The sequence below is a fragment of the Silene latifolia genome, chromosome 10 (genome assembly GCF_048544455.1).
Source record: "Silene latifolia isolate original U9 population chromosome 10, ASM4854445v1, whole genome shotgun sequence".
NCBI classification, from domain to species: Eukaryota; Viridiplantae; Streptophyta; class Magnoliopsida; order Caryophyllales; family Caryophyllaceae; genus Silene; species Silene latifolia.
In genome coordinates, this window is record NC_133535.1 from 96,419,947 (window position 1) to 96,492,035 (window position 72,089).

At 39.9% G+C, this 72,089-nt stretch overlaps 1 protein-coding gene across 3 annotated transcripts; it reads left to right on the plus strand.

Moving 5' to 3' along the window:
* Positions 1-10,098: 10,098 nt before the first annotated feature.
* LOC141605769 (GCN5-related N-acetyltransferase 6, chloroplastic-like) lies at positions 10,099-47,407 on the plus strand. Of its 3 annotated transcripts, none has more exons than XM_074424659.1 (9): positions 10,099-10,388; positions 10,821-11,043; positions 11,151-11,203; positions 40,425-40,461; positions 40,574-40,639; positions 40,885-40,989; positions 41,151-41,301; positions 46,810-46,886; positions 47,183-47,407. In XM_074424659.1, exons 1-9 carry the CDS (start codon positions 10,294-10,296, stop codon positions 47,252-47,254), a joined length of 879 nt encoding a protein of 292 aa, XP_074280760.1. In that variant the 5' UTR covers positions 10,099-10,293; the 3' UTR covers positions 47,255-47,407. The 3 variants fall into 3 exon arrangements, with proteins under 3 accessions (XP_074280760.1, XP_074280762.1, XP_074280761.1); XM_074424661.1 differs by having other exon boundaries at positions 10,107-10,388; positions 41,151-41,206; XM_074424660.1 differs by lacking the exon at positions 40,885-40,989 and having other exon boundaries at positions 10,108-10,388.
* Positions 47,408-72,089: the final 24,682 nt, after the last annotated feature.

A 72,089-nucleotide genomic window follows, 5' to 3' on the forward strand; every position in this document is an offset into this window, starting at 1 on the left:
AAAGTAGAAACCATGAAAACCTATTTCATGAGGAAGTGCGCTCGGCCCTACCGGGGTACAAACCTTGTTACGTAGGGGAAGTGGGTGATAAATGTCTATCCACCGAATTCATGTTGATAAGGGATGAATCGGCCCTACCGTGCCCAAGTTGATATGGATTTGGATCATGGACACATTTATTCGAAATTTGGGTTGAACTCAACAAAAGTATTCTCGACCTTTGCCGGATGTGTTTTGGGCTAAAGATAAATATTAATGTAATTTTATCGACCAAGAGTTCTAAAAGTAGAATCGATTAAAGCGTTAATCCACCGAGTTATATTGATAAGGGATGAATCGGCCCTACCGTGCCCAAGTTAATATGAATTTGGATCTTGGAATCATTTATCAAGTTGGGTAGAGGTCACTAGATAAATGCTATAAAACTTGTTTAAATTAAAATTTACGAGTATTATTATTATTTTGAATACGACAAATGTTTTATTCCTTCTATTTTGTTTTGTAGACCACTTTTATTTCTCATAACAAATGGCCACACCAAACACCAACGCCGCACCTCTCACTAATGTTTCATGGCTCCGATCCTTCATGGATCGTTGTAAACTTGAAAAGAATGGGTCAAATTTCTCCGATTGGGATGCCCAGCTCAAATTAGCCGCCCAAGGTGACGACAAGCTTCGTTACCTCACCGAGGCCTCTCCACCCGAACCTAATGCTAGGTCGAGTGCCGCCACTAGGGAAGCATATGAGGCTTACCACAAAGAGTCCGCCGCTATGAAAAATGTGTTGATTTTTGCTATGGAGGCGGATCTCCAAAGGAGAGCCTTTAAAATGGGCACCGCTAATGAAATATATTCCAAACTTGTGACAATGTTTTCACAAACACCGAGGATCGTCCAATATGAGGCGGCCTCGGCATTCTTTGATCTCGATTTCAAGGAGGGTCAAAAGGTTAGCCCTCACGTGCTCAAATTGTTGGAGCTAGTCGAGACTTTGAAGATTCAAAAAGTTGAAATCCCCAAAGAGCTCATTGTAAATAGGATTCTACACTCCTTATCCAAAGTCAAAGCGTATGTTCAATTCCGGGTGAATTTTAACATGCAAGACAAGGACGTGTCTCTTGAAGAGTTGCACAAGTTACTTGTGCAAGCCGAAAGAGACATGGGGTTAAATGTTAACCCACCTAAAGACGTGCTTAATATAAGCACTAAGAGCAAAGGGAAGTTCAAAAAGAATGGGAAAAAGGGTAAGAGGCAAGCTCCCATGTCCACCAAGGCTAAGACTTTTTAAGTTAGCATTTCCAAAACCAAGAAGGGTCCTCTTGACAAATGCCATTATTGTAATGGTGTTGGACATTGGAAGAGGAATTGTTCCAAGTACCTTGGTGACATCAAAGCTGGAAAGATCACTCCAGTAGGTAAATGACTATCCTTTCTTTTATGTTTCTAATTCAACTATGGTATTTTGATACAAAGTTGTGATAATGTATCCCCTTTTTATTGTAAATAGGGCCTCCTCCAAGCAAAGACAAAGGAAAGGAAAAGCAAGCTTGAGAAATCATCAAGGAGCTAGGAGTAGCTACCAATGAAGCTTGGCTTTTATTATTGTCTTATTTTAAGTTGTGTTTCGGATTTTTAGAACTATTTTGATTTCCGTGTTCGACATGGAAATGGTTGATCCTTTCTATAATGGTTGTATTTTGGATTATGGTGGCTTGGTTTGCAACCCAAGTCACCCCTTTTATCGTATTTGTTTGTTCTAAAAATTCGTCTTTATATGCTTGCACATAGAAACGTATGATCATCTACTTAAAGTGATCCAATAGACAACTATAATGATGGGATTCATTATATGTCCACAAGCTTAAGGCTTGTGTATGATCAATTATAAAATGATGTTGAGTTGATGAATTCTCCTAAAGGAATGTCAATTACCAAGTACACTCATCAAATCTAAAATCTATTAGTCAATCTATGAGATAGTCCTCCCTCTACTTCAAAAATCATCAATTGTGTCTCATAAACTATCTTTGAATATCTAGTGCATTTATTCTAAAGATAGAGTGGGAGAAAAATGAAGACACATAGAATACAAAGAATAATTTGTATGCTTGAGTAAATGAGATCTACGGAAGAAAGAATGATTTGTATATCTAAATAGATAGTATACACGAATAGATGAGATCTATGGTCTCGAATAGATGAGATCTACATGACAAAAGAGACCAAGTGAAGTAATCAAAAGAATATGTTCTCAAGATAACTACGCGAGGAGACCAAAAGAAAGTTTTGAAAGAAAATGACTAAAGAAAAGTGTCAACAAGAGATTTTGTTAGTTTATGAACTACATATGAATAAGAGTTTCAATATTGATATTTACTTAAGAGCCTAAATGAAACAAAGTTACATCCTTGAATATAAATGAGATTTATGCTTAAAAGTCGCAAAGAAAGATATGCCGATATCTACAAAAGCTGAGTTAATTGTTAACCACGCTAGTGTCATTACTTAACCTCATTATGAAAATGAAATGGTTAAACCTCCTTCCGAAAAGGGTATTTTGAGAAGGACATATATTAAATGGGATTTCACTTTTAAATAATGACATTGCTACGCATCATTATAAAACTGAATGAGTTAGAGATTAAAATCTCTTTCCATAAGTTTAAGACTGAAACCTTTTCAAAATAAGTATTTTGAAAGGATATGTTGGGAACATATATGGTTTTAATCTTAATAACTTGGCAAAGCAAAATGTATTTCAATTCTTCAAATATTTCGATTAAGTAGTCAATTACGAAACATGTGGAATTGAGTGGGAGTTTGAAATTATCATGTGAAGACATGAAATTTAGTGGGAGCAATCATCTTGTAAAATTTATAACTCATTACTCATTGAGAATGACGAGCTAGTACTATCTTTCACAAAGAAGTATTTGAGTTTTCAATTCTGGATGAAAATGGACTATGATGAATCCAATCACACCATGGGATGTTGGATAGGTATTGAGATATACACATCAAATCAACGAGAAACGTAGGTTATTCATGTCGATGAAAATGGAATTACCATAAGCAGTCATGGTCATTCATTGAACCTAAGAATGGTTGATCACATGATTAAAGATTACTAATGTTTCCGCCATTAGAATAATCATGCACATGTCCAATAATGAATCATATGCTTAAGAGCATGATGAGTCATTGGTAAGCCATATAAGAATCGTCATGAATTCTCGAGGAGAACTAATGAGTTATTTTAGTGTTTAACAGAACACTCTATTATGTGACAAGAAGTTGCACATATTGAAGTTTTCAAAGACCATATAAGGATTTATGAAGATCCTAAGCTAATTAAGCTTAAAGAGAAATAAGAAGTTGGAAAGATACTTAGTAAGAAGTTACTCAAAACTAGTATTTTCTAATATGCTAGGACTTATGAGAAGTGCTAGGCTAATCATCTTGACAATTGTTGCAAGACCCTACAAAACGTATACCTAGTGCATTGCGAGTTGGTAGAACACTTGACCAGTGCAAGTTATATTATCCACCACAATTCGTTGGTTATGTGATAAACAACAAGAAAGTTCTTTCAAGATAAAGAACCTAAACCTAGGTTGAGAACCTAGATGTGTACTTGGTAAGGTTCATGCTATGAGAGATAACGTGAATATAAAGGAAAGTGCAATACGAAAAGTATGAACACATGGACACATGGTATGTTAAACTTCTATTGCAATCAACAAGTGTTTTCACACTTATATACATCACAAAGGTAGTAATATGGTATTGACTACCCGAATATGATGTCCACATTTGTCGTTTGAGTTATTATTAACTCACCTTATACTTTGTTACATCCAAACGGGTTGTAGAGACAATTGAACCCCGTTAAAGTGAACAAGGATTAACATTGTATTCGCCCATAGTCACTTACATAAGGTGACGTCTCGAAGTGACTAGAGTGTGATGCGATTGATGGCAAGTTCAAGTGACATGGAGTCATGTGAGATGACTAGTCGATCACATAGGCAGACTGCTAGGAACACTTTGTCGGGCCTTATGAACGCTTATAGAGTTCTGACAAATTTATATAGCCTGGTCGTGGCGAGAGCTACTATAGTATTCTAATGAGTCGATTCTTTTGACTAAAGACTGTTCGCCTAAGGTGGCACAGTTTCAGATTAACTTTGATTTATGTTACTACGACCTTCGTAAATGGGGTCAAATGGGCATATTTTGGGTTATGATGGTTGTGGCTAGTCGAAGGGAATAAGTGCGATAGGAATTGTCCACCCCTTGTCAGGGTTATAACAATATCTCAGGGCCACTCGGGGAGAAATGAACTGGAAATGCGTGGCCACGCTCGGAAGGTATCTATGGTAGATAATTCCGGTCAATCAGTTATTCTCCAGATCGAGGAAACCACTCTCGATATGATCACTTGCAAGTACGACCTGAAAGACACCTTGCATTGAGTGAGAGATAGTAATAGGACAAGAGAATTGGTGACGCACACTTGTCGAGGACAAGTGGGAGATTGTTGGAATATGTGTCCTCCGACAATAATGCGATCACAACTGTCGATCATGATGATTACATGTTTAAATCTCATTTTAAGAATACATGTGGGATGTAATATTTTACAGTCAACTGGTCCACACATATCGGTAATGATTAGGGATGTCAATTTCACCCGAATCCGCTTTAAACCGATCCACCCGAACAATTTAAACGGATGAAAACCCGAAGTAAATGGATAAATAGCGGGTGACGGGTGAATCGGGTGACGGATCAGGTCGGGTTCGGGTTGAGATTTTTCACCCGTCACCCGATCCATCTACCCGTTTACAGATTAAAAAACTGATTATTTTTCACCCCTTCATATATATACTCCTATCCTTATCTAAAACCTAAGCAATTAGCAAATCATCTCTCATTCTCTCTATCTGCCTCCATTATTAATTTAGTATACTCTCTTTCTCTCCTTCGATCTCCAACCACCACCAGTCACACTAGTTACCTACCTCCTCTAAACTCCTAAAACCACCGATTCTCACTTGCTGTCTACCATAATCGCCGTCTGTCCACCGCCCACGAGTAAGATCTTCTTAACTCCGTCACTTCTAACGCACTGGCGACCGTCCAAGTATCTCCGCCCCCATTTCATCCTCGTCATTAAGGCATTTTAGGTGTTGTCGTAGGTGGTGCACTGAAATCTGAATACACAATTAATGTAATAGAAATTGCTCTCATAATTAATTGGTTGTACTCTTTCTTATTATTGAAATTCATGGGTTTGATTGAAATTTTACGCATCTAATTTTTACAGCAGCAATTTCATTTGAATTTTTTTTTATATATGTTTCTCATCCGTTAATCACCCGATCCACCCGAATCACCCGCGGATGACGGATGGGTTGGATTCGGGTGGAGGGTTAATCGGGTGACGGGTGGGTCGGGTGGACTAGATGGTGTCGGGTGATGGATGCGGGTGAGGCTCCACCCGATCCGAAACCGACCCGTTGACATCCCTAGTAATGATTGGCTGACTAGAGTTTGACATTACTGTCATGCGACGGTGGTGATCAGTTGATCCCCTTAGGTCATACCTAAAGGGTGACACTCTTAATTGATTATTTAATTGATCGTATGTCGATATGGGTTAATTAAAAATTGCTTAAAATTGACGGACGATTTTGTGAGTATTATTGACGTGTCTTATTGTAATTCGATTAAATAAGATACGGTCTAAGTAATCAAATTGTTTTATTACTTAGATAAAATTATTGTGTACGAAACAATTGAAACTGAATGAATAATTTATTATAAATACAAGACGTTGTGATTTATAATTGATAAACCGTTTTGATACAAGTAATTATGAATTACTAAGTCGATTTTGTACATGACGTATTTTTATTAATACGTTGATTTTTAATATGTTAAAAATACATTACAATTTCACATGACTAGTAACATGTGACAATTGACAAATGACAAATATAAAATGGACCTCCCATTTTATGTAAGTGCTTAAAAAAATGGAGGGAGTATTAGGTTTAAATTGTGTTAATTATTTTTAAGTGGAAAACATGATGATTGCAACCTAATATAGCCATGCATACCTATGATTTCTTGGGTAGAAAAACTTGCCCATGCATTGGCTCTCATCCACCCTCCCCACCGGTTTTCAAAGGGGAATTATAGAGGGTTTTTCTCTCTAATTATTCATTCACAACTTTAACTATTTTTCTAGTGTAAGAAAATAGAAATCCTCTCTATAATTTGTGAAATCTTAGAGAAATAAAAATATCTCAATTTCTTCCTCTCTTGGCCGAAATTACAAGAGAACAAACAAATATTTTGGGTCAATTTTAGTAAGATTAATATTGTTCTAGTTCTAATAATATTAGTCTTTTAAGAGGTTACCTTGGGTATAAACTTTTGGGAGGGATTCTATTTTGGATCCTTGTTCATCCATTATAAGGAAGCTCAATAACAAGTGAGAAGGAGATCTCATTTGTACCCATATATCCGAAATCCCATTGTAAGAAAGACGATTTCTTCTCTACTTTTGTTCAAGTTTGCATGCATAAGATCTAGTTTTAATTTTATGACTAAATTAATATGTCACATATATGAATATGTAAATTAATGAGATTAATAATTTCTAACATAAAATGCATACATTAAAAATATATATTTTAAATTTATCGTTAAACCATCCTCTTAGAGACCATTATAATCCCAATTTGTGGCTATTTTCACGCGACAGATTAAATGTTAAACTAATTTTCATTTAAAATGGGTATTATCGGTCTGAGACTTAAGACGGGTCAAGTATCATACCACTTATGTATATAAGACAAATATATTACATTTATCTATGCATTATTATATTATATATACGAGTAGTATGCATTTAACTAGGCTTACGCTTAAGACTTACTTGTTAAATGTTGATAGCAATAACTTGGATTTTTTTTCCAAAATATGGTTTACAAGCAAAAAAATTAGCAAAATGGGGCGACTTTGAAAGAAATTACCCAAAATAGGTCCACGTAGGATAGATATGCATGAAGCTGTGTCACGGAATAAGTCGCTTAACGACTGAGCGACTTGGGGTTAAGTCGCTCTCCCCCTCAGCGATCTTAGTAACTTGTAAACAAGTAGAAAAATATATAAAAAAATGAATTTGGGACAAAACGCTTAGCGCCACAACGACCTTGTTTTAAAAAAAGAAGACAAAAATGCATCTAAGGGGAATCGAATTTGAGCACAACAGCCTCAAGTCCACCGAATCAAGTCCACCTTTATGTCTAAAATTAGTGCTCAAACGTATTTATCCTAAATTCCTAACTGTTGCTTAGTTCTTAATAAATACTTCCTCCATTCCAATGAGTTGTATACGTTTGCTTTATGCATGTATATCAATGCACGTTTTCTTTTGCTCATATCTTTAGCTACACATTACTAAAAATTATAAAAACTTGATTTTCATAACATACTCGATAAAACGATTTCAAAAAGATCTCACATGACTATCTTTTATGTTATATATTAGAAATTATAATGAAGATTCTCTTCACATATGAATAGTGCCCAAAAAGCAAACGTATACAACTCATTATAATGAAGATTCTCCTCACCTATGTATTTTGAAGCGCGAAGAGAAGACAATGAATTACACTTGGTATGCTGGTTAACAGGTGCGCCTTCAAGGGTGGGATATGGGTTTGAGGCTGCCAGCATACATTATTGGTGTTTGTGTGAAAACAAGATTAGTATCTTAAGGTACCTTGGAGGTCGTAACTACCCTCCTACACTTTGTGATCTACCCTTAAATGCAAGGGTTCAAGCCACGGTTGTAGATGTGTAATCTAATAAATAGCGCTAAATTACTTATAATAATTTAGCGCTCCACAATGAATGATATAATTCTCAAACTTAAACATAGGAATTCCCAACGATACTTATATATCAAGAAGATTCCAATAACACAACATCAAGTAGAGTCTTCACAAGAGTAATTCTGGATGCTAAATTACAAACTAAGGGATAGATGACTGATTACCTCCATGATCGGATAGGTTCGCCGTGCTACTTCTACTTCTACTTCTGATGCTAATCTACGCTATGCCTAAGAGAATAATCTAAAGATAGACTAAGTTATAGTTGTTGTTTGAGTTGTCGTTTGCTTGAATGAGATGCCTCCTTATATACGCGTCATCCGACTTCCTGGAAACTACTCCTTAGTGGGAGGCGGTTAGTAAACCGCCAAGTCTTCTTGAAACTTCATATGAGCGCTTATCCTGCTTCTTAGCCCATCGTTCCTTCTCTTGAACTTCTTGGAATCCGTTGGTCTTCAATCTTGGACTGATTAAACTTAGGCCCAGTAACTTTATTCTTTAGTTCTTAGGCTCATATACCCTTAAAATAATTAATTTAATACCATAACTAAATTAGGCGCCAACAATTGACTATTTTTTATCCGACAATATTGCAAAACGCTCAATGGGAAAGCGACTTTATCCCAAGTCTTCCCTCGCTCAACGACTTGGGTCAAAATCTCCAAGCCTTCAAATTACTATTACTAACTTGTTGCCTAGGATGTAGTGGATTAGGGGGAGAGCGATTAGAATCCGAGGCTAGGTTCAGTGCTGACGTGGACCCATTTTAGATAATTACTTTAAAACTAAACCTATTTTGTTTATTTCTTTGGTTTTCAGCCTCATTTTAGAAAAAAAAAAAAAAATCAAAATTGCTATATTCCGCTCCTATATTACTCATTCGCCCCTATTTTTCATTTCAAATTTTCAACTTTGTGCTTCTCTCTATAATATATTTATAACATTATTTTGCATCGATTAATCGAAAATAAGTGACAGAAACTTAAATTAGATATGAAATCGTATTAATTACAGATGAATTAACAAAAAAATAATATTGAACTAACGAATTAATGAACTTTTTGCCTATGTTAGACGATGATTGATAACATAAACGATAAATAATGACGATTTAAATTGGATAAAAATTGACTATTAAGAGCGAAATACTTTAATCGGCCATAACTTTATACTCGGGTGTCCGATTTTAACGATTTTTTTTTCAAATCGCATAACTTTTCGAGACGGACACAATGGTAAAAAAAAATAAATTTGGAAAGTGGCTCATTCGTGTAAAAAACACAGACTGTCCTGGGTCCGTTCATGTGATTTACACGAATCAGCCTAGGCCAGTTCATGTAAATCACACGAATGGGTCAGGCCAGTTCATGTGGATTACACGAGCTGGCCTAGGCTGGTTCATGTAAATCACATGAAACGGCCCAGGCCAGTTCGTGTTTTTCACACGAATGGGCCACTTTCCATTTTTTTTTATCATTGTGTTCGTCTCGAAAGCTATGCGACTTGAAAAATTTTTCGTCAAAATCGAACACCCGAGCATAAAGTTATGGCCGTTTGAAATTCTGTTTTTTTTCTAATCGTCAATTTTGTTTTTAATTTAATCGTTTTTGGTTATTAATTATCGTTTATTAATATATGAAAATCAACGTTACTAAAATATGTAAAAAAGCGAAAAGTGATATGTGGGGTTTTTATTATTTTAAGCGGTTTTTATTTTTTGTAAGCACTTTTGATTTTGTTAATTTTTGTAGCGGGTTTATTAACTTTTGAAATCGAAATTCGCAAATGAGAAAAAAAACAAGGACGTAGTGCATAAAAGAGTTTTAATAACTCAAGGGCAATAAGGTAATATATCAGGGGTAAAATAAGTAAAATAGGAGCGGAATATAGCAAACCCCAACACAATTCAATCGAGTATGTCTTGCTTAAGACGGGTCGAATCTTAAGACGGGTAGTTACACTCACAAAACGAATATGGGGGACAAGGTGGACCCCCGCGCTCCCACTATCCTCTATTTTAAGTTTTGTCTCACAAAATGGTATCAGATCTCTGTTTAAGACGGATAGTCTTGCCTTAAGTAAGAATTTGTGAATTCAATAATTTGTTCATAATGTGGATAGTTGATTTGTCTGGCTGGAAAGCTATGTCAGCCCCACCATAGTCCAGATGCCCATAATATTTGAATGAATTTGTTAAAATCTTAAGATGTGTGACCCATAATCCCAATAATTAAGTTGACATACATAATGGTACTTAAACACGGTTGCCCATATCTTCCTCTATCATTTGATTTTTGGCATTTCTTTGCTTATTTGCTTTTTCCCTGACAACTTTATCCAATCCTTCTAATTTATCCAAATCATAAGTTTGAGATCAAATAATGTCTTCAAACCTTGCATTCTCCAATGCCTTCATCATGCTTTCAGGAACCAATCACAAACACCTTGGACGAGGAAGCTACTTACCTTGCAAGATGTAAGTTTTTCATTTCATTCTCTTTTTTTATTCACTCATTGGTTTGTTTTGTAGCAGTGGTGGTGGAGCCAGGGGTAGGTGCTCGCCCCGCTTACAGTTGGAAATTTAGAAAATTTGGTTAAAGTTTTTGAGTTTTTTTTTTAAGGTTATCTAATAGCATTACCGGTTTGAGCACGCTAAATTTTTCCAACCACCGCTGATTTTAAATCTTGGCTCCATTACTGATTTGTAGTCTCTTTTAAAAGGACTTAAAGATCAGTCTCGTAGTTTAAGCCCGGACTAATGATACGTCAGGAAAATATTCCTTCTGTCCCCGTTATCAAATTAGGAAACTCCAATTTTCTTCACTTTTTCATTAAATGATTATACACTACAATATGAGAAATGTACGTACATAGGGAGTACATTTAGTAACTCGTTTTGCTTAATTAGGGAAATGCAATCAAAGTCGTTTCCAACCGCGAACGAAGATGAATATAGTCCGTCCGGACAACAAGCAGTAGTTAAGCCTCATCAAGAAGAGACGACGACATTAGAGACTTCATCAGAGCTACAATTTACAAAACTACAGCAAATAAACAGAGAGATTAAAGAAGAATGCAGATATTTTGGAGATTATGTGGCTCGAAAAGCTCAACTAGATGAAGAATATTGGGTATAATTCAAGTAACTTTCAATATGTTTTTAATAAAACCAAAATAGTATACGCTAAAAGCCACGTAGTTGTCTGATAGTATGTATGTTAATGTACATGTGTGGTAGACAGCAGCTTGGCTTCGTGCAGAAAGTCACTGGGAAGATCGACCTAATGACAGGTCAGTCTGAATCTAATCTTAACTATTTCCTTTAATGTTTCAAATTTTCCAATTAAAATGCATGACTAATATTTCAAATCCAAATTGTATTTATGTACGTGTGTGTAGTAACAATTTAAAACCAAATCCCTCAAGGATAGAAAAATGAGTGCGTCTAAAACCGTATACAAATCAAGTTATTTTACGGAGGGATTTGTTGGAGGATATTATGGTACATTCCAATTTCCAATATATTGGTATGGATAATATGTTATTACTAGGTTTGGTCCAAGCTATCCCTATTTACCATTTAAATTTTATTTTATATAGAGACAACCAATAAATAACCAAGAACTAATTAAAAATGGTTACTACCTGAGTTAAGGGTAAGATAAGGACCCCAACTTTCCAATTTTTTCCAGTTAAGAACCTCAACGTTTAATTTTAACAGTTAAGGAACTGACACTAACACCGTCAACTTTGAACATTAAAATAGACTTGGACTCTTTGACAACCCATATTCATTATCATTCATACAAACAAAATTAATTGAAATCATGCTTATTAATCTTTGTAACATAGAATAATAATTAAAAATGTTAAAAGTTCATTTGTTTACAAGTTACAACTAATTGATCATTGCAAAATCCATCCAAATTTCTTGCCGCACCGACAATGCCGCTTTGTTCTTCAATTGCCCATGAACCTCTGCAAAATCATTTTCGAGCCGATCACTTCATCACTTCCTCAATATTCTCGTTCATCGATCTACTCAAACTCTCAAACCATTCCTAGTTTGTAGCAAGTGACAACAAATCAAAGTCATACCGACTATGGAATAACCATACATGTACTTGAAACAAAGTCAGATAAAGAAAGGAAATGATGAGGAATGAATTTTTGGCTGAAAGTTGAAATAGATACAAAAACTTAATTGTTGCTCCATTGATGGAGAACGACGGAGGAGTGAGGACGATGACATATGTGGTTTTACTTTTTGGATGTCAATTTTGATTATAAAATTAAGTGTAATTTGATAACTTAACAACACATTTTACCAAACACATATTCTCTACAACTTATCCTATTCTAAGGGTAGATTAAAAATCCCTTTTCAAACATGAGAGAGAAAGCTCTACCTTCCTTCTAGGGTTCTAACGATTTTAGGGTTTTTCCCCTGCAAATGGCAAGGAAAAAAATCGCGAAAAATCAATTCAATTCTAGGAAATCTACAGCAAAAGCTCGACTTTCTTTCTCTAATTGTCCTTGTTCCGGGAGTAATTCCGGAGCAGAATTATGACCACTTGAGCTTGTTGAATGACGTCGTTGCTGGTCTCTTCCTTTCTCTCTCTCCTGTAAAGATGAACAAACTGAGGGTTCGGCTTGGTACCAAGCGTACTCACTCCGACGCTCAAGTCAGTAAACTTAAAGAGATAAGTTGTGTGTTAACTTGAAAAAGTATATTGTAGAGAGATAAGTGAGTTTATACCAGATTATTTGTGAGTTTTAGGATAGTTTTCGGATGATTTCCGATCCTTTTCTCAATGAGAGAAGTGGAGTATTTATAGACTTTCACCTTTTGTCACGTAGTGGCCAAGTGGCTAGCAGGTGGAAAGACCATCTTGCCCTCGGCCGAGGGACCCATGCCGGGCCGGCAGGCCTGGTTGACTCCATGCCGAGGGGACTAGATGTGAGTACGCGGATATGCTTCTCGGCCGGCTAGTTGCCAAGACCGAGACCCAAGTGACAGGCCGACGGGCTGCGTCGGTTAGGCTATCAATATGTTGACTTGCTGTCTTTTGGCTTTGACCTTGCTCAATATGTTGACTCGGTCAGCGGGTGCAGAATATGCCCCATCAATTTGTCCACAGCGTAGTCTATGCCGTGGTATGGACCTTCGATGAGTGTTGAGCGTATTCTGCGCATGTTGAACTTCTTCCTCGGCTTGGTTCTGTTCAGGCCGTACCATATCCCCCCTCCACACGGTTGTGTAATGGACATCCGATGTGGAAAAGAAAATGGCGCGGGCCGAGACCAAGGTTGAGGGTGCCGTGTGCTTTTGATTGCCCGGCGTCGCCAAGCTTGGTTGATCACCGGCCGTTAGCAAGTAGATACCAAGGAGCGTGTCGAAGAAGATTTGTTACTGTATGTCGATTGACATTCCGTGGCTGCATGCTTGACACGTGGCTCGGTGCTGATTGGTGGACGCTTCATGGGCTTTGCTCTGATTGGTCCGCTTCATGGGCTTTGCTCTATAAATAGAGCAGTGTGCCCCTCTTTTTGACTTGCAAACTTCATTTCTTCAAAAAATTTTCTCTCTCTAGTTTTTTCGAAGCGTTTTCTCTCTAACTTTCGAAGCGTTACTCGGCGTAACACTTTCTTCCAAGGTAAACAAACAAATTTTTTCCAACTTTTATTTGTTAAGTATTTATTGTCACCATGTCTTCTCGGATGCTCAACCCAAGATACTCTCAAGGCCGGGGCGAACCGTCGCGTCCCGATGAACATGAGCCATCGGTTGTCACCCCGATAGGGTTTGGGGTCCCAAGTCGCCTTCTCCTGAAATTGATGAGAAATTTTTGGAGGGTTTTGATGATGACGATGATGAGGCGACCCAATCCGATTCGGAGAGGCCGCATCTCTTGTGGCACGGCGACGCCCGCCGATCAATCCCGATCGCGTTTGGACAAACAAGTTCGCCTCTGTCTCCGGCCCGACCTTTTTGAAGATCATTACTCCTTCCTGGCAGGGGGTATAGAATAATTGTCCCCGAGGGTGATCGGCCGTCTGTTGCCCTCCCGAAGGTTGTATCGGCGTGTACATCGGACACCGGAGTATGGGCTCCGATTTCCTCTTAATGAACACGTTGTGGCCATAATTAAAGCCATGAATGTCGCCGTGGCTCAACTGCATCCGTTGGCCATTAGGACTATTATTGGCTTTGTATGGTTATGTCTTTTTAAAGGGGAGGCCCCAACGGTGAACCTCTTCCGTCGCTCCACCATCTTCTGCAGACTACCCTAGGTGGCACGGGGTGGTACAACATACTGCACCGAGGCGGGTTATGTTACCGTTTCCAAGTGACATCTTGCAAGGACTGGAAGGGGCGGTGGGTATACGTCGAGGTTCCGGAGGACTATCCGCCGCCCTTGGTCCTTTCGTAGCCGCGTCACTTTGCGGTGTGAGAGTCAGGGGGGAGCATGACAGATATGTCTCCCGTAGTAAGATTAAGATGGACGCCAAGAAGGTCTATCTTAAGGAGGACGAAACGCGGCAATGAGGTCGTTTGAGGCCGAGAAGGATGGCACGCCGAAGGGATGGATGCCCCCGACGCAGATCGTTCTTCAAGACGAGCCGCTTTGCCACGTCGACCTCATCACGCCCTTGGCCGGGTGAGTGGGGTCGGTATGAGGCCCACCTTTGCTTTTTATGCTTCGTATTTGAGCCTTGGTTTATTTCTTTTGCTTAACTCCCGCTTTGTTTCTTTTGCGGATCGATTTGGCGGGATCTGTCTGTCTCCATTCTCAAGAGGTTGGGACTTGACGAGGACGGGAGAGTTGTTGAGCCGCATCCTAAGGCCGCGCCACGTGATCGCAGACACGCCCCCTCACGAACTTATGGAGCAAAGCGATGAAGGCGATGGATGTGGCGGCGCTCAGCGGAGATTAGCGTAACGTGCCACGGAGACCAAAGACAACGTCGTCGGCGGATACGGCGTCAACTCCAACTCAATCTTCAATCCCCGTAGTCCGAAAGGAGCAGGTGGTCGTCGATGTTGAAGAGGAGGTCACCGTTGTGGAGGGTCCTCCTCCTTCAAATAAGAGAAAAGAGGCAACGCCGCTGTCCGCCGTTACGAGGCGAGGGGAAAGAAAAGGGGTCATCGGCCCTCCGCCTAAAGGCCAGGATCGGTACGGATCTAACCCATGGCTCGGATTTAGCGGTTCTTTAGGCATTCCGATGACAAGCTCTCGACATGTCAATGAATGTTGACATGGATGCTTTGTCTGGTTTTTGTAGATCGGTCCCCCACTGTCGTTCTCACCGAACGCAATTGGAGAAGCGACCTGTGCAGACGGGCGATCAAAATGTCACCGCCGACTCCTCATCCTGAAGGTTTCCCAGCTCGGCTTAGGGCGGAAGGCATAAGGTTGTCCAAGAGGTCGGTGAAGTGGGTCGAACTAGCTTGCTCATATTATCGAGCAAGAAAAGCTCATGGCTCAAGCGCCTCTGCGCTAGAACGGCTTAGGCTTGAGCTTGCCGCTTCCAAGAAGGAGGCCGAGAGGACGTAGAAGGACTTCCGGCCGCCATGAAGGACTTCTCGCCGAGCGAAAGCTTAAGGAGGAAGTTGGGAAGGCGGTCCTAGCCGAGAGAGCCAAGGTTGAGGCTGCGTTGGCCGACGCCGCTAAGGCTGCGGGAGGAGAGAGACAAACTTCGGAGGTTATAATACCATGGTTGAGCGAGAGGGAAAGATGAAAGTCCCCGCATCCGGCCGAGGCGAAGGAGCATAAGAACACAAAGGCTATCCTTGCTCGTAGGGAGAAGGACATTGAGACGCTGAAAACCGTCATCATCCCCGACATGTGTGCCGTGCACGGACCAAGTCAAGATGCTACCAGGGATGCGATTAAAGAGCTCCTTCCGAAGGCTCCTACCCGTGGCAAGATTTTGACCGCTCGGATGAGAAGGCGGCTGCTGCGGAGGCCAAGGCCGCGGATGAGGCGAAGGCCGCTCGGAGGCTGCGACAAGGCGGCCGGATGCTAAGGTGAAGGAGGCCGAGAGAAGGCCGAGAGGGCCAAGGCAAGTGAAGCGCCAAGCTTTCCTCTGGGGCCGCCCACCGTTGGTGATGTCTTTGCCATCACTCTGGCCGGTGGCGAAAAGAACAAGCATAGGGAGAAAGGCGGTCGTCACCAGATTCACCTGGTCCTTCGGACAGCTTCAGCTGTTCGGGGGCCAACTATTGAGCCTTTCCTCCCTGCCATCCTTTTGGTGCTTCAAGTCTTATGTTTGTAATCTTTTGTTGTACCTTCTTTTTTTTGATAAACTTTGGTAGGTTGTGTTTAGGCTATCCCTATGGGGACGACCGTCGACTTTGTTTTGCCTCACCTGTAAACATTTTTAATAAAGTTTATCTATTTGCCTTCGGCTTGGCCGAGGCTTTGGTCTCATTCTCCATTGAGTTGTCTTCTTACGTTTTTAACATATTGAGCGCTTTTTCGTTTTTACCTTCGGCCTTGTCGAGGCAGTTAGATTGCGTATCTCAACTGTACTTAAACGTTTTTAAACATGTTGGCATGTCGGTCGCTTCCTCCTCCACTCCCGGTCTTAGCCGAGGCGGTCGATTTGCGCTTCCCAACCGCCGTTGAACATGTTAGCGTATCGGCGTTTCCCCGTCACTCCCGCTTTGGCCGAGGCAATCGGTTACGGCTCGACAAATACGTTCGTATCTATAGACATATTGATCGCTTCCTCTACCACTCCGGATTGGCGGGCGATCGATTTGCGTTCTCAATCGTATTATACGTTCTTAAGCATGTTGGTCGCTTTCGCGAGTATCAATCGCATTGGTAGTGATCGCCGGTTGGCGTCTACTAAGCATGTTGGTCGCTTTCGCGATAACTACCATTGTAGTGATTGCCGGCTTTGGCGCGGCGTCTACCTTGTACGACTACGGAGGGGACGAGCATTTTGATGGAAAACTTGGATCATTCTTCATAAGATATAATCACGCGTTGGGGTGCCCACAACGGTCTCGGACACCTCCGCCGCTATACAAAATACTTCCTAAGGTTGTTCGTGTTCCAATGGCTCATTAGAGGAACACCCTCCATGTCTGTCACCGGTATGTCCCCGCCTCATTTCTTCAACCACCTTGTAGGGTCCTTCCCAGTTGGCCGTCATTTTACCATGGATGTTTCCTTTATTGGTTGCGGCCGACTTTCTCAAGACTAGATCTCCTACTCTTAAGTCCCTTTTGTGGACCCTACGGTTGTATGCTCTTCTTATTCGGTTTTGATACACCGCCAAGTTGAGCCGTGCCGTGTCTCGACTTTCTTCGACCAGTGTCTAGGAGGCTCTCGTGCCTTCCTCATTTTCGACGGGTCAAAAGTTTGCGTTCGAATGCTCGCACCGCCGCTTCAATTAGCGGGACGGCCTCACCCATAGACTAGGTGGAATGGACTGCACCCGTTGCTTCTTTCTCCGTGGTTCGAAGGGATCACGGGACGCCGGTAGTTCATCACCCATCTTCCCTTTAGATCCTCAACCTTCTTCTTCAACCCGTTCAATATTGTTTTATTGGGCCGCCTCCGCCGCCGCCTGTTCGAGGGTGGCGGGACGGAGGAGTATGCAAATTTGATACCGAGCTCCTCCAACCAATTCATCACCATGTCGCTCCAAAACTCTCGGCCGTGGTCAAATACAATGACTTGGGGCAACCCAAATCGAGTTATGACGTTCTCCCAAATCACCATTCTTACGGCCCGTGGTCTTGGCGGTACCGCGACGGCCTCGACCCATTTGGTGAAGTAGTCAACGGCGACAATTAGGTACTTCCTTCCTCCGGAGGCCGTTGGAAATGGTCCCAATAAATCCATCCCCCACCGTGCAAATGGTAGGGGACTAAGTATCTGTTGCGGTCTCGGGAAGGTGCATGTATTACGAGCATGCATCGACAATTCTTGCACTTCGTGGTTTTTGCCCCGGAATCTTTCGGATGGTCGGCCAAGTAGCGGCTCGGAGAGCTTTGTGGGCTAATGTTCTCGCCCCCATGTGGTGTCCGCAGATGCCTTCGTGAATCTCTGTCAAGATATAAAGCTCGCGTCGGTTGGGCCGACACATTTCAAAAGTGGTCTTATTACGGACCTTCTATACAATTCTCCTTCGAACACCAAGTATCTTGCGGCGATCCTTCTTATCTTCTGAGAGAGACTGCGGTCCTCCGGTAACTCTTTTGTTAGCTTGTATTTCATTATCGGAGTCATCCACGTCGTCTCGGCTTCGATGTCGCCCACCATGCCGACGATCTTAGTGATGCTTTTAGCATTTCGATATCCACCAAAGACGGTTCGACCGACATTCTTGATGCTTGAACTAGCAAGTTTTGAGAGAGCGTCGGCTCGGTTGTTCTCGGACTGGGATGCACCGTATTTGGAAAGATTTCAATTTTGAGGTGTCAGCTTTTACCCTTTCCAGGTACCTCACCATCCCATCGTCTCGAGCCTCATACTCTCCTCTGATTTGATTAGTGACTAAGAGTGAATCTGTTTTCACCACAACATGCTCCGCCCCGGCAGCTCTAGCTAACTCGACTCCGTTATCACCGCCTCATATTCGGATTCGTTGTTTGAGGCCGAGAAGGTAAACTTCAAGGCGTACTCAAACTAGTCCCCGTTAGGGTGATGATAAGGATGCGGCTCTGAGCCGTTCGCCGTGGAGGATCCGTCGGTATACACTTCCCACGCGCCGGGATGTGATTCTTCTTGATATGTGCACTCGGCCAGAAGTCTCGCAGCGCTTGCCCCTTTATCCAAGGCCTCGGCTTGTCTTGAATCGCCGGCGGATAGCTCCACCGCCCATTTGATAAGTCTGCCGATTTTTCCAATTTTTCCAACGCTTTCTCCAATGGTCGGTCGGTTAAGACCGTCACGGGATGTGCGTCGAAGTAGGGTTTCAACTTCCTTGCGGCAACGACGACGGCGAAGGCCGCTTTTTCGATCGATGGATAATTTCTTTCGGCGCCGCCAGCGTGTATGGTGATGAAGTAGATTGGTCTTCTTGCTTATTTTCTTCCCCGACGATCACGGATCGACCGTGGCCGAGGTAATCGCTAAGTATAGATATAGCGTCTCCCCAGGCGTCGGCACCGACGGGGTTGGGAGTGTTAGAAGGTGGGCTTTCACCGCTTGAAAGCCGTGCTCTGTTCCTCGCCCCAGCTAAAGTCTTTATTCCCCTTTTGCACTTTAAAGAATGGGGTGCTCTTGTCGGCCGACCGAGAGATGAAGCGGGCGAGAACCGCCATCCTCCCTGGTCGGCATCATAACCTCTTTTCGATTTCTCGGCTCCGGCAGTCTAGTATTGCTTGGACTTTCTCTCGGATTGGCATCAATTCCCCGGCGCCGACAAGCACGCCGAGGAACTTCACGGCCGGACACCGGTTGCATTTCTTTGGGTTAAGCTTCATTTTATATTTCCTTAGTGAACAAAATGTCTCGCTCAAGTCGGCCAAGTGCTCGCCGTCGGACTTGCTTTTTACAATAGCATCGTCGACGTAAGCCTCGATGTTTCGCCCTTTTGATCTTGAAACACTTTGTCCACCAATCTGGTGTAAGTTGCGCCCGCTGCGTTCTTCAAACCGAACGACATCATTTTATACATGTATGTGCCGTGTATGGTGATGAATGCGCACTTAGGCATGTCTTCCTCGGCCATGAATACCGATGATACCCTCGAGAAGGCGTCTAGCAGGCTCGGCAGATAGTGTAGCTGCCGTGGCGTCAATTAAACTATCTATTCGAGGCAAGGGATAGCAATCTTTAGGGCACGCTTTATTAAGATTGGTAAAATCAACACACATCCTCCACGCCCCTGATGACTTCCTCACCATTACAACATTTGCTAGCCACTCAGGGTAAGTACAAGGCATGATAAAGCCCGCCTCTAATAATTTGTCTACTTCGACTTTGATGGCCTCATCCTTCTCGCCGAGGAGTTCCTCATATTCCGCTTGACAGGCGAGCGGTGGAGAGTACGTTCACTTGTGAACAATCACCTCCCGCTCACGCCCGCATCTCGACCGCCGAGTATGCGAAGACATCTTTGTTCTTCCTCAGCAGGTCTAGGAGATCGGCTATGAATTTTGGCTCCAGGTCGGCACCGATAGTTACGGTGCGCTCTGGGTCAATTTCCACTTCCTCGGTCTCGGCTCCTTCGACACTGCCGACGTTAGTATCCATGCGTTCGCCCTCCTGCTGCAAGGATAGGCTCTTTCCTTTCTCTGACTTCTTCGCCACTTTGAGGGATTGCATGTTGCACCCCCTGGCAGATACTTGGATATTGACTACTTCGTCTCTCTCGTCCTTTGAGACGAGCTTTTGTGCTTCCCCCCGGTCCGAGACATACATCAATGTCAGGGCCCGGATGGCCATCACTGCATCGGCCTCGCTCAAAGTGACCCGGCCTATGAGAACAATGTAGGCGGACGAGCCATCAATAACCACGAACTCAGACAAAACATTTTTTGCCGCATCCGCTCAGCTCGAACATCACCGTGATCGATTGACCCCAAGGGTACCAGTAGGCCCCGAGAAGTCAGTATAGCGGGTTGGTGCGGGGCTCAGGTTTTCAATCTTCAGACCGAGATTGAGAAAGCACTCCCTGAACATGATGTTTGTGTAGGCACCTGTGTCAATCAGGCACCTCTTGACCAAGTGGTTGGCTATATCTAGGTGGACTACGAGCGGGTCGCTGTGCGGGGCAACGACTCCTTCGTAGTCCTTCTTTCCGATGGTTATATCGGGGACGGTGGAAGCGGGGATCGCTGTTTTGGGCACAAAGTTGATGGCTTGGTATAGCTCATTTAGGTGCCGTTTGTGCCCATTAGCTGACCCACCGTTCTCGTTTCCTCCGATGACAACCTGGATCACTCCCATCCGCTGGAATACTGATTTTCTATTCGCCCGTCGGAGCTTGTTTCTGGGCCTCCAGCTACATACTTGCTGAGGGCCCCCTTTCGGATTAGCTCCTCGATGGCGTTCCTCAGATGCCGATAGTTGTCGGTCTTATGTCCGGTTTGGCCGTGGTATTCGCAAAACTGGCTAAGGTCGCCGTCCCCCCTCGCCTTGGGGGGCCTTGCCCATTTCTGCCCTTCATTCTTGCTTAGGGCAAAGACCTCGGCCGGTGATTTGACCAGGGAGGTGAGATCAACATCGCGCTTCGGGTGTATGGTCCCGAACTCCCCCCGGCGCCCGCCGAGTTCTGTTTCCTATTAAATCTCTCAGGCCGTGACCGATTCCCGTCACGGCGTCCTTCGTCTACGTTGTCCCGTCGGCTCCTCCTCTCTGGGTGCCTAGCTTCACTGTGGCCTACCCAGGTTTTGTGATAGTCCTCCACCTTTACGGCTCGGTCGGCTATCTTTCTGGCGGAGTCTAGGTTGAGGTCTTCGCACTTGATGAGCTCGTTTTTGAACTCGCCTTTCGGGAGGCCTTTCATCAGCGCGAAGGCCGCCAGTTCGGTGTTCAGCTCACGGATCTGCTGAACCTTAGCGTCGAACCTCTTCACATAGCTTCGGAGGGACTCGTCCTCCCCCTGTCGGATAGTTAGGAGATCCGAGGTTTCCACGGCCCTTCTTTTGTTGCAAGCGTACTGGGCTATGAAGTTGTCTCTCAGGTCGGCATAGCAGTATACCGAGCCATTGGGTAGCCCCTTGTACCAACTCTGAGCCATGCCATGGAGGGTCGTTGGGAAGACTCGGCACCACACCTCATCGGATTGCTCCCATACCGACATGTATGACTCGAAAGCCTCGGCATGGTCGGTTGGGTCGCTATCCCCTTTGTATGATATGGGCGGCAGCTTTAGCTTAGTTGGCACAGGGATTTCGAGGACATAGGCACTGAGGGGCTGTCTGACCACGTGTCGAATGACACGCGGCGATCGGCTCCTTGCAACCTTAGTCCGGCTTCTCTCCATGTGGCGGAAAGGGCTTCTTGTCCGACTTTGGTGAGTCGGGCTTCTTTCATTTCTTCGGGGCGGGCCTCGTTGCTGCCGCGGCGACGCTGTCCTCCCGCGAGTGGGGGAAGGACTTTGGTCTGCCACTGGCACCACGGGCTCCGCCGGCGTCCTAGCATGCCCAGCTCCTTGTATCGCTCCGGACAAGTTGTTCGAGTCACTTTATGGGCCCTGGTCACCCGTGGAGGCGCGCTCCCTCCCCGTCGCCGTGACGGGTAACCGCGTACCACCCATCGTCCAGAATAGCTTCAATTTGGCCGCATCGACCACATGTCCCATGACATGGTGACTTGGCTTGGTCGGCGGCGGTGTTTACGCTCTCTTGGCATCCGTACTTCACCTACTCAATGACTCACCGGCCGGTGGGGGACTCGCCCGATCTCGACTTAGGGAACGCGTCATCCTGGTAGAATGCAGTTTCGTCACTCACAATTATTTCTTGTTGTTTTGACATCCTCTTAGCTCTTTGAATGGTTTTTGGTTGTTTTTTTTTTTTTTTTTTGTAAGGTAGGTGACTAGCTTTTAGTATCTTTCCCACAGACGGCGCCAATTGTTCCGGGTGTAATTCCGGAGCAGAATTATGACCACTTGAGCTTGTTCAATGACGTCGTTGCTGGTCTCTTCCTTTCTCTCTCTCCTGTAAAGATGACCAAACTGAGGGCTCGGCTTGGTACCGAGCGTACTCACTCCGACGCTCAAGTTAGTAAACTTAAAGAGATAAGTTGTGTGTTAACTTGGCAAAGTATATTGTAGAGAGATAAGTGAGTTTATACCCGATTATTAGTGAGTTTTAGGATAGTTTTCGGATGATTTCCGATCCTTTTCTCAATGAGAGAAGTGGAGTATTTATAGACTTTCACCTTTTGTCACGTAGTGGCCAAGTGGCCAAGTGGCTAGCAGGTGGAGAGACCATCTTGCCCTCGGCCGAGGGACCCATGCCGGGCCGGCAGGCCTGGTTGACTCCATGCCGAGGGGACTGGATGTGAGTACGCGGATATGCTTCTCGGCCGGCTAGTTGCCGAGACAGAGACCCAAGTGACAGGCCGACGGGCTGCGTCGGTTAGGCTATCAATATGTTGACTTGCTGTCTTTTGGCTTTGACCTTGCTCAATATGTTGACTCGGTCAGCGGGTGCAGAATATGCCCCATCAGTCCTAATTTAAACTTAAATATGGAAAAGCCTGAATCTTCTTCTGAGTTAGTGGTTACTAGTCCTCCATCTGGTACGATTACTGATGATCTTCCACCAACAGAGAATGTTCCATGTACTAATGATGCCAAAACGACGAAATCTGTGGGTGAGATTGTTGGTATTCCAACCCTAAATCTTGAGGTCCTTGTTGAAGATGCTCAGATGGAATCTGAAGATGAGGTGGCAGTCGATGATGAGGTGGCAGACGATGATGAGGAAGGATGGACAAAGGTTTCTGGTAAGTCACCATCTCCTTCGCCTAAATCTAAAGATTCCCCTGATGGGATGCTCCAACTTACACCTGAGGATGTTCTTCCTGAAGTTGAATATTGGTCTACAGCTGTTGTTTGCTACGTTTTGGGGGGAAATTCACCATGGGAGTTATTGTCTGGTTTTATCAACCGTATTTGGGGTCAATATGAATATGATAAAATCTCGTTTCTGCCTAATGGAGCCTTCCTTGTTCACTTTCCTACCCTTGAGTGCAGGAATCTTGTTCTGAAATAAGGATTTCCTATGTTTGACAATAAACCTCTTGTTGTCAAACCATGGACTGAGACCTGCAGTTTGGCTAAGGAAAGAGTCAAATTTGTGCCAATTTGGATTCATTTGTGTGGTCTGGGGCTTAAGTTTTGGGGTACTTCTAGTCTGGAAAAATTAGCATCTTAAGTTGGCAAGTATATGAGATGTGATGTGGCTACTATTGACAAAACTAGACTAGGGTATGCCAGAATTCTGATTGAAATTGAGGTGGGTCAGAAATTGATGCGGACGATGTCGTCACTCATCCAATCAAACACATTTATAATACTCAACAAACAACTAGTTAGCGGTAAGTCGAGGTCGATCCATGGGACGGTGTGTTTTGGGTTCTAAGTCTATCTATCTCAATTTATGCTAGTGTCACAATTGATGGGGTTTGTAGTTGTGTTCTAGACTAATAAAAGCAATAAAGTATAACAAGCAACGAAATAAAGGATGTAAACAAATGGTTAAAAGGGCTAGGAAATCATGGGGTCATAGGGGATTCATGGTGTTGATCATACAAACATGTTTACAAAGTTGCAAGTAATTAATGTTGTGGAGGAACCGAGTTGGGTTATGTCTTACGGTTCATAGGAAGGGTTGGGTCCCGGAGCCGAATCGATTAGATTGTACAACACCTACAAGTCGACTTACTTTCCTCCTATTCAACTTCTATGCATGGTCTAACAAGACTCGAGTTGGTTTATATCTTACAAGTCAAGTTGAGTAGATAAGATATGGTAAAAATGCAAGGATTCATAGGCTTAGCATTTCATCAAACATAACATGTGCATAAAGTTGACATCACAACAAGCAAGCAATTTAATCATGTGAACATATTAGATTAAGCATGAATCAATCCCATGTTGGTTTCCCTTAATTACCCACTAATCCTAGCTAAGTAACTACTCACTCATCATCATGGGAAACATGTCATTAATGGTGTCAATCATCACAACAAGTATAAACATGATAATAGAATGAAGAAATGAACAATAAAGATTAAAGAGTAAAGGAATTATACCAAACTTGAGGTGATCCAAATAATAATGCAAAGAATAATAGAAGAAACTTGATGATTGATGGAAGGTTGTCAATCTCCCAATAATAACCAATAATCTTCAATTACCCAATAATAAACTTGAATAATAAACTTGAACAATAATTAAAGAGAGATTAATGTGTAATTTGTGGAAAGATTAAAGAGTAATCTATTCTAATCTACTCCTAATCTAATCTAAAGAAGGATTTTCTACTCTAAAAACTTGTGTAATCAAACTTCATGGTTTGATTATTACAAATGGGGTATTTATAGTGAAAATTAGGGAGGATGCATTAGGGTTAACTAAGGGCTAAACTAGTAATTACACTTTTTAAGTTGAGCAAGGAGACTCCGGTATTTTCTGAGAGAAGGGCTTCTCTTTTCGTAGCTTGAAGAAGACAATCCGTGCTGTGAAGAAATCCGGGCGGAATAAGGTCGGGACGGACGGATTTGGGCGGTGGAATCCGAGCGGATTAAGGTGAATCCGGGCGGATTCTGAAAATGCAATCCGAGCGGATTTGGGAGAATCCGGGCGGATTTGGGAGATGCAATCCGGGCGGATTTGGGAGAATCCGCTCGGATTGTGGTTCACGTAGCAAGGAAAAGTTTCCTGTCCAGGAATCCGCTCATCCCGAGCGAAATATGGGCGTCCTGGGCTTCAACCCGAGCGGGTTGAATTTGACCCGAGCGGGTTGAGCTGTATCTTGAGCTCGGATTGTAAAACGGACGTTATTTCCTCATCCGGACTCCTATTGGAGTGATTCAAAAGCCTAGATCACTTGATTTTTCGATGCCGTTCCATCTAGCATATTTTCAGAGCCAAAGGAGCAACCCTTGGTTCGGTTTTTGAGCGATTTCTTCTTGTAATGCCTTCCCTCTCGTCATTCTTACTTTTAACCCTTTGATCCTTCTACATACACTTTATTCCTACATCTTTGGTCATCATTCTTGCCTCCTCTTCATACTAGTCCATCTAATATCATCAATAAGCTTCCAAATATGCACGAAAGACGAGAATTTCCGCCTTATTATCTCCTTTTCTACAAAACATGTGAAATGCGATAGAAAAGCAAATAGGAAGGTTTTGACGGATAAAATGGCCATGAAATGCTATAATAGTATGCAAAATAGGCTCAATTAGGGGACTAAATGTGCGCTAATTATGGTCACATCAGAAATTCCCTGAGAGAATTTTCTTCAAAGATGAGAAAGGGACTGAAAATTGTGTGCTAGTTGAATATGAATGGAAACCTGATTTGTGTACTCTGTGCAAAGGAATAGGCCACACTCATGAAATTTGTAAGAAGAAGCAAGAACCAATGCCTATCCCTAAGAAGAGACAAGAGTGGAAACCTGTCACTAAACCTGGGGCACCAGTTAGGGCACCTACTGGTCCTGTAGTAGTTCCCGTCCTTCCTGTGAGAGAGCATCCTAGTGTACCTGTAACAAGTCATACAGTTGTGCCTGAACCTCCTTCTACTCTCTCCCCCATTACAGTGGTCACCCAACAGATAAGACAAGAACACCAAATTGCTTCTACTTCATCCCAGGAGGCTCCTATGTCTCCTACTTATGCTGAGGTCCTGAATAGTCCAACAAAAAATTTGGAAGGGAGACTGGATAGGCCACCTGAGTGTATTAATGGATAACATTGGTAGTTGGAATGCGAGGGGTATGAATAAGCTTACTAAGCAATTAGAAATAAAGAGGTTCCTCTATCAGAATAATGTAGGCTTATTTGGATTGGTTGAGCATAAAATAAAGGATCTTGATTGCACTAGGGTTTTAAATAATCTTGGTCAGCACTGGAGTGGGGTTAGCAACATTCAGTGTCATCCAGGAGGTAGGATTTTGCTCATTTGGATTGAACAATGTTTCAATGTTACTATTATGGCAATGTCTGATCAGCTCATCTCTGCCAAAATTAAGGAAGTTGCAAGTGGTAATGGATTTATGTTTACAGTGGTTTATGGTTCGAATGATGAGGAGGAAAGACTTAACTTATGGAATGATCTCAAACATATTAAGGATACTTGGGCTGGGCCTTGGTGCATCTGTGGAGATTTTAATAATCTCCTTGATTTTAATGAACGATTGGGTAAGCCTGTTCATTGGAATGATATCACTGAGTTTAGGGACTGTGTGGATCATTGTGAGGTGGTTGACATCAAAGCTCAAGGTGCTTTTTTCACGTGGAACAACAAGCAAGAATCTGGCTCAAGAGTTTACTCTAGACTAGACAGGTTCATGATTAATGGAGACTGGATGCAGTTATACCCTAAGTCTTATGCTTATTTTTTGCCTGAAGGGCTTTTTGACCACAGTCCTTGTTTGTGTTATAGAAGAACTGTTAGAGAAAGAAGACCTCATTTTAGATACTTTAACATGTGGGGTCAGGATCCTCATTTTAAAGATCTTGTAAAGCACTATTGGAGTAAGAAGATTTCTGGTTCCTGGATGTACTAAGTTGTTACTAAATCAAGAAATCTGAAACAACCTTTGAGGGAACTTAATAGGAACAAATTTTCTGATATTGAGAAGGCTGTTGGGGTTGCTAAACTTAATCTTGACAATCTTCAATGCCAACTCCAAGGGGATCCCTCTAATACCAGCTTGATGAATGCTGAAGCTACTGCTGCTGCAACTTATAGGGGTCTGGCTAAAGCTCACTTTAGTTTTCTCAGTCAAAAGGCTAAAGTGGACTGGGTTAGTGATGGTGATGAAAACTCTAGGTACTTCCACAATCAAATTAGAGCTAGACAGATTCAAAACAAAATCCTGCAAATCAAAGATATGAATGGTACTCTGCATTCTGACCCTAATACTACTACGTTGACCCTCATTCCCAAAGTTAAAAATCCTACCTCTGTCCTTGAATATAGACCCATTGCTTGCTGCAATACCTTATATAAATGCATTGCCAAAATTCTTTGTGCTAGATTAAGTGAGGTTTTGCCTACTATTGTTAATAGGAGTCAAGGAGGATTCATAAGGGGAAGGAATATTGTTGAGAATGTACTCATTTGTCAGGACCTTATCAGACTGTATAATAGGAAAGCTGCATCGCCTAGGTGTCTCATCAAAATTGATCTTAGGAAAGCTTATGACACTGTTGAGGGGGATTTCTTACATCAAATGCTCATGGCCTTGAAATTCCCTCCTGCCTTCATTCATCTCATAATGACTTGTGTTTCTACTCCTTCTTATACCCTTAATGTCAATGGAAACTCATTTGGTTTTTTTCAGGGTAAAAGAGGCTTAAGACAGGGAGACCCTTTGTCCCCTTTACTTTTTACTCTATGTATGGAGTATTTATCCAGAATTCTCTCTGTTGTGGCACATTAAGCTACTTTCAGATTTCATCCTATGTGTGGTAGCCTGAAGCTTAATCACCTCTTATTTGCGGATGACCTCCTTTAGTTTTGCAAAGGAACAACTCCTTCTATAATGTGGTTACTTAGGGGGTTCTCTACTTTCTCCTCTGCTTCTGGATTGTGCTTGAATCGAGATAAGACTAATATTTATTTTAGTGGGGTTAAGAGAGATCTTATTGATGAGATTGTTGCTATTTCTGGTTTCAAAGTTGGCTCTCTGCCATTTAAGTACTTGGGTATTCCTATCTCATCTAAGAAGATTTCTAAATATGATGCTCACATTCTCATTGAAAGGATTGTTAGTAGGTTAGGTCCTTAGGAGCTAGACAGCTCTCTTATGCTGGTAGAATGGTTCTTGTCCAGTCAGTTTTATCCACTATGCATTCCTATTGGGCATCAATTTTTCTTCTCCCTTCTGGTGTCATGAGCAAAGTTGAAGCTAATTGTAGGAACTTTCTTTGGGGAGGAAAGGATGCTTACCTCAGAGCTCCTAATATAGCCTGGGCTAAATGTTGTACTCCAAAAGAGGAAGGGGGTTTGGGCCTTAAAAATGCTAAGATTTGGAATAGAGCTATTCTTGGAAAATATACTAGTTGGTTAGCTACTAAGAAGGACCACCTTTGGGTAAAATGGGTTAATCATGTCTATATGAAGGGGTGTGCGTGGACTGACTATTCTGCTCCTTTAGATTGCAGTTGGACTTGGAAGAAGATTATTCAGGTTAAGGATATCTTCAAGGCTGGTTACCATAACAACAGTTGGATCAACAATGCCTCTGGCTATTCTATTGCTGCTGGTTACAATTAGTTAAGAACTTCACATCCTAAGGTCCCTTGGCGTTTCATTTGTTGGAACCCCCTCAATGTTCCTAGAACTAATTTTATCTATTGGGCTTCACTCCATAAAAAGCTCCTTACTCGTGATAGACTGGTCCATATGGGTATATGCAGTGACATCACTTGCTGTTTATGTGCTACTGTCCCTGAAACTCATGAGCATATTTTCCAAGACTGTGACTTTACCAGGAGATGTATGACACTGCTGCAGCAGAAGATCCAGGTTTCTTTCCCTACAGATGATATTATCAGATGGTTTTCTGCTGGGAGGTGTAAGAGCTCTTTAAAAAAATTATTTGCAGGAGCATGTTATGTTGGTACCATTTATGCAATTTGGATGGCTAGGAACCGTGCTAGGATTCATCAATCAATAATTCATCCCAAAGCTCTAGTTCATCAAGTATGGAAAGAGGTACTTGAGAGATGGAAGAGAAGAAATAGGAATCCATTGAGACCACTGGATACCTAGTGGCTGATCAACATGACGATGTAAATTTCATTATGTTTTTCCTTGGTTTTTTGAGTTGAGCTTGTAATTGGAACATTATATACCTATTTTTTGATTAATATATACTTACCCTTCACCAAAAAAAAAATTTGATAACTTATACCTTGAATAAGTCACCTTTTCAAATCTTATAGCTAACATACTTTCTTTAAAATCTAATATCTAAAATAACATTTTCTTCCAAACTTGATACCAAATCTGAAAAAAAAACCTTGAATTAACAATCTTACCCTTACTAATTAAACATTGTCATCCTTTGCCTCACCTATTAACACACACATCCACGATTACCGCCACTAAAAACCATCAAATTAGTAAGGGCAAAATCGTTAATTTAGGGATTTTTTTTAAGATTTGGTATAAAGTTTGGAAGAAAATGTTATTTTAGGTATAAGATTTTAAAGAAAATTATCTTAGGTATAAGATTTGAAAAAGGAGTAAAGCCTAAGACAAAGACCTGAACTATGGCATTTTTTTCCATTAAGGACTTAAACTATGCGAGTTTACAGTTAAGGACCTACAATTTAACGCCGTCAAAGATTCATAGCTAAAAGCTTATCTTGCGTTGAAAAACAAGTGGGTCCCATACTAAAGACCTTTTTTTTATTGTTAGATTTTTATAACACAAATTAGAAAATTTAAAAAATTGGGGTTCGTTATTTAACTATTTAATTATTTATATTCATATGAATATAAATGATTAATATAAATATAAATAATTAAATTATATTCATGTAAATATAAATAATTAAATAACCAACACATATCGTCACTATCGGGGGTGTAAAGTTTGTAAACGAGCAGATTTGAACTCGAGTTCGGATGGGCTCGGGTTCGGCTCGAATTTTTTAGCTAGCTCGAAGCTGGTCGAGTCTAAAAAATTAAGGATCAAGCTCGGCTCGGAAAAAGCTCGAGCTCGGCTCGAGTTCGAATCGTGCTTGTTTTCTCATTATATTATTTTACTTTCTCACCTTTTGAATATAACTAAATATAAATATTTTTAAAAAACCAAATAAGATTATAAAATACTAAAAAAATGTTATATTATAATATACATATAAATGTCTAAATAACATATAATTTGAAATAAAATTAATATTATAGTTGAAAAATTATACAAAAAAAAAATAAACAAGCCTAAATGGGTTTCCGAGTCGAGTCTTGTGAGCTCAAGCTCTGCTCGTATGCTCGTATTTAGCCGAGCTTGGCTCAAGCTCGACCTTGATTTGACTGAGCGCTAGTCAAGCTTGGATCGAGTCGATTCTAAAAGCTAAACGAATCGGCTTATATCATTGATAGCCGTAATCATTATTCGTTAAGCGACTAAAAGAAGTTAAGACATTTAAAAGATAAACGAAAAAAATAACGTTTTAAATCATAATCAACAGGTAAGGTGACAATTGAATATTGTGGACCCTACGTGTTTTTCCTTTGCAAATTTAGCTCTTGTGAAGAAGTGTGACGGCGTTACCTACAATTCCTTAACTGTAAACAAAAATAGTTGGAGTCCTTAACTGTAAAAAATTGTATAGTATAGGTCCTTATCATAGGCTTTACTCTTTGAAAAAGTGAGTTATTCAAGTTATAAGTTATCAAATTACCTTAAAATTAAAGATACTCACAAGTGGGTTCCAAGCTTGTAATATCGGCTGGGCCTAGCAAGCAGTAACAATCTTTGTATCAGAAAGATAACGACGTTAGTTTCGAGTTTTTTAACTGTAAAAATTAAATGTTGAGGTCCTTAACTGGAGAAAATTGGAAAGTTGGGGTCCTTATCTTACCCTTAACTCGTTACTACCTATTATGAGAGACGTCCCTCACTAACATTAATGAGAGACCGTCTGTAATACATATACTCCCTCCAATTCACAATAAACCTCCCATTTCAGTTTGGCACAAAAATTAAGGAAACACACTACCCCACCATATAATTAAATTTGGACCACACAAATACACTACCCCACCATACAATTAAATTTGGACCATACAAACACTTACCAAAAAAGGAAATATGGAAGTTATTGTGAATAACCGAAAAAGGAAATAGGGAGGTTTATTGTGAATTGGAGGGAGTATTTACAATTTAGGAAATTTGAAAAAATTAATGAAAAAATTAGGATTAACCTATGGCTAAACCATTTATTATCATGTGCCTATTGGGCACATTTTAGAAATACCCATTTATAATATACGAGTATTGTTCTATATTATTTTATGATATATCTTGAAATTATGATGAGATGTAAAATTTATCAACAGATTATGAAACACGCTCACTACTCCTCCTATTAATATTATTACTTTCACGACATCCCTTGTTAATGCTATTACATTCACTACTTTTTCGGTTGCTATTGTTTCTTTGACTACTTCCGCTATTTTACGGTTAAATTCACTCTTCCCGTTAATTTGATCAAACTCATATATTTAATTAAATTAAATATTTCCCCTTAAATCAAATTGTTAGCTAATATTTCATACTTGTTTCGTTGTTCCTACTGTTACTTTTATTACATTTGTTGTCACTATTGTTACTTTCACTACTCCCGCTATCTTTATTTTTTCGTTCACTACTCACGCATTTATTATTATAAATTTCACTACTCTCATTCTTGCTACTATGACTTTCACTAATCGGATGTTATTATTGCTACTTTTACCACTCAGATGGGTGATGACTATCATATTTACTATATCAAGTGTTGCTGCCACTATTTTTACTATTAAAAGAGTTATTTTTGCTACTTACAGAATAAATATATCAAATATTTTCATTAAATATTTCCGTTATTTAATTTTATCAAATTAAATTTTATATTAGTTGATTATCTAATCGTATTGGAGTTATATATATTTAAATAAATATGAAATATTAGATTAAAATATTATTTAAGAGCAATCATTATTATACACATTAAAGTACAAATCTAAGCAAATATGGCATATCGTATCTGTTGGGAATTTTGATTTTATTTATACCATGGTTTCCAAAACGACCCATTTTATTATATTTGTATGTTAGACAATTAAATTCTTTATACATCTAAACTATATAGTATTTGAATTTTTATAAATTTATGTAATTACATTGAAGTCTCTTGGATTTTGGTTTATATATAGTATTAGGGAAGGTTAAGTATATAATCATCAAAAATGTTTAGGTACATCACTTCATAAACCAAGGGATTACATTTAAAGAATAAAAGAATAAAATAAAATGTTTAGGTATATAGTATTAGATTTGAAATAATATCACACTTACCAATTTTAGGAGATTATTGTACTACTTTATAGATATATTATATAGTCTCCTATTATTTTTATTATTATAAATAATAAAACACGAACGAAATTTATGTTGCCCTACAGGTGGGCGTTTAACCTATTATACCCATATATAAGATCTTCATAATGATATTTATGTTGCCATATGGGTGGGCGTTTAACCTATTGGTAACTGGAAGTTCCACATGAATCCATTTCCCTCCTAGCAACCAAACAATGCAACTTTTATGTAATTTACACAAATTAGCAAGTCATGTTAATTCATTTGGTGCTACTCTCATGTGAATTTCATCTTTTTACATCATTCCATAGACGCCTTCATGGAAGTGCCCTTGAAGAAGAACTACTCCATCGATATTGCCTTAGAATAGAAAGAAGTGGGTGAGAATAAGTTAATAGCATGATTATCTTTACAAAATTGTGAAACGGAAAGCAATTTACGAGAAATAGTAGATACAACTAAGACATTATTAAAAACAAGAGAGTGTGGAAGAGTTGAGATAAAGAATGAACCGAGATGGGTTATTGGGAAGGACGAGTCATCACCAATGACTAGGTCATCGGGTCCTTTATATGGTGTGTGAAGAGATAGATTACTAAGCTCGTTTGTGATATGGTGTGACGCGACACTACCAATTAAATAAAATGAAGTAGGGATGTCAATGACGGTGGCAGTGTGTACATAGGGACGGTTGCGCTTGCTTGTGGGGGGTGGAGGGTTGACGACGTTGGGATAAAGGCGCTTGGAGTCAAGACAATTATCAGTGACATGTCCAACTTCCTTACAATTGTGGCCTTACCCTTGAAGGGTTTGTGATTAAAGGTGTTGGGCCGGGACATACGTGTAACACCCCCATACACCAAGATGTCTTACCAAGGCCACCAAAATGCATGGAACTACTACCATCTCGGTTACCCGAGGCAATGTATATCAAATAGACCATTAAGAAACATACTTAAATAAATAAATGAGTTTAAGTGATTACAAATCCAAACCAAAACTGTAAAGTAAATACAAATGTTCCAAAACTCAACCAACTGAAAAGAAAACTAGTTCATAACACAGCGGAAGACTCTAATGACAAGTGATGACTCCTTCCCAGCTATCCCTCGCGCTAGCCATCTCATACCTGTTCAATAACTTCTCACCATCCCCGAATGGATCACCACAGTTTTCAAAACATTTAAACGGGGCCAGTTACTGATTATACAAAACACAATACAAAAGATACAATACACACAAGTTCCCCAAACTCCGTCACAACTCCACACACCTGACTACACACTAACATGTGTAGTCCTGCTCTACGCCGCCAGTGGGGGAGCGCAGCCGTACCCATCAAATCCCCGCTCATCTATTCCGAGCGATAACCCATGTTCCTTAATGTGCACATCCCCTCCTGTGGCGGGTTCCACATAGGGCGAATCAAGGGCGTGAAGCCACTCCCGCAAGTGACTCCACTCAGCAGAGGACACGCCTCGAGAACCAAAGACAATTACACAACCAATTATACAACAACAACGCCAACACAAAGCCAACATGTTATAGATCAACAATGAACATAACCAGGGGCGGACCAATATTCAATAATGGTGTAGCATTTGCTACACCAAAGAAAAAAATTGCGGGAGAGTTTTCTGATTTGCCACACCATTAATTTCCTTATTCATTAAAGCCTTAAAGATGTATCTTCCCAATGTAATTATTCATATATAGATTTTTTAAATATTCACAAGTCTCTTTATTTTCTTAAATATTGATAAGTAATAAATAGATATAAATATAATTATAATTGCAAATGCAATAAATGCAGATAAATTAGAAACCTAGAATTAGAGAGGCATTTTCTTTCATCCTTAAAATGCAAATACGTTAACCCATTATCTTTGATGTTGAGCGAACACAAATTTTATATAAGACATCCAAAATGCAAAGATTATTCTAGTGTTTAAATAAAAATTATATGGAGTGAATAAGTTTATGTATACAAATAGGGCTATTTATTTTAACAGTGCTTTTTTTACATGATAGAGTTTGCACACGTAAAAAAATTGTCATTTCAAGATAATATGGGTTATTAATGTGTACCCTTAGGGCACACGTTAGAAAAACCCTAATTATATAGACATATAGTGAGACAAATGAGTTATATTTATATACTAATGGAAGAAAAAATTAGTAAAAATATATAATTGAACCCTTGAAAATGGTAAATATACCAAAAAATGAAAGCTAAAATACTTGTAAAAAGTGAAAAGTGAAAGATAAAAAGGGTAATTTTGTGCGATTAGAAGCTCATACGGAATACTTATATTTTTGTGCTAAACTATAACGGATGAGGTCAAAATTTCGAAGTTACAAAAGGTTAGCGAAACGTTCACAACGTGTGATAAACTAATTTTTACATGTGGTGTTAAGAGGTAGACGATGTCATAATATTTTTTTTTTGTGAAGAAGTGTAATAATTCTTGCTACACCATACGAAATATCCTCGGTTCGCCCCTGAACACAACCATCACCAACAATTTTGTAATCAATAACCGAGTAGGGAAACCCTACTTGGAAAAGCAAATCACCACGATCATCACAAAGCAGCTATTCAAAGTTGCTCCTCTACGAAACCACCTCCTATAATCATATAACCATACAATCACTATCTAAAACAACATCATACTCCCCAAAACCCCCAAATTACCCAATTAGGGTTTTAAACAAAATCAATGAAAAGGTATAAAAACTATACAAGGATCTTACCCACGACACGACGAACTCAACGGCGTAAAGAACACGACGATCCGACAACCTTAGCCTTTGGGATTTGATAGAAACGCGAAGATGAAAGTAACGTAACTTGTTTTCTCTCTTAAATAGTTTTTAGAAAAGATAAAAGTTATGAAGAAACTGACGAAAAGCTTTAAATATCAATCACGTATTGCTAACAAAACACGGCTAAAATATTCCGCATAACCGACTTACTCGATCGAGTAAGTCACTTACTCGATCGAGTGACCCTTACTCGATCGAGTACCCATTAGACAATGTACTGTTTTGTAACCAATCTCACTTACTCGACAGAGTAAGCCCCACTTTATAGAGTACCAATAAGCATAGAAAACCGTAGTATTACAATACGGGTTTGAATGTTGGGTTGATAGGTGGATCGGTTTTAGGTAGTTGGCTAGTAATGGCGAAGAGGGTTGCTGTAGGAATACTTTCGTGTAGTTGAAGCATTGACAAAGGGCTAGAATAAGGTAGTCGTATGTTGGTTTTTGATTGTAGGTTCATGTTGTATAAGCTTTTCATAAAAGGCTTTAAATGAGATTGGGGTGTATCAGGCTTTAACAACATCATCGACGGGTTTGTGTATGTTATAGTCAGAGTCGTTAATGATTTGGGAGGTTATATTCTCGGTATCCATGGGTTTGCCGAGTTGTGCTAATTGATGAGTGCAAGACTTGATCGATAGTATATGGTTGATGGTTGCTTTGTAACCATTTGAAGCGTTTTTTAGTTAATTTTTGATTTGGAGGATATGCCTTCGAGATGGATGACATAGTTATGGGCTAATGTTAGCCAAGGATCATGAGAGGTGTTGAAACCTAAGATTAGGGGAGCTAAGATTTCGTGGAGTATGCCCGTAAATGCACCAAGTATTAGTTTGTCTTGACGGAACCCTGTGTTGTACGCTGGATTAGGTACGGGTTCAGAAGTTGGTCTGACATCAATATATTTGAGTGTGATGGTTCGAGGAGGGGGAGTGTTGGTTCCATCGAGGTAGGCAAACAATCCAGAGTCGTGGAGAAGACGAGTTATTTTGAATCGCCATGAACGATAGGTGGTTGGTGTGAGTTGGGTGCAGTTTGGGAAATTAATGGAGAGGAGGGGTTTGGAGGGTTCATCGATTTTGGGGTTGAAGTTGTTGTTATTGGACCCCATGGGTGTACCAAAGGGTGAAGAAGTAGCGAAGACCAAAAGTAGTATAAGGATCGATATAAATCCTGATACCATGTAAAGAATGTAAGTTTTTATATATATAATACTATGCGTTTATAAGGATACTTGTACTAATTTACACGTGCAATTCATTCACATACCTAAGTCTAACAATCGGCAAGATAAGCTCCATGATTTAAGGAGTAATTAAAGGTAGCTAATTATACAAAATATACATTCCTAAGAACAAAAGATCATGCTTGATTTGTGAAAAACATTGTTTAAGTATCTTTAACATTTGAATGTGTATCATTGACACTTCTCAAATTAAGAAGATGGAGAATAAAGTATAAAATATGAGAAAGAAAAATGGGTTTAACTTGATTAATAAGTAGGACATTAGATTGATCAAGGAAATTTGGGGGTTTTAATTGCTAAATCAACTTTGGAATTTAGTCAAGGTTCAAAGTTAATGAAAAAAGTGTATTTGGCGGGTATGTAGAGGGTATGTTGGTCACTTTACATTATATTTGGTCTGAGTCCCTCTTAGATACCAATTGGTAAAACAAAGTTTTATAGATGGTAGTAAGTTTTGAATTTTTTATTATTATAGGTATTAAGTTGTAAAAAGTTTTATATAACAGGTACTTAGTGAAAAAATTTACCTAAATAATTTAAAATTATTATGTTTTAAAAATATCTATATTGTTATAGAATAAGAAAGAATAGAAACTATAAGAGAGAATTCAAGGAAAATAGATTGAGATAGGGAAGAGAGTTTCTTATTATTCATCTCATATGGGGTATATATAGTTCATCGGAACAGTGAATTATAAACCTAGTTATATACAATGACTATAATGGGTACAACTGTACAAGCCCAAATGGACATCCTTATACTAACTAATATTTTATAACACTCTCCCTTGGATCTACATTATTGAAAAACATGCCTCGTTAAAACCTTACTAAACAAAACCCCGTTGGGAAAACACTAGTAAGGAAAGAGTACAATATTCTTCTAACATGCAAACTAATAAGCTATCTCATTAAAACCTTTCTATGAAAAATCCAGTGAGACAAACCTTTAATATGATAAAAACTATTTCCAAGAATCAAGATAGATTGCAATCATTTACATAACCACCTTACAATGCAATTTCTCATATCATATATTAATGAGATTCATTAGTGGGCATTATTGTAAGATTTTATAAGGTATCTGGGGAATATTGTATAATGCAATTGATTATTTGCTGAATAAAAATGGTCAACTAAGAAGATCAACTTGTTTACATAATAAGAATAAAATTTAAAATTGTGAATTTTAATGGCACAAAGTACTCATATTTGTGTTATGCGACTTTTAAGCCACTGAAGACAATAACAATTCGTACAATTGAACTTACAAGGTCTTTTCAACCTTGAGCACTGTTATGCGATTTCAATATTTAGATCTTTTAAGTATTGATCACACATAATTTTAGTGTAGATACTTGCGTGTAAATAAAATGTATATGATATATTCAAAAGAGTTTCAGTACATTACTGTTTGTATAAACTTTAGACTTATGGAAAAAAGAGTATAATAAGGACCCTTATAGCCTCAAGTTTACATCAAAAGTTTTCTACTTGTATTTTTAAGCATTTGTTGATCATATATGCTTTTGCTATTTGTTTGCACTTAATTGCAATTCTCCATATACAAAGTTGGCTATGTCTCAATATATGTGCAATTGTGCACTTAAATGCCAATGCCAAACTTATTGGATGCTAAATATTATATGACATGTGCTCAAAATAATTAATTTTTATTTTCCCAAATATATGAATTTGATATAGCCGTATAGGACACTTCTAGTGTCTCATGTTAATTGGCAAGACTGATTAATATCCCTTTGGGAAATATGACGATGTTATTCTTTTTGAGTAACCATTAGTTTGTCGTCTTAATGGTGTTAACAATTACTTCATATGATGAGTAATTTAAGACTTAAGAAGTTGGAGAATTTGATTTTTCATTGGGGCAATGAAAAATAAATAATATGGATAAGATTACTCCATAAATACACTAGCCTTTCATTCAAATATAGAAGACTAGCTCACACAAAAGTGACAAGTGACCGCCTTACACTGAATTGATAGGAAGCCGTCTCACATTAAATTGATAGGAGATGGATTAAATTGATAAGGACTCTTCTCACATTAAAATGATAGGAGAAAGTCTCATATTATATTGATAGGAGACTGTCTTACTTTATGCTGATAGGAGAGTGTTTTCACATTATACAAATAAAGATTTGTCTCTTGCTATATAGATCGGAGAACATTAACTGAAATGAAAATGATAGTTGAAGGTCTCACATAATATTGATAAGAGACTAATTTACATTAATTTGATAGTAGATCGTCTCATATTAAATTGATAGGAGATCGTTTCGCATATTAACAACATTAGATTGTCTCACATTAAATTGATAGAAGATCGTCTTAAATTATAATGACAACCGGGTCTCATGTTAAATAAGTATGAGATCGTCTAAAATTAATTAGATAGGAGCTCATCTCAATTAAATAGATATGAGATCGTCTCGAATTAAATAGATATAGGAGACCCTCTCAATTAAATAGATATGAAATCGTCTCATATTAAGTGGATAGGAGTCTGTCTTAAATTATAATGCCAGGAGATTATCTCACATTAAATAGATAGGAGATCGTCTCACGTTAAATCGATATAAGACCGTCTCACTTTAATTAGATAAGAGCTCGTCTCAATTAAAAAGATATGAAATCGTTTCGAATTAAATAGATAATAAATCTTCCCCATTAAATTAATATGACACAATTTATAAGAGACCTAACCAAATAAATCACCAAAAAATTACTATATTCATAGGCTTACGACATTAATATAGAACGAAGGAAATATGACCGGCGACATAAAAAGCATTTTATCAATTGCCAATTCCCATTTGCACTCCCTTTTTCTTTTCTTTGCTAATGGATTTTAACGTGTTCGTACTTCTATTGTGCTGTTGGATTTAGTTGTAATTGGCCAAGTCAATCACTTGAGCGTGAGAAACACAATAATATTACTCCAATACATTACACATGTACGAATAAGTTATGAATATTAATCATCATTCAACGAGTAATAAAGCATATGAACCTAAGTCAAATAATCAAAATCAAGTAAAGAAGTATGCTACTTACAACGCTTATTGTAGTAAAAACATTATATAATACATATGAATCTTAAGGAATTTAACCTAATTGATTGGTATATCATATTTGTACAAACGTATCTGCTAATTAGTGGTAGGATAAATTGATCAATGACTGAATCTTTAAGATTGCCTACTCAATCAGTTAGAGTTTCATGCTGATAACGTGCTATAGAATAAGAAAGAGAAGAAACTATAAGAGATAATTCAAGGAAAATAGATTGAGAGAGAGAGAAGAGAGAGTTTCTTGACATATTAATCTCATATGGGGTATATATATATATAGTACATCGATAAAGTGAATTATAATCCCAGTTACATATACAATGACTATAATGGGTACAACTGTACAAGCCCAAATGGATATCCATATACTAACTAATCTTTCATAACATATATAAATGTTGTTAAAGTTTAATTTATTCTTATGACAATGAGAATTAATTTCATTCACATTTCAGCAGAAGTTAATTGCTTATATATGTCGATTACTCAGAGAACTTCTTTAGTTCTGTACAACTTTGTAATTATTTTTATGTGAGTAATATAACTATTTGCAAGAAGTAAACGTATATATTTGCTTTCATGAACTAGGTATGTTGAAAGTTACAAAAGACAATTTGCAGAGCAGGTAAATATATGAATCAAGCATTCTTTGAAAAAGAATCTTCATCTGTTTAAAAATTTGGAGCATCATATTTGATATCTACATACTAATGAATGTCAACATCGATTCAATTCAGGAATTCAATGCTCTAAAAAGAAAAAGTCAAGGACATAACGGCCAAAAGAGTGCTTGCATTGTTGCAGTAAGTATTTCTTTACATGTACACTAACGTAATGGTTATGTTTTCTATTATAAAAATCATATGTTGATATGTTAGCTATATCTCATGGCACAATGAGAAGACCCCTATTGTCTAAAATATTATTGGTTAAAACAAAACATCATAAGTATCTGCTACTTTAATATACATTTACATATAGAGAAGTATGGTCATGGAGTCCTCAAAATTATTCATGTACCGGTCATTTGTAATAATGTGTTTTGTAGGTTAAAAAGGAAGATAAGAATGTGAAACGTACAATAATCAAGAGTGTGGTGGGAACATTGGATTTAAGTACCAAATATTTGTTGCAAGACGAATCCTTCCCCCGGGTAAACATTTAGGATCGAATTAATCATTTGTAAGACTATTATATACATAAAACATAATTATCATTATTATCATCATCGTCATCATCATCATTATCAAATGCGACACATATAGCAAGTAAATAGAAATAACAATCTTATTTAAGTTTAATTACGTGCTTCAGGAAAAAATTACATCTAAATTGAGCAACATTAAGAGAAAGGAAACAAGTAGATACTGGTATGTCTCCAATCTATGTGTTGCTAAATCAGCTCGTCGCAAGGGAATTGCCGTCAACATGTTGACATTTGCCTTTGAATCAGCAAAATTGAATGGTAAAATATTTACAACATAAAATTAGCAAATGATTTGACAACAAAGCTTCAATTAGACCATAGATACTAAAGATAAATTATAATTGTTGTATATCAAATTAATTAGTTTACTAGTTTTGGGATCATGAATATATTGAAATAGAGAAAATGAATAGAAATTATTTGCCAGTTAACTACCAAACAAAAGATTTCAACTAAATCTCATTTAATTTACAACTCCTAGAATAAAAAATAACCCTAGAGAGAGAAAATGGAGAGAGAAAATGCGTTGACTGCCGTCATCTTTCAATCGTTTACAGTATTTTTTGTTCTCTAATGGCTAAAAAGTCTACTAAGAAAGTATCAAATATACATAGTAGTAACTCAAAAACCAAAAATTCTTCTTCTAGGATCATTGCTGAAAAGAACAAAGTATTAGGGAGCCAGATGTGGATGAGGCTACAAAACATAAGAGTCTCCATGAAATTGAAGGCATCCCAGCATACACCATAAAGGATGATCTGGAGGAGAAAGTTGAAGGAAGTGAGCATGCGGTGTCTGACCATGAGGAGGATGAGGGCTGGTATCAGCAACATGGTAGGAAGGTGATGGAAATTCTAGAGGAGGAACCAATGCTCAAATTGACTAAAGAGGATGTCCAGGACGAACTGGTGTTCTTGCAGCAGGCTGTTTATGTGTCTGTGGTTGGTGCAAACCCTCCATGGCAGATTCTTGAGGGCTTCCTGAAATGCATCTGGAACAAATACACAATTGATAAGTTGTCATTCATGCCAAATGAGGTCTTTCTGGCCAGATTTCACACAGAATAAATGAAACAGGTTGTTCTTCAAAGTGGTCATTTTCTTTTTGATAATAAACCTTTAGTTATAAAGGAATGGCAACCAGATGTAGAATTGACCAAAGAAGAAATAAAGAGTGTACCTGCGTGGATTAGAATGCACAAACTACCCTTGAAGTTCTGGGGTATGAGCCTAAAAAAGATTGCAAATCTGGTAGGTACATATATTAAGAGTGATACAGCTACTGAACAGAAAACCAGATTAGAGTTTGCCAGGGCGATGGTTGAATTAAAATTGGGGCAATGTTTTTCAAATAAGGTCAAATTCATGGATGAGAAGCAAAAATTAGTAGAAATTGAGATTGAGTATGAATGGAAGCCAAGTCTTTGTACTAAATGCAAACAAATAGAGCATGAGACAAAAAACTATAGGAAAGACAAAGGCTTGTCAAAACAGATACCAGTCAAACAAATCTGGAGCCCAGTGCAACAACAAAAACCACAAATGCATAATCTAATGATTTAAAGGGAGGTATCTATTTTGGAAAGGACCCCAGAAACTAGGCCTACTATGGCTCATAGGGGCTCAGTGTCTCCAGTAAGTCTGGTAAGGCTTTCAAGACCACCTAGTACTGTACTAGAGTCTACTTGTGGTCAGAATTCTCCCACATATAAAGAAGATTTGAGTGCTACTACTTCTCCCATAGCTAGTCATGGTCTATCTGGTATTGATCCTCTAAACTTACATCCATGAATTTTGGTTTTTGGAATGTTAGGGGGATGAATATGGAGGGGAAGCGGTTTATCATTAATAAATTCATGCATAATAACAATGTTAGTTGTTTTGGTTTGTTAGAAACTAAAGTTAAATCTTGTAATTTAAATAAGGTTCAAAATAATATGTTTAAGAATTGGTGTGTCAGTACAAATAATTCTTATCATAGAGGTGGCAGGGTATGATTCCTATGAAAACCTCATATGGTGGACATTCACTTCATTGAATATGACCCTCAATATATTCATATGTATATCAAGGATTTGCTCCATCAAAGGCAGTTCTATCTGACTTTCATCTATGCTTTTAATGGAGAGAGGGAATCTCTTTAAAGAAATTTGAGAAGAATTGCTGGTCTCATATCTGGTCTTTGGGCTTTAGGTGGTGATTTCAACTATGTTTTGGCTGGGATTGAAATACTTGGGGACCTGTATCAAATGCTGAAGCAGACCCATTTAAAGATTGTTTGTCTGCTTGTGATCTCAGTGATATGCAAGCTATTGGGTCCTATTATACATGAAATAACAAGCAACTCCCTGAAATTAGGGTATATAGTAGGCTTGACATATTGCTAGTGAATCAGGAATGGTTAAGTACTTTCCCTAATTTCTATGCCAATTTCTTATGAGAAGGAATGTTTGATCATACTCCTTGCCTGGTGAGTGAGTCTCCTACACAAGGCAATAAGAAAAGATCTTTCAAATAATTTAATATTTGGAGTACTGCCCCTGGATTTTTGGAGTGTGTGAATACAAATTGGAAGAAACCATTGTATGGCACTAAAATGTATAGGGTTGTCAAGAAGTTAAAATTTTTGAAGCCTGTTCTGAAGAAGATAAACAGGGATCATTATTCAGATATTGAGAACTCAGCTGATATTGCTCATACCAAACTTATTATGCTGCAGAAAGAATTAATGAACAAACCAAATGACATGGATTTAATGAGGCAAGAATATGAGACTAGTCAGACCTCAAGAGTACTCCAAAAGGCTAAGATAAATTTTATAAGGCAAAAAGCAAAAGCTCATTGAATTCAAGAAGGAGATGTCAACTCAGCTTACTTTCATGGCGTGATCAAGGCAAGAAGAAATAAGCATTTCATAGCTCAGATAAAAAATCATAAAAATAATTTATGTTTAGATGAGAAGAGTATCCAACAGGCTTTTTTGGATTATTATGAAATGCTTTTGGGGTCTCAGGAAGAAGTTATCAAGTTGAATCATAGAGTTGTTCAGAAGGGCAATCTCTGTAATGCTACTCATGTTCAGACTTTATTGACTCCTGTCACTTGAAAGAAATAAAGATCTTTTTTCAGATACCAAATGATAAAGGACCAGGACCTGATGGATATTCAAGCAAATTTTTCAAAGACTCATGGGATATAGTGGGGGGAGACATAACTGAAGCTATTATGGAGTTTTTTGACACAGGTCAGTTACTTAAGCAATTGAATACAACTTTGGTTACATTAATCCCTAAAGTAACTAGGCCTGAATCTGTTCTTCAGTATAGACCCATAGCATGTTGTAATATCATTTACAAATGCATTTCTAAGCTTATTTGTAATAGGATAGCAGGAGTATTGCTCCTAACCAAGGGAGGTTTATATAGGGCAGGAGTATTATGGAAAATATCCTAATTTGCCAGGATTTAATAAAGCTATATAGTAGGAAGGCAGTGTCTCCTAGACGCTTACTAAAAATGGATCTGCAAAAAGCATATGACACAATAGAATAGGAATTTATGAGACAACTACTTAAAGCTATGAAGTTCCTCAAGCAGTTTAGGATTTGGATTAATCAGTGTGTTTCAACAGCCTCTTATTCTTTGAATCTGAATGGAGAGAGTTTTGGTTTCTTCAAAGGTCAGAAGGGACTGAGACAGGGAGATCCCTTATCCCCTCTGTTATTCACCATTTGCATGGACTACTTATCTAGACTCCTAATTTATACCACAGAGGACCCGAATTTCTGGTACCATTCTTTATGTAAGCCTCTAAGACTCACTTAATTGATGTTTGCAGATGACCTATTATTGTTCTACAAGGGGGATGCTAAGTCTATCATTATTATGCTGAGAACCTTTGCCACTTTTTCTAAGTCATCTGGGCTTAAAATGAGCAAAGGAAAATCCAATGCTTATTTTAATGGGGTCAAAGAAAATGTGAAAAATGAAATCCTTCAGAGGTCAGGTATGGTGAAGGGGAGACTACCATTCAAATACTTAGGAGTGCCAATCAAGAATACCATACTGAATGCCCAAGATTGCAGACCCCTTAATAGATAAAATTATATAAAAAATCAGGGGATTAGGAGCAAAGAAACTTTCATATGGAGGTAGATTGGTGTTGATCAGGGCAGTGCTCAAAACATTTCATAATTATTGGGTTACCATGTTTATTCTCCCAAGTGAGATCATCTCTCGTATTGAGAGCATATGCAGAAACTTCCTATGGGATGGGGGAGTAGATTACATGAGGCCCCCTCTTATAGCATGGGAGAAGATTTGTAAGCCCATGAAGGAAGGAGGTCTTAGACTAAAAAATGATGCACTTTGGAACAAATGAGCAGTAGGTAAGCTAGTATGGTGGATAGCTTCCAAGACAGATCATCTATGGGCCAAGTGGGCCAATCAAATTTATATAAAAAAATGTCTCTTGGCAAGGATATAATCCCACAACTGATGCTAGCTGGTATTGGAGGAAATTATGCAAAATAAAAGACACCCTATCAGACTACTACAACCAACATCAGTGGTCAACACAACGTGGTCAGGAATATACTATAGCCAAAGGGTATGAATGTCTCAGGGATAAGGGAGAAATTGTTCCCTGTCACAGTTTCGTCTGTTCAAAGTGGACCTTGCATAAGCATGCATTTATATTGTGGCCCTACCATCATAAGGGTATGAATACAAAAGCAAAATTAAAAGACTAGGTATTTGTGAAGAAGATACCTGTTATATATGTGGCAGGATCATTGAAACAATAGATCATCTTTTCTTTGACTTTGAATATAGCAGACGTCTTATAGACTGTATAAATCTATGGATTGAAGAAAGCTTACCTATACATGACATTCTGGGATGGCGGTTACGGATGGGAGGATCAAAGTTAAGGAAATAACTGACAAACTCCATTTTGAATGCATGCGTATATCAAGTGTGGTACCAGAGGAACACTTGTAATTTGAGAACAGGATCATGAGACCAGAGAAAGTGACGCAAAAATTGATTGAGGAAATGAAGGTAAAGTTTGCTAACTTCCGACATCAATCAACAACCGGGGATGGAAGATGGTGCATGTGATTGGATCAGATCGATGAAAATGAGGTTTGAAGGTGATGAAAGAGGAAAGGTGGAGAAGATGAATGACGTCTATTTTTGTTGTCCAAATATTAGGTTTTGTTGCCTTGTATTTTTTTGGGCTAGCTTTTGGGCCGTTTGTGGTTGGGTTGTTTAGGTCCTGTCCTAATTCAACCCAAAAACCGGTGTATATTTGATTTTCCGATCCTTAATATTTTTCTTACATTTTATCGAAAAATAAAACTAAATCTCATTTTTTTTATCACAGACCGAAATTACCTTTATGTGTTTTAATATACTCTGTATGAATAGGATGCATACATATGTTGCGCTATGTTTTAATTGATGAAAGTTTTTGTACCAATGAGCTAATGTTATCGACATACTAAATGGCCATATTATCATAGATAGTGTGTACGAAGTGTGTATATATAATAGGTAGTTCACATTATTTTAATGCACAATAATTTTTCTCAAAATTTATCTTACGTAATTTGAGTAATTGAGTAATTCCGAGTAATAGAAGGGATAATAATTTTAATGAGGCAATGAGTAACTTGATATTGAATCTTAATTGAATATCACGCTAATGTCATTTATTACTTCTTATCAGACATTATGGTCTAATATGCAATTTGCACATCTAACAGGAGTAGAAATGATATTTGTACATGTACATAGGAAGAACACACCAGCTCAATTACTATATCATAAACTGGGGTTTGAGGTATAAATTTTGAAATTTCTTACTTTCTTCCGTTATTTTTAAGATTAGTTTTTTTTTTTAATTCCAGGGTCGACTTTTCATTTAAGAATTGTATGTGGGCATGTTGGACAAGGAATCAGACATACATATTTTATCACATAAAATAAGGATAAAAAGAATTGTGAAAAACAAATATAAATAGAATACATAAACTATTTAGTGAGATATTAGGCTACAAAATACATGTTATTTTAGGCAGATTATCTAAAATTAAGAAAGAAAACCCATGAAATTGACATACATTATTACATCCTCAGATTGTAGATGAGGCTACCTCAAACTTGCAGCAGGAACAAATGTATTTACTTAGCATCAAGACATGGAACTAAATTAGAAAGATTTTGTGTTTTTCTTGACCGAATTTTAATACTTCGTATTTAATTGTAATGTGAAAAATAGGATTACAACACATCATTCTTTGACTATCTTATGTACATTTTACGTTTCAATACTTTGTAAAGTGAAAGAAGTGCACTTGTTAACTCCTTGGTTATTCATGTTGACATTTAATTCTTACAAATTACATATGATCGAAATATTCTTCGCATAATGTAGATATCCGGTATCTGCGTAATCCCAACAAACACTCGATGATTATCGGATTATAATATGTTTCGAAAATCGCTGTGTTTAATTGATAGTTTGTATGACAGTGTTTAGGAAAACTCAAAAAACGATTTCGAAAATGAAAAACATTCTAAAACATTTTGAAAATACCTAGAATGTTTTATGCATGGCACGACGTCGAAATGACACTAAATAGAGTCAAACCGACACCGGGCCCAAAACCGGCTCAAAATTCAAATCCCTACTCAACACGGGTCAAACCAAAGTTAAGCACACAAAAAACCCTACCCCAAATAACACCCACATGATATTATACATGGTACATTAGTATAAACCACAAGTCAGAAGCAACCAAAGCATAAAATGGAACAAAGAGGAAAATCCAAGTTGTGAAAGGGACATCACGTCCCCTTGTCACGCAGCAAGGCTCGCGCCTCTTCAAGCTTCCATCAGGCTACGTCGCCAAAAACACACCCAAAGCAACCAATGTAATACCCCCATTTATTCAGGAGCCTTTAGCTAGACCTCCCAAGCTAATAGGACTGTTACCATCTCGGTTTTCGGAGGTAGTGAATAACAAAGATAACAAAGTAGAGTACTTTATATAAAATAACCATTAAAGTTCTTATTACAATTGTCAAACTGATTAAACTAAATTATAATAATACAATTTACTACGCAGGGGAAATAAATAAAATTACATAAACAATGTGAAGTCAAACTAAAGTGATCTAGACAACAACTTCAATTCAGGTCTGGCTCACGTCCCAATGCTCCCAATGCTCCCAAGTCAGCTAATCTCAAGTACCTATCAGTCAATCTGCTCCCCAATACTTAGTTCATCACATGTGTTTACAGAATATACTGTCAACCAAACGGTTGAGTAGGGATAAATATTAACAATATTAACAATAGATAATTCAATCTCATACACATGACACCACTCGCTTAATAACGTGCTCCATCTCAAAACATGACACCCCTCTCTTAACAACGTGCTCATATCACCATGGCACCTCTCCCTTAACAACGTACCGCCTTTCCTCTGCAATAGTAAACCTCCCTCAACAACGTACATATTACGGTTCATCTCAAAGTACAACTCCCTTAACAACGTACTTCTGACAACAACACCTTCCATCACAATTCCACACGCATAAGAACAATCAACAATAGTAATTAATCACATCTCGTCAAATCTCGTCACAATTCCACATCCACATCCATAATCATAGTCATAGTCATAGTCATAGTCATAATAGTAATAGTAGTAGTCATAGTCATAGTCATAATCATAATCATAATCATAATCATCATAATCATAATCATAATCATAATCATAATCATAATCATAATCATAATCATAATCATAATCATAATCATAATCATAATCATAATCATAATCATAATCATAATAATGATAATGATAATGACAATGACAATGATAATGATAATGATAATGATAATAATGATAATCATAATAATGATCATAATAATAATAATGATAATCATAATAATGATCATAATAATGATAATAATAATGATAATGATAATCGTCAGACTCTTACTGATAGTTTGACTGTTTATTCCAATGCCGAGAGTTCTTTGAGACGGATGGGGCTCTGGTTGTGTGGGGTGTGTTTTAAAACCCGTACTATTAGAGCTAGATGTCGGCATAGTCGGGGTGATTTTGTGATGCATCCGGAGTGTGTTGATGGCCTCTACACCTTCCATATTCATGGTATTCTGAGACCTGTGGCTCCTTCTACTTCGGTTTCTTCTGATGATAGCGTAGAGCTCGTTCAGTGGTCTATATCTTCGCTGGATCGTTTATTGTCTTTAGGCCTTCGCACAGTGAAATCCATTCCTCCTAAATGCCGTCTTGGGTTTGCTCGGGCTTTGAAAGGGGCTTTGGATGCGGTGTTTGATGCCCCTAGTGATCTCTCCCGCTGGGTTCGTTTGCTAGTTCTACCGCTTTGTTTGCTTAGGACTTTCGCTCCTCGGAGTAATCATGAGTGTCGGAATGCTATTCGGCGTCAGCATCAGGAGGAGAGTATTGCCAGGGCTATCCTTGCTTGGGGGGCACTTGGGGGGGGGGTTGCGGTTATTCTGAGTGTTTTGATGAGGGTCCTTCTTCTTTTTCTGTAGATGAGGATCTGGATCTGAGTGAGCTTAACCTCCGCCAATGTTGGCGGATGATCTCTGATGGCCACTATACTGCTACTGTCCGGGTGCTTTCTTCCTCTGGGGTTTCCCCCTACTCCGATGCCACTCTTGTGGCCCTGCGTGAGAAGCATCCTGTCGCCCCGCCTCCTTCATTGCCTCCTTTGTCTGGGGATCATCATCCTCTGGTTGCCTCTTCGGCGGTGGTCTTGGATATGATTCGGAGTTTCCCACGTGGTACTTCTTGTGGGAGGGATGGTTTTCGTGCCCAAACACCTTATGGATCGTTTGAGTGGCGCTGCTGTGGCTATCTCTGACGATTTGATCACTTCTATTACTAGGGTGGTTAATCTTTTTCTTGAGGGCCGGTGTCCTCTTCCTCTGGGTGAGTACATTGCCAGCGCCCCTCTCACGCCACTCGTTAAACCGGGTGGTGGGGTTCGTCCTATTGCTGTTGGTACGGTTTGGAGATGGCTTGTTTCTAAGGTTGGTGCTTCTATGGTTGGTCCGTCTCTATCTTCTTATTTTGATGGGCTTCAGTTTGGGGTGGGTGTGTCCGGTGGAGGAGAGGCTATCTTGCATGCCTTGAACCAGCTCATTGAGGCTCGGGGGGCTCAGGTGGGGCTTTCTATGTTGCTGGTTGATTTCCAGAATGCGTTCAACCTTGTTGATCGTTCGACCATGCTTCAGGAGGTCCGCCGTCGTTGCCCGGCTCTCTCCCGTTGGGTGGAGTTTTGTTATTCCAGCCCGGCCCGCCTTTGTTATGTGGAGCACTGCTTGTGCTCTTGTCAAGGTGTTCAGCAGGGTGATCCGTTGGGTCCTTTGCTTTTCGCTTTGGTTTTGCATCCATTAGTTTGCAAGATCCGGGACACTTTTGACCTCACTTTGCAGGCGTGGTACTTAGATGATGGCACCATCGTGGATGATACTTTGGAGGTGGGGAAGGTCTTGGATTTGATTATGGTGGATGGCCCTCGTTTTGGATTGCATCTTAATGTCTCCAAGACGGAGGTCTTTTGGCCTGTTGAGGATCCTTGGAGTCGGCTTCCTGGGGGTTTCCCCCCTTCTATTTCTCGGCCATTGCGTGGTGTTACAGTTTTGAGTGGACCTGTCAGTGCTTGTTCTGATTTTAGCAGTGGGATTGTGGCGAAGAGAGTAACCAAGACCATTGAGCTAATGGATTTGGTTGCGAGGATTGAGGACCCGCAATGTGAGTTGCTTCTTCTTCGAGCTTGTACTGGTATTTCCAAGCTCTACTTCTCACTTTGTACTTGCTCCCCTAGTGTTTTTGGGTCTGTCCATCTTCCTTTTGATGCCGCTCTTCGTTCTAGCTTGGAACGTACTGTCACAGCGTCAGGGCCGGGTTTTGGGGATTGGCAGTGGCGCCTTGCTACTTTCCCTTTTCAGCTTGGTGGTCTTGGTATCTATGCGGCGGGAGATGTTTTATTTTATGCTTTTATTGCGTCCCGTTTGCAGTCTGCTGCTTTGCAGGCTAAGCTCTTCAGCCCTTCTGGTATTGTAGCTGCTGGCCCTGCTTTTGATGATGCCGCGCAGGTGTTTACTGCGACTACATGATCTGGTATTTTAGGTAACCCTAGTGAAATTGCTGCCCCCAAACTTATGAAGAAATTGGCAGACATTTATTTCGCGACGTTCTTTCTTTGCCTCGAGTCTGTTTTCTCTTTGACACCACGCCAGGCTTGCTTTATGGCGATCTCGGCGGGGTTCTCACTCCTCGATTGGTTACGTGCGGTTCCTATCTCGGGGTTGGGCAGGACTATGAACGGAGGGCTTACCGCAGTGTCTTTGGGGTATCGTCCTGGTGTTCCGTTATTCACGGTATCTAGGCCCTGTCCGGCTTGCTCTCGGGTTTTTGTTGAGGATGTTTTTGGGGACCACGTTGTTTCTTGTCTTTTGATGCATCGTGGGCGTTAAACATCGGCATAACCTTGTCCGGGACACTCTTTTCGATATCTGCTATAGATCCGGTATTCTGCGGAAAGGAGGTTGGTATCGGTTTGGTTGATGGACATGGTGGCTCTCTTCGTCCTGCGGATTTATTGCTTTATTCTTGGGACGGGGGCGTGATGTGTGCGTTGACTTGACGGGTTCTTCTCCTTTAACTCGGGATCGGGATGACGGATTTTGTGCCTGGCGGGTTGTCGGCGTCTTTGCTCAAATGAAAGTGTGCTAAGTATGGGGATTTGTGCGCGGTAGCGGGTTATGGTTTCCTTCCTTTCTCTTTCTCTTCCCTTGGGGAGCTGGGTTCGGATCTTTGTTGCCTTGCTCAGCGGATCCGAAAATTCTCGGTATCTCAGGATGCAGGGGCTCGGGTGGCCGCTTACATTTTTACTAGACTTAGCTTTGCTATTGCTAAGGGTGTGGGAGCCCAGATTGTCTCTTGGCTCCCCACCAATTTCATGTAAACTTTTATTTTTCTTTTAATGAAAGCTGCGCGCATCCTTTTATAATAATAATAATAATAATAATAATAATAATAATAATTGAACTAATTTTATATCTTACTATTCATTAATTATAATAATTAATTATTACATAAAAAATAAAACAATTATATCTTACTAATTGAACTAATAAACTATAAAACAATTGAACTAATTTTATATCTTACTATTCATTAATTATAATAACTAATTATTACATAAAAAATCAAACAATTATATCTTACTAATTGAACTAATAAAATATAAAACAATTGAACTAATTTTATATTTACTATTCATTAATTATAATAACTAATTATTACATAAAAAATAAAACAATTATTAAATATTTAATACTCGTCTTAAAAATCCGACTCAACCCATGAACAACGCCCCAAACCCGCGTATTAGCCCATGACAACTAATCACATAAAACCCGTGTAAAACTCCCCAAACCCGACAATAACCAATCAGCCACTAGTACCACCGCGAGTCACCACCACCTGCAACCCTGCCACGACCCAAACACCAGCTCCCTTCACCACACACGACCCCCCAAACTACGCGCTAACTATTACCCCACGACACCAACAACAAATATAACACACGACACAACCACACTTCAACAACCACATGCCATTAGCCGCCACCACACACACCCACCAGCAAACAACAACACCAACAACAAACAACAACTCACCTAAGCCCCTCACAACACACAAGGGTTTAACCACCAAAACAAGACTCAAACCACCACAATATCGTACCACCACTACATCCACCTAACCACGGTGGTCACAGCCCTGCCCCACCTGTAGCCACCACCAATCACAAGCCCAAAAACCCACAACACTCGACAATAATAGCAGCAACCAATAACAACACTTACCCGCCTGCCTGTACAAGAACCCGTTTTATACTATCAAACCACCTGCCAAACCACCACCACTTGTAACACCCCCATCTACCAAGGAGCCTTAACAAGACCTTCCCCAGCAGATAAGGGCATTACCATATTGGTTGCCCGAGGAGTAGTAAATATCAAGCGTCAATAAAAGAACAATTAAGTTTATTACAAGTTATCTCAACAAAAGAAAGGTACAACTGCTAACAACTATCATCTACGTGATACTATCCATACCATGACTCGTGATAGACTCGTCCCTCCAAAGCACCCAACCAAGCTCCACATATCAACACCTGCTAAGACCGACTGCTCACCATAATGGATCACGACAGACACAACACAAGAGAAAACACAGATAGACAACACCACTTCCAACCACCCATCATAATGCGTTCCCACCTAAGCCCCGCTCATCTATACCGAGCGCAAATCCATGTTTCTTAATGTGCACATCCCCTCTTGTGGCGGATTCCACAAGGGGTGAATCAAGGGCGTGAAGCCACTCCCGCAAGTGACTCCACTCAGCAGAAGGCGCACCTCGCGAACCAGAGACAAACAACAACAACCAACTACAACTAATTTACACTATGAACAACAATACCAATTCCAATTACACAACACAACCGACATACCAAACAATCAACAGTACTAAGTAGGAAAACTTACCTTTAGCAATCCGCAACAACATCGCATATGACCGTATGACGACAAGCAACCACCATTACCACCTATTACAAAAAATATGACAAAGCCTATTACTACTACCACAACCATAACCAAAACTAAGGAAGACGATGATGATGATGATGAATTAACTATACTCAGCATTCCGGCGACAAGACCGCTCCGCGACTCATGCTTCCCATCCCCATGGTGTCTCAACTCACAAAGTGCTCCAAAGGATGAAGATTGGTGAAGGAGAGAGGTATGTCGGCAATTAGGTTTAGTCGAAATGAAATACAAACTGATTTGGTTTCACGACTTTACGATTTATATTTTATCGCTGAACTCCACTTACTCGATCGAGTATGGGACTTACTCGATCGAGTGACCTCTACTCGATCGAGTCACAGAGCTACTCGATCGAGTAGCCCTCGCTAGATCGAGCCTCCTAATCCCCAAAGGTTACTATGACGTAAGATCGAACTAATAAGGCTTCCAAAGGTCTAGACATGTGTCTAAGGTCAGTCAACGACGGTCAACGGGTCCCTAACAGGGCGGGTATTACAGTCTTCCTCCCTTAAAAAGAACTTCGTCCCCGAAGTTCAACTCATCATCCCCCACAACTCAAGGTGTAACATGAACTAAGGTAACTGACGACAACTCATCCCGACAAGAACAATCATAACCATTCCCCATATACCACCCATCTGTTTACGCCGACTACTCATCTTCATCATCATCATCATCTACCTCTGCGAACATGACCATAAAATACGAATCCCTACCGAGTCTTCAACCACGTATCTCACACGAAAGGACATACTATCGCAACTTCTACTTCCATTCTACCAACCAAATTTAACACCGCACAACTTCATACACCACACATAACATACACATCACTTTACTTACTCATCCAAAAATTAATCATTAACATCCAATGTATAGTAAATTACTAGTCAATTATACAACAATGGATTCAACATTCATTTAAAGCATTTATACAATACTTATTGCACCACCATTTAGCAATTTTAATTTACTTAATAAATTTTACTTAACAATTACGTACATTACCTTCATGCAACCAAAGTTTAAATTTTAAGTTAACAAATGGAGTACAACATAATAAACCTTTATCAACAATCTACTCAAAACTACTCAAAACATTATAAATTTTGTCATTTTTTTCTCATGCGACATTACTCTTCCCCTCTTAAAAAGAACTTCGTCCCCAAAATTCACCTTCAAGACGAGATATGAACAATACACGAAATGATATATTCACATAAGCTTGACATTACGGAATAATTCAACAAATGATGAGACCAACAATTACCATATTACCTTCCTTGACATTACTTGTATGACATGTATGCATATGTGTACACCAAGTGAAAACAACCCAAAATGTGTTCATGAAACTCAGCGTTACCAAACCAATGTATGTGAAAATTAAGCACTTGCTTTAGGTGACAATACAAAACATGACTACTCAACATATCACTAGTTTGGAACTTACCATCACTGACGATATGACTTACCCACCGTTTGAAAAGATAAGCACGGAAATCAATTAAGCACACGGAATAGAACTAGTGTAAACCGCCTTGGTATCATATGAGGTGCAAAAATGAAATATAGAAGCGTGATTATCACCATGAATCAAAATATAAATAAACCAATCCTCCCCTGATCCCAAGGAGACGGAGTTCAAGGGTCAACATGGGCACTTGATCGAGTTGATGGCACTCGATCGAGTCTGGGTAAGGCTACTTGATCGAGTGAGGCGTACTCGATCAAGTACCTAGAGGTCAGAACACTCCCTAAGTCGTCCACAGCAGGTACTCAATCGAGTAGAGGTCATTCGATCGAGTATCTGCAGGTCAACCCTCCAAACGCAACATGAAGCTAAGAAAAACATAGCCAATCTCCGGGGTTTCACCCCGACATCACACACCTGCATATGAGTTAAGAAAGTCCGACAAAACCCGGCCTTATGGCCAGATACAACCACATTAAATCCAAGTATGATGAAACAAAAGGAACAAGTATCATAAGTCTACTAAACAAGAACGAGAAATCACTTAAGGTCCTCCTCCATCTCCTCCTCCTACTCTCCATGGTGCAAGACATCCGTAGGAATAGCTCTCAGGGACTCCCCACGTGGCCTAGTCCACTCCGCAGGAATAAAATACTCCACTATCATTTCCGACACCTCGCCACCAAACTGGTTGGGCCAGGTTGATCCCAATGCCCTGCATGTATGCCATCTCATGAAGGTTCCGGAGCACTAAAGTGTTGGACACCCTCTCCGTGATCTCACTCACCTGCATCTTGGGGGCTAAAAGAGGAAGGTTAACTAGGGTACTGGTAACGTGGTGGAACGGGTTATACTGGCTGAGTCTCTCCGACCATCTGTCGCACCCTCCTAGGAGTCCTCCCCACCCTAGGTACCTGGTCCTCTAGTCTAGCCTGGTCTCCCCTGACCGGCTCCTGCATCTCCTCCAAAAGGTCATTAGCGATCAGGTAATACTGTCGGGTAGGGGCGGCCTCATCATCATCTGAGTCTGACGCAACCACAACCGCAGTCAAAGGTTCAGTCACTGGAAGATGTTCCGGGTCAGGTACCCTCATCCAACTCTTACCTCTTACCCTCTAAGCTAACCCACCATCCTCCAACACCCTCGGCCCCTTCTGGCCGATACAGTAAGCCCTATTCATAGTGGGCACAACCGGAACCATAGGTTTGAGAGCCGAAGAGGCCTCAAAGCTAGTCAACCTCTCTGCTAGACGGGTGGGCATAGAACCACAACTCAGGTATCGGGTCGGAGACGTGGCCATCAAGGCCAAACTAGGACACACGATGGCCGGGGCACTAAAAGCTACGCGCTGCACTCGGGTGGGGTTCAGATAGGCCACCAACAACATAACCTCATATAAGTTTAACTTACTCACGTCCTTCCTATCATAGAGTAAACAAGTCAGGGCTCGGAGGAAGATCTTCAAAGTAACATGCTGAATATCATTAATCAAGATATTACTTAAAGTAGGAGCAGATCTACCGATGAAATAAGGCATGTAGCTGCTAGCACCACTCTCAGTCGGGATATCTCTATGAGATCCCTTATCGGGTCGTGAAAGCCTAATGTGAGAAGCGAACTGGTCCATGGTCAAGAGAAAGTTGGTGTTCATTAGGCGGAATTCTATGGTCTTCTCTACCGCATCATAAGTGAAAGAACTCAGAAACTCTAAGGTCAGAAAAGGATAAGAGTGTTTCCTGAGATGATATAACCCCGCCAAACCTAGAGTCTCAAAGATGTGCCTCACACCAACCTCTATCTTCACGTCCTCCAGAATAATTGTGTCAATGCACCTAGTGGGTCTCATACGACGTCTCATCAGCTCAACAAAATCATCTCTTTGCTTAGAATCAGCAAAGACTACGGTATGGTATTCAGGAACCAGTGGAACAGTAGGCCCCTGACTCCCCTCCCCTACCTCAGGCTCAGCGGCTTTCGACCTCTTGCTCTGGCGGGTTGCAGCTGCGGCTCTTCGCATCTGTTTCAACATGTTTTTAGCGACACATCGAGTTTTATTTAATCAAAGTGAACTTTCCAAGGTACTCATGTGATGAGAAACAACGACTTAAAGTTAGACTTTTAAGACAAAACAAAAATTTTACACTCCCCTTTATCCTTATGATTCATAAAAGACGGTTTCAAACCTTCAAAACATCAAGTTTTCATAATTGATAGGAGTATTTGGTTCTTAACCCCTCAAAATAAACTTCACAAAAAGATTATTATGATAAAGATTGGGCAAAATTTCAGGTTTGGGCATTTTTAAGACGGAGTTTTAAGACGAAATTTGGGGTGAAATCAACCAAAATCAAGAACTAAACATGATACCAACAGCATTCCCTACTCTATTTCAACCGTTAAAGATGCAAAAGATGAACAAAATCAAATTTTCAAGAGCAAACCCTAGAAATTTTGGCCCACATATAGTCGCAAATTGGTTTGATTTTGCAATTTATAGCATCAACAACAAAGATTTAATGAGATTCTTATCAAAATACAACAATTTCGGCCCACATATACATTACTCTACTTTTATTTATGCATGTCAAATTCCACCATCCAACATGTGCATTCTATTTTATTAAACATTACATTAGACAAATCGACTACCACCTACTACTCATACTTTACCCTATTACTTGACATATCACACACAATCCGGCTATCACAAGATATAACCACATTGTTACGCTTATTCACAACGGTATACGACATCATTCATCTGCTAAATTCCACAGCACCACATGAAAAATTCACGTCATCTAAATCACATATAGAGAATTATAACTCATTACCAACTTTCACGTCATCATATATTCTCATGCAAACTTCTCACACGCTCTGCCATTCCTCAGCATACATACTCACATACTCAACTATACAAACAATTGCACATCCTACCCTACCACTAGCACTAGCACACACACAAGGCATCATATATTACGCACATATCCCTATACCCACTTCGTATACTGCACACACATGTACACACATAATTCCCGACTCAATATTCCTATTCGGAGTGGCTGGCTTAAGCATATTGGGCCACAATTTTGAAATGAGGGCGCCTTCCCACCCAAAATCAAGCAATTGCCAGGGCTCCCAATACACATACACCAGGTTCATTTTATCAGAATCACTACGTTCATTAGGCTCATTGGTTACAGGTTCCAAAATCGTCGCTCTGATACCACTTTCTAACAACCCCATATACCAAGGAGCCTTAATAAGACCTTCCCCAGCAGATAAGGGCGTTACCATCTCGGTTGCCCGAGGAGTAGTAAATATCAAGCGTCAATAAAAGAACAATTAAGTTTATTACAAGTTATCTCAACAAAAGAAAGGTACAACTGCTAACAACTATCATCTACGTGATACTAGCCATGCCATGACTCGTGATAGACTCGTCCCTCCAAAGCACCCAGCCAAGCTCCACATATCAACACCTGCTAAGAGCGACTGCTCACCATAATGGATCACGGCAAACACAACACAAGAGAAAACACAGACAACACCACACAAGGTCACTGACTGAAGAACAACACAAAACACTAATTACATTATGTATACATCCAACACCACTTCCAACCACCCATTACTCCTCTGACTACCCGAAGGTCAAGTCCTACCAGATTACGGCCGCATCCAATAATTTACACCGTCAGTAAGGGACCGCAGCCGTTCCCACCTAAGCCCCGCTAATCTATACCGAGCGCAAACCCATATTCCTTAATGTGCACACCCCCTTTTGTGGCGGGTTCCACAAGGGGCAAATCAAGGGCGTGAAGCCACTCCCGCAAGTGACTCCACTTAGCCGAGGGCGCACCTCGCGAACCAGAGACAAATAACAACAACAATAACTAACTACAACCAATTTACACTACCAACAACAATACCAATTTCAATTAGACAACACAACCGACATACCAAACAATCAATAGTATTGAGTAGGAAAACCTACCTTTAGTAATCCACAACAACACCGCATATGACCGTATGACGACAAACAACCACCATTACCGTCTATTACAAACAGTATGACAAACCCTATTACTACTACCACAACTATAACCAAAACTAAGGAAGACGATGATGATGGCATACCTATACTTAGCATTCCGACGACAAGAGCGCTACCCGACTTATGCTTCCCATCCCCATGGTGTCTTAACTCACAAAGGGCTCCAAAGGATGAAATTTGGTGAGAGAGAGAGGTGTGTCGGCAATTAGGTTTAGGAGAAATGAAATAAAAAATGATTTTGGTTTCACAACTTCACGATTTATATTTTACCGCTGAACTCCACTTACTCGATCGAGTATTGGACTTACTCGATCGAGTGACCTCTATTGGATCGAGTCACAGAGCTACTCGATCGAGTAGCCCTCGCTAGATCGAGCCTCATAATCCCCAAAGGTTACTTTGACGTAAGATCGAACTAATAAAGCTTCCAAAGGTCTAGACATGTGTCTAAGGTCGGTCAACGGGTCCCTAACAGGGCGGGTATTACACCATTGACCACAACCGTAAACTCCCACTATCCCATGATAACTTCAACCCAAAGCCACCCAAGATCAGGCCACGCACAAAGCGTAAAAGCCAGCCCAAAATCTCGATTCAAACAACAATAGACAACAACAAACTCCTACGGTCAAACCCTAGTCGGACAGTCAACAGAGGGGCACGGTGGATCACAGCCTTGGTCAAATCATACGGTGGACAACGGTGTAAGTTATATTAAATAATTGAAAGACGGATTAGTTTATAAGATGGTTTTATAATTCTTACCTTGAGACAAATTAAGACGAAAGACTCCTCTTGTTTCTCCCTTTAAATCTCCCTCTCTAACTCAATATGTAAAGTGTAAAAATAAAAGTGTATATAGGATGGGTATGATGTTATATTTATAGTAGTAAAGGTAATCTTAGGAAACTTCTAGAAAAGTGTCAACTAACATTATATATTATTATTATGATTATTACATTGAATACTACCTACACTAGAAATACCTCCCTTTACCATACTATAGTCCATACGCTTTTTTACACTCATAGGAGAGTCCGCCCCTTCTTTTATCCCTTAAAATTCTAGAATCGACTTCATAAGGAAAAAACCGACACGTGTTTTGGACCTACCGATCCAAACACGAGCCATACACACTTTGTTTGGTATCGTCATCGTGTATTAAAAACACTTGACCGACCACTTCGATGAACTACACATATCAACAACTAAAAGCAACACCCTTTCAAATAAATTTTGTTTTTAATTTACTTTTCCGACTCACGAGTTTAACATTTCTCTATTCTGGCAAGTAACCTAATCATGTACGTATGAGGGTGTAATAAACTCTTCCACTTCATTTTACTGTTTTCATGACGTTATAAACATAAATCATGCATAACACGATTCGAAACATGGAATGATCGAGCCAAAACCGAGTTTTGGCCTAAGACAGAGGCTCTTTGTCACGCAAGGAGACTCGTGCCCCAATGGGCTGCTTAGGTCAGAACTCAAACGTGTTTGAGTTCATCATTTCTTAACATTTTCTCTTATTTACTTTCTTCTTATGGTTTTTACCACCTTAATTTATTTTTATGACGAATATTTTTGACCATTGCCAAAATTATCCTTGGTTCCTTATATGACTGTTTTACTCTGCATGACGATGATGTTGTTGGTTAATTACAAATAAAAGGGTATTTGACTATCCATTTATTTTATTTAGCAGTTTTTTCATTTACTTATATTTGCAAGCATTTTGGTCAGATCCATAATCATCCTTGATTCATACATATCATGTCGGTTAAATCCGAGTACGATGATAAATGTCGACTAATTACAAAGCAATGAACTTAATGTAATTATTTCATATCAAACATCTTTATTTCACCATTTTTCCTTTTATTTTCTCTTCATATTGGCCATATTTCAGATCACCCTTGGTTAACATAAATAGCACGCCGATTTAACTCGGGTATGGTGATAAAATGGCTAAATATACATGTTTTACACTTTTATTTACAAAACCCAGAAGGTCCAGTCCTGCCAGATTACCAATCGCAACCACCAATCCACGCTGCCAGTGGGGGACCGCAATCGTACCCACCAAATCCCTGCTCATCAATCCCGAGCGAAAACCTATGTTCCTTAATGTGCACATCCCCTCATGTGGCGGGTTCCATAGAGGGCGAATCAAGGGCATGAAGCCACTCCCGCAAGTGACTCCACTCAGCCAAGGACGCGCCTCGTGAACCAGATACAAACAAACAACAACCAACTACAACCAATCCACAATACCAATCTTAACACCAAACACAACTAGATTCTATAAACAATATACTATATAACCAACAGTACTGAGTAGGAAAAACCTATTTCTAGCAAACCGTAGCGATTCCGCACACGACCATAAGACGATAAACAACCACCATAACCACCTATAACAAACAGTATGACCATCTATTACTACTGCCACAATCACAAACGAAACCAAGGAAGACGATGATGAAGACGACAACATACCTATATATAGCATTCCGGTGACAAGACCGCTACCCGACTCATGCTTCCCTTCCCATGGTGTCTCAACTCTCAAAAGCTCCAAAAAGGATGAATACAGGTGAAAGGATAGAGAGGTGATGAAATCTAGGTTTAGGAAAAAAGGAAATGAAATGATTTGGTTTCCTGATATCACAATTTATATTTCCCCGCTGAACTCCCGTAAGTCGATCGAGTAAGTAACTTACTCGATCGAGTGGCTTCTACTCGATCGAGTGACTGATCTACTCGATCGAGTAGCCTCCACTAGATCGAGCCTCCTGAACTCAAAAGGGGTTACTACGTCGCAAGGTCAATCCGTAAGGTTTCTGAAGGTCTAGACACGTGTCTAAGGTCAGTCAACGACGGTCAACGGGTCTCTAAAAGGACAGGTATTACACTTGCGCAATTCCATTTGCTCGATAATACCCAAGAATCACGAATCACCTCTCATTTCCGCGTCAACATGGCCCTTTAAGACAAAGTTGTGAAGAAGACAAAATCCAAAGGCTCTGCGCCTCGCAGCATAGGAAATGGAAGGGTTTTCTATATCGAGGAAACGGTTTACAAAGTCCAACATTCTCACACCTTTAGAAGTTACTATCGATCCACCTCAGCTTTGGTCAATCCTAGAAGGTCCCTAAATTTATTTTTAAATCCTTGGGAGCTAGATGGTAAGGCCGGAAAGTTTTCTATATCCCACCCTCCAATCGCTGCAAATTCTTCGGGAAAAGGACAAATTTCGCTTCCGGGAAAGGCAAATACTTGATAATCCGGGTTCCAATATTCAAGATAAACATCAAGAAACGATTTTACTACTTTTACTTGTTTAAAACTGATGATCGATTTCGAAAATACCCATGTCATGCTTCTCCGTGTTCGAAAACTCATTGGTCCATTCTTTGAGTCGGGATTCAAAAGCATCTATTTTTTTTTTTGGAAATATTTTTTTGAGAGAAATTATATATTTGATAAGCTACGAAGTAATAGAAGGGAGAATTGTGAGAATAGAAGCTAACCCGAGGCCTCTATTATACTATTCGGCCTTTCCTAATTCTGCTCAGGAAGAGAGAACCGCAAGAGAAAACGTAGCAACAGCTACGCCCTTGAGAAGCACCACAGCTCTTCCTGCGCCTCTTCCCCAACGTTATTCTCTGTTAATTCCCGCGACGATCTTTCCTATTCGGGTTTTAGCTATTTTTTCCTATTCCTATAGGGATATATTTAGTAAATTCGGAATTTTTCTTTCCTTACCAAATTTCTACTTCTTTTTAGCCGCGGAATCTAATTCCAACGCGGGTTAGCTTTTCAAGACGATATCGTCATTTACATTTCGTCACAAGCACACTTACTCATTTCATTTCCTTTTTTTAGAATCATTTTGCTCCCTTACTCTTTTTATTATTTTCTACTTCTTTACACTTACTTTTTTTCATTTTTTTTTCCTTTTTTAGGGGGAAGGACTCCTGTAGTCCGTCGCGCATCGAGTCATTGTTTTGCTCACTATGGGGGACTTTTTTTTCCTTTTCTCTACATTTTCCACATTTTCGACTTGGCTAAATTGCACTTCGTGCTGTGTAGGCCGATTTTAATTCTTTAAATTTGCTACATATGTTTCTGTTTGAGATTTTCTATGTGAATTTCGGTGGTATGGCGGCGTAAACCATCAGTATGCCAAAGCTGTTTCCAAGCTAACCTGCAGGTACGATAGATTTTACACCCAGCAGCAGCAAATGGCTCGCGGGCCATCATATATACACAGCAAAATGTAAATATATACAGCAAAATTCGAGCTCACGCCCGAAAGCAAAGTAAAATGTACAATATACAAGTCTAGCTGCGACGATCAGCCAGACGACCCCTCAACACTGCCACCATCGCCTTGAGAATGGCAATATCAGCATCTTGAACCTCAAGCTCCCTCGACAGGCAGGCCGTCTCTTCTCGCGACTCCTCCAGCTCACGCTCGCTCTGAAAGGAAGAAGGTTAATAAACGACAAAGCATAGAAACACAAATTTCCCAAAAGAACCTCAAATATCTCATGTTTATCTAGAAAGAAAGAAAAGGAGGTTCAGACCTGCCGTCTTGGGCCACCTGAAAGAGCCTCTATAGCTGTCGCTCGCAGCCGGTTGGCCATCTTCTACAGCTCCACATGGCTCGACAGTTCCACTTGCATTTCCATTTAAAAAAACACAAGATTTAATGTCGTGTTCGTACACGATCACTTCAAAAAAGATAAGTCAGTCTAAACTGGGGGCTTACCCTCCTCACGACATGCTGCCACTCGTCGAGTCCAGTCTTTTTCACTGCCTCGGTGAAAGACGGGATCTCCATGGACACCGTCGTACCAGCTGGGCCCAGGTACTCTAGCGTCTCAGAAAAAGTTGGGGCTCGACGCCCGTCACCTCGATCTCCTGCCAAGTCAAGTTCGTTATTTTCAAAGCTATGTTAAACAGAATTCATCATTTTAAGCAACCAAGAAAGAAGTATACTCACCACGATCGGCCAGTACGTCAGGCTCCTCCGCACAAACTCCGAGTACTCGAGCTCGCGGAGGAAAAGAGCGTCACCGCTCGCTCTTGCAAGGTCAACCGTCATCTTAGCCTCCGAAGGATCGCTAACCATCGTCCGTGGAGGGTCGATGAGAACCACGGAGAGGTCACGGAGGCACTGTTGAGCCAACCACTCATCCAGGTACCACACAGGTCCCATGGGTGTCGTTAGAAGTAGCCAACTCGAACTCCTAGGGCGAAGAACGTCGGCTACGAAGGCTGGAGCGCTAGCGTAAGCCTCCCAGGGTCTCGACACCTACTAAAAATGGATACAAGGGGCCATTCATATGGTCGTTATTAATCAAGAAAAGCAAATAAGATCCAAAGCAAGGTAAAGTTCTTACACTGCTAAGCTGCACGACATTGACACCCTCCTGCAAGTGTCTTAGGAAGACCGCTGACTCTTCTGCCGACACATGATCCAGTCGCTGGCCACGGGGTACTCTCTCGCAATAGCCGCGGTCCTCATATGAGCCAAACTGGGGAAGTACGGGTACACACATGCTTGAAAAGAAGAAATCACTCAAAATGATCATTCATTCAAAGTAATCCTTTATTTGATTCAAAATTTCCAAAAATTTTATTCAAAATGATTTTTCATTTTAGTCACTTCATATTTATGTCATTTCAAATAATCCTTCATTGTCTATTTTTGAAATGTATTTCCTTTTCAAATGATCATTCATTTTGTTTTAAATGATCTTTCATTTATAAAGCGATTTATCATCTCTAAATTCATAAAATAATAAAAGAGAAATAAAGAAAGGTTCATACCTCCATAATGGAACATAGACCGATAGTAGCAGGAGAAGTCCCCTTCTTCATCAGCTCAGGATGAACCATGACCTAGTCTAGAAGACCCAGGCAACTCAAGTCAGCAAAAAGAGGAAGAAGCTTCGTCGATAGCCTCTCCCCCTTGTCTCCAAAATAATTCGAAGACATAAACCACAAGAGCCACAGACGGGCTCACTTCTCATCTGTACGTGGTAGAGGAGGCACCATGCCACAATCTGCAGTCATCTGCACCCTCACCAGAACCTTACCGTCAAAGTAACCTTTGACGTAAGAACTCGGAACTAAGCCGTGTACCCTAGCCGCGGCGTTGGCCAGGTTCCAGCCAATCAAACCCCTAGCCTCAACTAAATCCACTCTCATGGCCGTCACAGGCCACACTATCGGCTCCTCTTCACAAGGCAGGTCGGAGATCATGCCGTAGTCCTCCAAAGTGACCCCGATCTCTCCAAAAGGCATATGGAAAGTCGAAGTCGTATCCCAAAAATGATCAAGGAAGGCTCGAATCAGGCACATGTTGGCCCAATTCTTCTTTCTCTTAATCTCACGCCAGCCCCTCACCAAAGCTCTGATGCCCCACGCTCGATGATCGCCTTCTAATCCTCCAACAACTTCTCGAAGGCCTCCATCATTGTCGTATACCCAGAAAACGACCTCATATTCCCAGCCTCCTGCATTTTCAAATATTTATTAGCTTCTAAGCTAAGTAAAGTAGATAAAATATAAATAAATGACTCAATGCAAGGCCAGGTCGAAAGCTCACCATGCTTCTTGTCGTACGGAACGAAAAGTGGCTCTCCGCTGCCCAAATGAGATGCCGGCCATCCCATGTATCGGCCCACTGAGGCGCAGGTACAAGCTGACGCTCCCTCTTCCTCGCGGTGACCCTTCTTGGCACCTCTTCCTCTTCCTTCATCTCCTCCACGACCCCCATGTGAACCACCATTGCCTAAAGGAGATCAATATCCACCTCCATGGGGTCTCGCCCCGAAGTAGAAGGCACATTCTCTGCAAAAAAGAGCAAACCAAGGCATTTAGAGGCCATTTAAGCCATTTTTCGAGGTATTCTTTCACAATTATCGAGCAAGTAAAAAAATGTAGTAAAGTCACGTTCCTACGTGCCTAAATCAAGCCTAGTCATGGCCAGGAGCCGAAATTTTGGCAACATTTCATTGCTATAGTCTAAACCCATGCAAAAAGTATCCCGGAAGACTTGTTGAGAACCGAAATTCCGACATGATAGCAAGTTTACCCATCATCCAAGGATTCCAAAACATCAAGTTTTATCAAAAACAGACTAGTATAAGGCCATTTGAAGCGGTATAGTACAAGATCGTCTCATTTTGGTCACATTTCATCAATACCTAACGAAAATTCAACATGAACTTATGCTTCTAGAATGTTCAATTATGCATTATTAATGTCAATTTCAAGGGAAAAAATCATTTGGGACGAAACCCCCAATTTTTCGACATTTTAGGGCAAAAATCCTAATTTTATACCTCTAATTCAAGATAAAACGCAAGTGTAAAGCAAAGACGGGATGCATGCCTGGATTAGTCATGATTTATGGCGAGTTTCGATCAAATTTTGATGAAATTTGGTTGGGTTTTCGGTTTGTGTCGAAGAAGAAGAAGAAAAGTGTTTTTGTTTGAATGAACAAAGAACTCGCGCTGAGTTCTGTTTTACTCAGGTATGGACGAGCTCGGGAGAAAACGCGGCATTTGCTGCGCCTCTTCCCCAAGCCATATCCCTACTGCGCCTATTTTCCAGCAGGTTTTGCAACAGCTCTTGCTTTCGATTCGTTGCAAGTTTGTTATAAGTGGTCCGAGGCCCTATATTTTCCCACTTTTGGATATTTCCTCTAGTGCTTAAGAGTACATTTACTCCGTATATTTCTTATGGGTATATTTCTTCATCTAATTGGTCTATATTTTCCCCGGCGAGTTGCAATATTTTTATTCCCCAGCAATAGTTCATTGACGCTATACAACCCATGTATTTCTCAGCCAAACGGTTCTCATAAATTCCCGCCTTTGACCAAAATTAGTTATTATCAATGGTTCTCGGAAAGTCCCGCCTCCAAACAAGTTTCTTTATCAGCAGTTCTCGGAAAGTCCCGCCTTCCTACCAGCGGTTCTCAGAAAGTCTCACCTTCTATAGAGTCAAGTTTTATCAGCGTTTCTCAGAAAGTCTCGCCTTCTACAAAGTTAAGTTTCTTCAGCGGTTCTCAGAAAGTCTTGCCTTCTATTTAGCGGTCCTCGGAAAGTCCTGCCTTAATCTCCAGCAGCACTCGGAAAGTCTTGCCCTTCTACTCGGCGTTTCTCAGAAAGCCCCGCCCTCTTCTCCGGTAGTTCTCAGAAAGTTTTGCCCTTCTATTCGGCGGTTCTCAAAAAGCTCAGCCTCCGCCCCAACAGTTTCTTTCTAATGTTCTGCTGTCGACATTAGATGTTTCGTCCCTGTGAAGGCCCAGGTATAGTATCTTCTTATGGCTGGCGAGCTTACTTACGTAGTCTAATAGACTTTAAACGACCCTCCCTGATAGTCGACAGACTCTAAAATGTTCCCAACGATAGGTCCTTGGCTCAGACCCCTTGTAACACCCCCTTCTTACCCGACTAAGGTAATTGGGAGATGTAACCATCTAGGTTTCCCGAGACGGTAAATCGGAGATACAATCAAGAAACATTTATTATACATGACAAGGTTAGTGATTGCAAACCATTAGTAATGAATAACATAGAACTCATGGCTACTATACTCATTTAACTAGCTACACTAGTCTCGTGACTCATCGAGCTCGTCCCGCCTCCCGCGTACTATCCGAACAATCTTTACCTAACCTGCTCCCCATATGACCAAAGGATATCATATGGATCAACACAAGCCACCCCAAAAGAGACAGCTGACAATTACACAGAAACTCAAACGTCAGTTTCAATAAACAAATAAAGGATGACACGACTCACATGTAACATGACTACTAGTATGAATGACATAACATCAAATGACCACCACCACGGTACCGGGACACACCTAGGCATATCGACAACCACACTGGTACCGGGACACGCCTGGACATACCGATAACTACAAACAGGTACCGGGACACGCCCAGACTTACCGAGTCCGGAAGCCAACCGGATCCCCTGCCAGACGTCGTGTCTCAACCACATGAGTCCCTCCGTAACTCAAGCCATTAATGTACATATCTCTCTTGAAGTGAGAAGCTCCAAGAGGCGACTTAAGCGTAAGACGGTCTCCCAACCGTCTTACGTCTCCAAAACAACAACAACAACAACAACAACAACAACAACAACAACAACAACAACAACAACAACAACAACAACAACAACAACAACAACAACAACAACAACAACGACAACAACAACAACAACATCAAATCCTACAACATATATGATAATGAACAATGCATGAACCACAACCAATATATCATATTCACCCTCTTAATGATGTGATTACCGCTAAACATGTTTTAATGCAAATACCCTAATTATTCAAGACTAACTAAACATCAACATAAACAACATCACATTATTGAAACAGAGTAGGATTAACCTACCTTTTAGCAATCTCCCTGATGTGACCATTATTTGCGCACATTTAGTCCCCTAATTGAGCCTATTTTGCATACTATTATAGCATTTCATGGCCATTTTATCCGTCAAAACCTTCCTATTTGCTTTTCTATCGAATTTCATATGTTTTGTAGAAAAGGAGATAATAAGGCGGAAATTCCCGTCTTTCGTGCATATTTGGAAGCTTATTGATGATATTAGATGGACTAGTATGAAGAGAAGGCAAGAATGATGACCAATGACGTAAGAATAAAGATTATATAGAAGGGTCATAAGGTTTAAAGCAAGGAGGAAAAGTAAGGAAGCCATTCATGAAGAAAATTGCTCGGAACGCAAACCAAGAGTTGCTCCTTTGGCTCTGAAAATATGCTACATGGAACGGCGTCGAAAAAACAAGCGATCTAGGCTTTTGAATAACTCCAATAGGAGTCCGGATGAGAAAATGACGTCCGTTATACAATCCGAGCTCAAACAAAGAAGCTGTACAGGAATCCGCGCGTCCTGCGCTTAAGACGCTCGGATTGTCCCAAATCCGCTCGGATTGCTCCAAATCCGCTCGGATTCCTCCCTTGCTACAATCCGAGCGTCTTGCTCCAAATCCGCTCGGATTCCCCTGCTACAATCCGCCCGTCCCGACACCAATCCGCCCGGATTCCAGTCCAGCGCAAATTCGTTCTTCAAGCTTTCAAGAAAGACGCCCTTCCTTCGAAAAATACCGGCTCCTCCCTGCTCTAAACTCAAAAGTGTAATTACTAAATTAGCCTTAGTTAACCCTAAATGCATCCACCTAATTTCCACTATAAATACCCCATTTGTAATAATCCTTGGGGACAAGTTTTGAGGGTAGAAAATCCTTCTTTAGATTAGATTAGGAGTATATTAGAATAGATTACTCTTTAATCTTTCCACAAATTACACATTAATCTCTCCTTAATTATTGTTCAAGTTTATTATTGGGTAATTGAAGATTATTGGGTTATTATTGGGAGATTGACAACCTTCCATCAATCATCAATTTCTTCTATTATTCTTTGCATTATTATTTTGGAATCTCCATAGGTATAACTCTCTTAATCCTTGTTTTAATTATTGTTAATCTTTCTTACTTGTTCATCATGTTTTACCTTGTTAATATGATTGACAACCTTGTTAGCATGTTAAACTTGATAATGAGTGAGTAAGTCTCTTAGCTAGGATTAGTGGGTAATTAGGGGAAATAAACATGGGGAATGATTCATGCTTAAATTAATATGCTTTCATGGTTTATTTGCTTGCTTGTTATGATCTCAACTCATGCACATGTTATGTTTGATGAAATGCTAAGCCTATGAATCCTTGCATTTACTACCATCTCTTATCTTTTCAATGAGACTTGTAAGACATAAACCAACTCGAGCCTCATTAGACCATGCATGTTGTTGAGTAGGGAAGATTAAGTCGACTTGTAGGTGTTGTACAATCTAATCGATTCGGCTCCGGGACCCAAACTTTCCTAGGATTGTAAGATATAACCCAACTCAATCCATCACAACAATAATTGCTTGCTTATAATTTGAGAACATGTTTGTATGATCAATTCCCATGAACCCCTTATGAACCCATGATATCCTAGCATTTTTAATCAATTGTTTACATCTTTCCTTTTGTTGCTTGTTTATTGCATCTATTAGATTAGAATCATCAACCCATTATAATTGTGACAACCCCAAGCACAACCATAATTAGATTGAATAATTTGAGTAACCACCGTCCCATGGATCGACCTCGACTTACCACTAACTAGTTGTATGTTGAGTATTATAAATGTGTTTGATTGGATGAGTGACGACATCGTTCACATCAAAATGGCGCCGTTGCTGGGGACGGTGTTGTTTATTTGAATTGTTCTTTTGTCTAGTTTTAGTTGTGCTTCTTTTTCTTGAGTTTTATTGTACTTGTTCTATTTCACATGCTCAACATGTCTACATTCAATTTTTGGCAATGTGAAAATGAGTCATTTGATAAATATGTTGCAAGATTTGAAGATTATATGACTCATGCTTGGCATCATGGTTTTACTATTTCAAATTATGAAGCATGTTGTGTTGTTTATAATGGCATGAACCTTGAAACCCGCAACTTGGCATTTCACTTGAGTGGTGGTAGGATATGTAAGATGAGTTGTGAGGAATTTTGGGAATTTGTTGAGTTCATGACCATGCATTGTCTTAAACAAATTATACATGACATCTTTGAGAGTGCCAAGGAAGGTATGGAAGTGATAAAAGCCACATTTCAAAAATTCATTGAGGAAAACTATGATGAAAGTGAGATTTGTGAGGATGAGAAACCTTCCTATAACCTTGAGCCAACCCACTTTGTCCAGAAAATTACCCCACCTTGGGAAGATGGAGTGCTAGATGAGGAGAGTGATGATGAGGAGGAGTACATTCTTGATTGTGAAACTAATGCTTGGATGCCGTCATCCTACTCTTCTTGTGTTTCAATGAACTCAATCTCCATGGAATTTGATGTTAATGGGCAAAGTGAGAATGATATGGATGTGAGCTTGAGTGAAAACTCACCCTTTGAGGATGATATATTTGAGGGAGACAATTGTGTTGAACTTGGTGAGCCTTGTTACGACAACCCCTTTGATAATGGACCTTGTTGGGATGAGGAATATGATGAGGACATTTGGGGACCTCAAATAGACACTCTTGAAATCACCTTGGATGATAATGAGAGTACTTGCATTGAATGTGGTGATTTTGGCTATTTGGAGGATGAGTTGAGTGAATTGCCAACCAACTACCCATTTCATGTTCCTTCCATCCATCATTTCTCTTATAATTTTTGTCATAATGTTCTTGACATGCTTGTTCGGTCTCTTACTTGGGCATTATTTCATTGCATAATCTTGTGTTGTTATCCATGCCTATTTATTTCTCACTCCCAAGAATTTGACCGACTTCTACGTGCTTTGAGTGCTAGTGATGATTTTCCATGAAATTGTTAATTGATAATCTTTGGTTTGATGGAGTCCCTTAAAAACCATTAATTTGTATATATGCATTTAGTGTAGTTTGCATTGTATTATATCTCACATGATTCATGTAGTTAGTTGCATATAGACTAGAATTCATGCATAATCACTAATGACCAATCCTATTCTTTTCTACACTAGGAATAGTGTTTAAATCGGGTTGGGGAGGTTTGATCATAGGTGACCATAGTTTACTAGAAATCATGCATCACATAGTATAGTTTAGATTGCATTCATTTGTTATATATGTCATATAGAATTGCATTTAGTTAGAGCATGCATTCATTCATACCGTATCATTGCATTTGTACTTTATTTCAAAAAAAAATC

Excerpts from the sequence above, each read along its gene's own strand:
- LOC141605769 (XM_074424659.1), top strand. The coding sequence starts at position 10,294 with ATGTCTTCAAACCTTGCATTCTCCAATGCCTTCATCATGCTTTCAGGA. Across the intron at positions 10,389-10,820 it reads AGCTACTTACCTTGCAAGAT|GGAAATGCAATCAAAGTCGT; the intron begins GTAAGTTTTTCA and ends TTGCTTAATTAG. Across the intron at positions 46,887-47,182 it reads ATCATAAACTGGGGTTTGAG|ATTGTAGATGAGGCTACCTC; the intron begins GTATAAATTTTG and ends TTACATCCTCAG.